At 27.3% G+C, this 60,948-nt stretch overlaps 6 protein-coding genes across 6 annotated transcripts in view; 5 read left to right on the top strand and 1 right to left on the bottom strand.

Moving 5' to 3' along the window:
• The first annotated feature begins 289 nt into the window (after positions 1-289).
• Positions 290-13,257, top strand: LOC145844935 (complement factor H-related protein 4-like). The gene is made up of 15 exons (XM_082952353.1): positions 290-355; positions 2,223-2,235; positions 2,515-2,712; positions 2,878-3,054; positions 3,151-3,348; positions 3,550-3,764; positions 3,872-4,004; positions 4,072-4,146; positions 4,203-4,379; positions 8,017-8,256; positions 10,378-10,575; positions 10,779-10,958; positions 11,255-11,443; positions 12,234-12,413; positions 13,043-13,257. The coding sequence occupies exons 1-15, from the start codon at positions 290-292 to the stop codon at positions 13,255-13,257; spliced, it is 2,454 nt and encodes an 817-aa protein (XP_082808479.1).
• Positions 13,258-14,114: 857 nt separating this feature from the next.
• LOC145844667 (ubiquitin-conjugating enzyme E2 G2-like) lies at positions 14,115-21,907 on the bottom strand. The gene is made up of 5 exons (XM_082952075.1): positions 21,848-21,907; positions 21,558-21,639; positions 17,693-17,811; positions 17,229-17,369; positions 14,115-14,785 (listed from the first exon to the last, which is right to left on the bottom strand). The coding sequence occupies exons 1-5, from the start codon at positions 21,891-21,893 to the stop codon at positions 14,637-14,639; spliced, it is 537 nt and encodes a 178-aa protein (XP_082808201.1). The 5' UTR covers positions 21,894-21,907; the 3' UTR covers positions 14,115-14,636.
• Positions 21,908-23,871: 1,964 nt separating this feature from the next.
• LOC145844118 (inactive hydroxysteroid dehydrogenase-like protein 1) lies at positions 23,872-34,515 on the top strand. Its single transcript, XM_082951474.1, has 6 exons — positions 23,872-24,091; positions 25,202-25,307; positions 25,753-25,921; positions 28,221-28,394; positions 32,732-32,959; positions 33,668-34,515. The coding sequence occupies exons 1-6, from the start codon at positions 23,872-23,874 to the stop codon at positions 33,770-33,772; spliced, it is 1,002 nt and encodes a 333-aa protein (XP_082807600.1). The 3' UTR covers positions 33,773-34,515.
• A 9,180-nt stretch (positions 34,516-43,695) lies between these two features.
• LOC145843843 (Golgi reassembly-stacking protein 2-like) lies at positions 43,696-53,203 on the top strand. The gene is made up of 2 exons (XM_082951085.1): positions 43,696-43,794; positions 51,256-53,203. The coding sequence occupies exon 2, from the start codon at positions 51,285-51,287 to the stop codon at positions 52,536-52,538; it is 1,254 nt and encodes a 417-aa protein (XP_082807211.1). The 5' UTR covers positions 43,696-43,794; positions 51,256-51,284; the 3' UTR covers positions 52,539-53,203.
• Positions 53,204-53,520: 317 nt separating this feature from the next.
• Positions 53,521-55,543, top strand: LOC145844297 (lysine--tRNA ligase-like). Its single transcript, XM_082951687.1, has one exon. The coding sequence runs from the start codon at positions 53,534-53,536 to the stop codon at positions 55,283-55,285; it is 1,752 nt and encodes a 583-aa protein (XP_082807813.1). The 5' UTR covers positions 53,521-53,533; the 3' UTR covers positions 55,286-55,543.
• A 5,009-nt stretch (positions 55,544-60,552) lies between these two features.
• The window catches only part of LOC145844298 (inosine triphosphate pyrophosphatase-like), a 3,976-nt gene continuing 3,580 nt past the window's right edge, over positions 60,553-60,948 (top strand). The window contains exon 1 of the mRNA XM_082951688.1: positions 60,553-60,695. Within this exon, the coding sequence (XP_082807814.1) occupies positions 60,581-60,695 (115 nt within the window). The 5' untranslated portion in view covers positions 60,553-60,580. The remainder of the gene's footprint in view (positions 60,696-60,948) is intronic.

The following is a 60,948-nucleotide window of genomic DNA, read 5'->3' as shown; positions in this document are numbered from 1 at the left end:
TTTCTTAGAAAACCTCTCAGAAATATTTCCAAGGTAAGGAAGTTTTAAGTATACTGGACACTTCTGAGGGCCAATCACTTTGTTTCCGCATTATTACGTAAGAAAAAATTATTCAATCTTCTGAGTCTTTCTAAAGATGGCAAACATTTAAAGAAATCTACACTTCAAAAATTTAAAATGACAAACAAATATATAGTTTTTCCGATAGTTCTACCAGCTACAGCTATAGTAGTAGTGAATCTGACAGCCGTTACACAGAAGTCAAATCTCGTCGAGGAAAAACGACAATATGCAAATGGGTGACGATCATAATTTTGACGCTGTCACTATTTTTTGGAGCATCCGTGCCGATCTTGTTTGTATTCGGCGGTAGCAGTTAGTTTATATTTTACTAGATAAAGTTTAAAACAAAGACAAGTATAAGCTTATGGTAGAAGTTTGAGTGTTAAAATGTAATATAACTAAAATTATAGCTGTGTTTGAAAGTTGTAAGTATTTTTATGATACCCGAAAGACAATTAGATATATATAACTTATTTTTTACATTTTACTATAATTTTGTTGAGCTACTTTAAAACTTTGGTGGTTATCATCTTTTTTAAATACTTAAGAAAAAACTTTTGGTTATGATTAACTTTAGGTGGGCACCAATATCGAAGTATAATTCAATATACAGGAATTTTTCAGCTTTCTTTTAAATAATTTTCAGTTTTATTTTGAAAGTATACTTATACTACTGAATGTAATTTTAGGTGACTCTTCAACTGTATATAACAGTGTCATTTCAACAATGCGACTTTAAACTATTTTTTATTCTTTTAGTATTATGGTTTATGTAGGTTAAATACCACTGTGAATTAATTATAAAAGTTAAGTTGGTCTTTAGGCCTTATTTAAATCTAACTATAGTGTCATTACAACTAAGTGTCATTACAACTAAGCAATATGTAACCTACATAAACATTTTACATTATCTATTAATGTAAAATATAATTTGAAATGACACTTAGTTGAAATGACACTATCATTAGATTTAAATAAGGCCTAAAAACCGATTTAATTTTTATTATTAATTCACAGCAATATGTAACCTAAATAAATCATAATACTAAAAGAATAAAAAATAGCTTAAAAGTCGCAATGTTGAAATGACACTGTTGAAGAGTTGAAGAGTCATCTAAAATTATAGATTACTATAGTATTATATTATTCAGTTGAAGAGTCATCTAAAGTTGAATTAAGTAGTATAAGTACATAAGCAGGGCGGAACAAAACTAAAAATTATTTAAAATAAATCTGAAAAATTCCTGTACATTGAATTTCACTTCGATATTGGTGCCCACCTAAAGTTAATCATAACCAAACTTTTTAACTTCTGTTAAAAATAAAGGCTACTTCTAAATATAAGGTTACCGTTTTATCTTTGTCATTGTCATATAACAGAAGTATTGCAGTACTTAATTTAAGTTTAGAATTTACGTAACTATAAAACATTTTTGAGTTTGAGTCTTTGCACAATTCTTCTTCATATTCAAAATTGTATTTTTTAACAGCTGATTGATATTCTTTTGACTTATTTTCATAGTTTTTGAAAATGATTTATTTTTCTTATTTTTTGTATAAAATTAGTTTTTCTTTTAATAATTTTTTAATGTGAGATGGATATTTTTTACTTTTATTTTATTTTTAGAATGAAATTGAATAAAACATTAAATTTAAATCTAAATTAAGTTAGTGAATAATATGGTCATAGAAATGTGGGAGGATTTTGACTTGTTAAATAATGAGGTCTCATCGTTTTTTGACTGGTAATTATTAATGTTTTTAAAATCTGCCTTTTTCATATCATACTTATCTTTTTTAGCATTAGGTACTGTTTGAATTTTAGTTGTAATTTTATATGAAATCAAGTTATGATCACACTTGTATGTCAATGGAAATGTAGTTTAATGAGATATGATTCTATCTAGATCAAAATGATTGCAATTTAAGAAATCAAGTATGCTTTCATCTTTATGATTTGGATTTTCGATTACCTGAGTTAAAAAATTATCTGTGCAAAAATTAAGAAAACACTCATGGGATCATTGTAGCCTGTGTTAGGAATTTTCCGATTTATGTTTGGTATATAAAAATCCAAAAGAACATAAAAAGAATAGTCATTTTGCAATTTAAAAATATTAATTTAATTACATTTCTAACAGTCAGTGCAAATTTTGCAGACAGTGGGGAAAGGTAGACATATAAAAATCTTAACTTGTTACAAGTAATGTTAATTGTTTAATAATTACAGTAGTGTTTTCCAGTAATGTAGTATTTGAAGAATTTAAAATTTTTAAGAAACTTATTGAATTTATAACAACTTTTTTTGATGCTATAGTACATTTCTATTAGTGCATTTCTTTTTAATTTAAAAGTAAAACAAACTGAAAATTAACTTCTACAGTCTTTATTATATATACCTTTAGCAAAGTTTATTGAAATAAAAACGTTTGTAATTGCATGCATATACAGCATGCGAGCCGCCACCTCAAATAGCCAATGGGACCGCCGATGGACCAGCTAAACCGGCAGTTGGTACCATTGTTCGTTACACTTGCAACGAAGGGTTTTTCCCGCATGGAAAGAATTACAGACAGCTTGAGACTAAGTGCTTGAAAAGTCAAACTTACTCGAAATACTCTGACCAGCTGGCTACGTGTTATCTTATTAGTAAGAATAGTTCTTATACACGTTATTACATACATTTATTTTCTAGGAACTTTCTTAAAAAATACTAAGATCAATTTTAAATCTGAAGTTAAATTAAAGAACTTACAATATACAAATGCTATTGTTTGTTTTTGAAACTAATAAAACTTACTTAACTTATCTAAGGTTGCAAGAAATTTCCTCCCATAAGCAATTTGACATTCAACGAAACTCCGGTTGAAAATTATCACGAAAACCAAACTGTAGGGTTCAGTTGCGACCCGGGGTTTTTACCTTTTCCTCCTGACGGTACAGTCAGGTGTGGACTCGAAGGATGGCTTGAAAATCCCGCTTGCAAACCTGGTGAGCTGGTACCTTTTACTTTTCATAAATTTACTCTTTTTAATTTTAAAGTAGTTTTATTTGAAATGGTGTTTTAACTTGTAAGCCATCGCACAGAATGCAAGCCGCCACCGACAATCGTCAACGGAAGACGGTTTGGTCCGAGCCGTCCCGTTCCAAACACTGTAGTGAGTTACACTTGCAACGAAGGGTTTTTCCCTTTTGGACCGAATTCCGAGAACTTGGAAACAAAATGCCTGGAAGACTTGAGTTACACATTAGGGGCAGATGAGCTTGCAACGTGTATTCCCATTGGTAATATATTTTTTATTATTTAAACTTTATCTGTGATCCCTAGTAGTACCAAGTTTAAATACTATTAGCTTAATTTTTTTAGCTTGCCATAAGTTGAGTGTGTTAAAAATATTTTTATGAAAAGTTGTTACGAAGGTGAACTTCAGAGAAAATAATTAATTTTACTAGAAATAAAACTTTACATTTGATTTATTTTTACAGCTTGTTCAGAACCTCCAGTGGTATTGAACGCGAAACGCACCGGTCCGGACCGTCCAGCTGCAGGCGTCGTCATAAGTTACGAATGCAACGAAGGCCACTTCGCTTCCGGTCCGAACCGCATGAACTTGGAAACCGAGTGCTTGAACAACATAACGTACAGTTTTGAAGCGGACAAGCTGGCTCAGTGCCTTGCTATTGGTCATTTAACGGAAATTGTATTTTTGTGCTAGTTTTATAGTTGTTTAGTTATAACTTTAATGTTTTCAGCTTGCCCGAGACCTGAATTTAAATAAATTTAATAAATTTCGGAAAATATGACAAGGATCTGACGGACCACTACGCGCGAAATGAAGCAATCACGTTCACTTGCGACCCGGGAAGATTACCGCAACCGTCTGACGGAACACTCTACTGCACAACAGACGGATGGGCGCAACTGGCTCGTTGTCGTATTTGTGAGTAGAAACATTCATATCATGCAGCATTTATTACCTCATAATGTATTTTTCTTGTTCATAACAGCTTGCCCAACTCCCGAGATCGCAAACTATAGGCACAATGGAACTGGAAATCCGACGGATCACTCGCTTTTTAAATGTTGGATTTGAAGTCTTTAATATCTTTTTTTAACAATAATAAACATATAATTTTAGGCTGCTCAAAGCCGGAAAGGTTTGCAAACGGTTTTTACAGCGAGGAGTTGAAGAAGTATTACGTTGAGAACGAAACGGTGACTTTTGGTTGCAACTCCGGGTATATCCCTATAGACAAAGTGCCCACAATAAAATGTTGTTCTTCCGGGTGGTGTGGTTCAGCTGGTTGCGTCCCAGGTAAGTTTTAATGATTCCATTACACCAATTTCGATTTTGTAAAAAAAATCTCGTTAAATAGCATACAAAAATTCCTTTAAAATTCATTACATACTTTAAACTTAAAACCAGTTGAAATATACGAGCAGCATATTCTAAGAAGCAACTATAAGCTTATAAGTCAACGCATCATTTTTACTTCAGTATGATTTATGTATCTGTGAGCTCAATATAGAAAAAACATAATAAAACTTTTGATAGTTTATTTGTGATTACTAACGTTTTGTATAACAGTTTTGTATAATAGTTCAACTCTTTTTTATATAAATTTACTACGTTACTGAACAAAACTAGTTTCAAATCAATGAAGTTTTTTTATAAAATTTTTATTATTTTGAGAACAGATTTTAATTTTTGATCAGATTTTCAGACTTATAAACAATAATTTATGATACAATGAAAAAATTAAGTAAGATAACTTGATGAAAAATGCAGTTATCAATATAATTTAAGGAGATTGAAAAATTAGGTCCCCAAAAAATCAAATAACGATAACTTTGACATAGCAATGAGCTCATTCAAGGGCGCCGAGGTCTGTGATTTAATAGGTTTGTATATACTTAGCGAAATATCCCTATTTATAAATCCATCAAATATAGGCCTATTGAGATGATGGCTTTTCAGTTATAAAACAATCCACTGAGACTAACCTTGAAAAAGTAAAAAAATTCCTTACTAGTAAAATTTCTTCTATAGGTTTTGAAATCACAATTGACATAGGCAACACCAGCACAGTATTTCTTGATGTCTTCCTGCACCTACCCCTAAACCCCTACTGCCGTTACCGTAAACCTAATTTCAAAACTAACTACATCAACAACAATTCCAACCACCCTAAAAACATACGCAACAACATAGCAAAAACTATTGAAAAAAGACTATGCAAGTTATCTAAAAACGAAGAAGTTTTCAACAAAATCAAAGGCTAATTTCAAAATCCATTAAACAAAAGTAATTTCAACTATAATTTTACCTACAAAAAATCTAATAGTACCAACATCAACAAAAGTAGAAAATTAAGTTGTATTTAGTACAACTCTCCCCTCTTTTTGTAAATCTGTACAGACCAAAATTATAGGGTTTCCTGGAATTATTAGATACGACAAAATAATAAACAGAAATTACGTAAAGATATCATATTGCTGCAAACCAAGTTATACGGCCCTTATAAAGACACAACAAAAAACTTATGAATAAAACAGATAGAAAATAAAAGTTTTGCAATTGCAAATCAAAAACAAACTGCCCTGTGAATAACAAGTGTTGCCTAAACAACGTCATACATTAAGCTAAGTTATTAACGTCCGATAATGACTACAAAATTACATAGGTTCAACCAAAAGAATATTTAAATCTAAGTATTATGAACACAAGGCCTCTTTTCCTAAACCCTCTGAAAATAAACCCAAAAGTTGTACCCAACTTGCAAACCATCTATGGAATTTAAACAATAACGATATACAATACTCAATTGAATTAAAAAACTTGAAATCAATAAAAATTAATACAAACCATACTAACATGTACACCTTATGCAACCTGGAAATTCCACACAGCCTAAACAGACAAAAGAAAAACCTTAAATAAATAAACGAACTGATAACCCAATGCCCGCATTACTTGAATAGTTGTTTATAAATTATAATTCATATAAGTAAAAACTTGAATAAAATTTTAAATAATTTGTGCATGCTTTATACTATACCCATTTTCAGTTTTAAATTGATATTATTTTTTTCATAAAACTAAGTTATAAGTAGTTTATATCTTTATAGTTGTATCTTAACTAAAACTTTGTGGTTTTCATAAACTTAATTTGACATTCTAAATATTGTTATAGAATTATTTTTAATTCTACCCAGTTTCAGTTTTAAACTGTTTTTTTTTTATAAAATTAAGTTATAAGGAGTTTATATCTTTTATGGTTGTATCTTAACTAAAGCTTTGTGGTTTTCATAAATGTAGTTTAACATTCTATATACAACCGTTCTAGTATTTTTTTTCTTATTAAGTATTTTTCATAAAAAGCGATTTTGTTCTACATGTTAACATAACTATTTTAACCAAACCAGAATGTTTACAAATAAGAATAACTTATTTTTAATTCTTTAAAACAATAATAAATTTAAACTTAACCATAAGAACAACGTGTTTTATGTCAAATTAATTTCCACTTCCAAAAATTTTAACTTCAAAATGTTTTGTTTTCAAATCAATTTACTTTCAATGCCTTACTATATACTTTAACTCAACTGTTTGTGTTCACCTGCTTATAGCTTATATTTAATTAATTTTAAAAAAGTTTTATATCATTAAGATTTTTTTATGTCTTACTTTTCTCAACATATAACTTAATTCACATTAATTTTATATTATTAACCATGTTTACTATTATTATTTTATTACATATTTTCAATTTGAAAATCCGCTTTGCGGTGAAACAGTGTAGTTGTGTTTCTTAAAATAGTAAAGTTTTTGTTCTCACCCCCTTCTTGGATAGATTGCTCTGTCAAATTTGTTTTTAAGTCAATACAGTAGACTACCGCTTAAGTACGCAAATTGAACCCGACCAAAAAGTGCGTACTTAGCACGGGTAGTGCGTACTTTTTGACGACACAGTATAATATGAAATTTAGTTGTTTGTTATCTTTCTTGCAACTAGCCACCAAATAAGTAAGCCAAATAAACAAGTCTTTTTATTTTAAATAACATTTAATACATAATTCAAATCTGCAAAATTTTTTAATAGATTTTAAAATGATTTATTTTTTCTATAAAAAGTTTCTACATAATTAATACATACATTTAATATAGAAAGTCAATGTCAGTCAATGATATAAAAAAGAATATTAAGCTATATTTTCCATATTTTGTTTTGTTAGCGGAAAAGTACCAAACTACATTGTGTTTACCGAACATTTTCAAAACATCAATTTGTGTACATCTAAATTAAATTATGACTCAACTATGTTGTATTTGTAGGTTTTTTTAACTTTGTAATCTAGATTTATTTTATAGCATTACAGCTCAAATATCATTATTCTTTTCACTTTTTTGCAACCACTACATAAGTATTTAGTTTATTAACATTAATAACAGGACTGTCACAATCTCAGGCCACTTAAAATACTGAGGATTACTCACCCTAGTTTAAAAGTTGTGAAAGTCTCAGGCTAACTCAGCAGGTTGGCCATTCTACCTGGAAACATAAAACAATCTGGAAAAACTTGATGATTGAAAATTTAGGCAAATTCATAAAAAATATATAAAAATTTTAAAATATTTTTTTTGTCTTCCTGGATAAATGCGTACTTAAGGCGGGGTGCGTACCAAAAATAGTGCGTACTTAAGCGGTAGTCTACTGTAGTTAAAATAAAAGTATCACTTAAATCAAATTATATCTATATATGTAGTCAAATTAGTTTAAAAGCTATGGTTGCAACGCACTTTTTTACAAAAAGTAAATTGTCATTTAACTAGAACTTTACTAAAAAACTGCGATTTTAAACATATTTTTTGTAATTGTTCATTTCTCATAAAAACAATTTTCTAAATGGTTGAACTAAGTTTTTAATTATTCAATAACAAACAATTTTAGGCTGCCCGGAGCCGGAAATCTTTGCAAACGGTTTTTACAGTGAAAAGTTGAGAAAGTATTACGTTGTGAACGAAACGGTGACTTTTGGTTGCAACTCCGGGTATATCCCTATAGACAAAGTGCACACAATAAAATGTTGTTCTCCCGGTTGGTGCAGTCATCAGGGTGGCGTGTCTGGGTTGGGAGTGTTGGCCGAACCGAAACCGATTGTTTGCCTGATTTCGGCTCAATGCGTTCCGGGTAAGTTTTAATGTTTGTTTTGATGTGCCAGCTCACACAGCTTAAATGAAAACAAAAAAAATAGAAGGTCCTAAACTGAAAAACGTCGATACTATTAATGGAATAACTGTAAAAAATTGAAGAAAATTGGTTAAAAAATGATTGAAAAAATAGAATTTTAATGAAAAAGATTTTTTCCAGTTTTTTATTTTGCCCCTTCTATAAATCATTTATTGATTTCATCGACTTTGGTCCCTTATATGTCATAATTTACTTTGAATTTTCTTTGGTAATAAGCTTTAAAAGCTAACATCAAACTCTACAAAATAAGTTCACATTAAATAACAAGGTAAACCGCCTATGACTTTATTATTCAGGAAACAAATCAGTCTTGTCTACTTTATTAAAATACTACGGTAGAAGACTCTAAATCTTTGGTAATTTTTATAAGTATTAAACTTTTTACTATATGGAAGAATAAATAGTACTAGATTAGGTACATTGAAAATAAAGCATATAATTTATTTTAGATTTATACATTTATACATGAGTTTAACACGTTACATAGCATTTCTCAGTCAATTTTTTGTTGAATATATATTTATAAAGTTATACACAAATTTAAGATAATGATACGTTTAAAATGTTTTATCTTAATTATTTCTTAGTTGTTTTGGCTTAGTTAAATGTTACCCTATTAAAATATATTACTTGACGAATTTACTTACTGTTAAAACTTAAACTGTTCGATATAAAAAAAAAAGAAAAAAATATTTAGGATGCCGAAAACCCGAAAACATTACAAACGGTTACTACAGAAACGAGGGATTATTTGTAAAGAACTATTACTATGTTGGAGAACTTGAGTATTTTTTCTGTGACCCCGGATACTATTATAAAGATGGTATTATTCAAGTCCAATGTTTAGGGCCAGATAATTGGTTTGTTACAACTTCGCCTTGCAGTAAAGGTGAGCATTGGTGTTAAGAGAGCAGTAGCAAACTTGTTTTAATGTCTTACATTTTAAAATGCGCTTTAACGACAACTTGTGCGGTTATTAAAGTTAAAAATAAATAAAAGAAAGTTTGCAGTTTTACTTTACAACTGTTTTGAATTTTTTGTTTGTTAATATTTTAAATTAAGTAATATTTATGTTATTTTATAAACTAAAACTATTCAGCTTTGTATTGCTTTTGAATAGTCTTATAGCTATATCAACAGTTTTAAGATTTGCTACATATGAGTTTTTAGTTTAAAGATTTTAGTTATAAAAAATTTTGTTGCTTTTAAATATTTTTGTATTAATCTAACTAATGCATAGAGTACGTTTTTCAATAAATTTATTCCCCTTCAACTATCTGATAACAACTAGTAAGATTTCCGGTTTTATTGCGAAAGTAAACAATAAGTTTTAGTTTCAGCAACTTTTAAAGTCAGGAAGTTATTATTTTTATTGCACTGTTAACTTTGACAAAGTATTTAACATGTTAACATATATGTTTGATTAAGTATTTTTACTGTATTTTTAGCACAACTTATTCTCTAATGCTTACAAAAACCCATATTTATTTTAGGATAGAAAATTATTACATAAGAACTTTTCTTCGTTGTTAGACAAATATTTTTAGCTTATTAAAAACAGATGTTCTATTAAAACTAATACAATATTGATGTGGTTTCAAATTATTTGATGTTGAAAACAACTATTTAGTTTGTTATTTCTTAATAGAGTGTTTATAGTATTTAACTAGTTATAAATTCAATATAAAACTTAAGTTTAAAATCAAATATTGGTAGTTCTATCTGTTATACTAACTCAAAAAAGTTTCACTTCCGGGATGAAGACATACTTTTTAATTTAAATTCCGGGTATGTCCATATATCTAAAATTCAATTTGTGTTTTTGTGTAAGCTACTTGGTTTGCAAGATGTTTTTGGTATAAATATTTTTTTAGTAATAAAACGATAACAAAATATAATTCTTTATTAATACCAAAGTGTCAGCATTGCTTATTTTTACATGTAAACTCAAAGTTGCTTTAATAATTACTTGATCTTTGAAGTTAGCATATTAAAATTTTTACCCTTCCAACTATTATTTCTTTTACAAAGCAAGAAACTCAAAACATCATACGTTTCTAGGTTGTATCAGTCCTGAAATTCCAAACGGAAAAGTAGACGAATACCAACCAGGACATTTTATCAGCAATCTCCTTGTAGAACAAAGTTTCAGCATAGGACAATGGATACTTTTTAGTTGCAACACAGGGTATCGTCCCGAAACAGATTTGTTAGTTAGATGCGTCGAAGATGGATGGGAAGATGTAAGGGGAAGGGAACGTTTTCCAACTTGTGTTATAAGTAATGATAATAATTTACTTACAGCATATCTTAAAACACTTTTACTTAGTCTGATGGTAAAGTTAAGAGTACTTGTTGAAAAAAGAAAGCTAGGTTTACTGATTGGTTACTGTAACAATTTTTTTTTTCAAGAACTTATTATCCTTACCAAGTTAAAAAATTTAAAACGTTTAAATTTTTAGGTTGCACCAAACCTGAAAACTTTCGTAACGGAAGCTTTAATGGCAAGTTGAAACCGGAATACGGCAGAAATGAAGAAGTTACTTTCAATTGCGACCCCGGCATTTCCAAAGCTTTTCCTGAAAACAAAACTATCACTTGTGTTGATGCAGGATGGGATTATTTTCCACATTGTGGGGATGGTAAAAACATGACTATTTAAAAATAGTTAAAAATGCTTGTAAAATTGAGGGATGACAATTTGAGAGCTTATTAAGATTATGCACTTTACATTTTTACTAAAGGATAAAGACATATGATTTTTCTATTAAGTTTCCGGTGTTTTCCTGTATAAATTTAGTGATGCGACTTATTTTTGAATTTTTTATTTATTTTTAGTACACCTAAGGAATCAATTATGCCTTGTATTGCATAAAGATTACTATATTCATGTAGAATTTGTCTCTAATTCATGTAATTTTTCAAAATCATTTTATAGGTTGTCCAAGCCCTGCAGAAATTAACAACGGATATTGGATTGACACAAAGGTAGGTTACAGAACCAAAAGGTGGCCTATTGGTAGAAAACTAGAACTTAGTTGCAACTCAGGGTATGTCCCTGAACCGAAAATTAGCACTACTACCTGCAGCGCTGCAGGTTGGAGCAGCCTGCCTACTTGTGTTCCAGGTTAAATAGATTTTTTAACGATCAAAATAAGCGCTTGCTTACAAAAACCCATATTTATTTTAGGATAGAAAATTATTACATAAGAACTTTTCTTCCTTGTTAGACAAATATTTTTAGCTTATTAAAAACAGATATTCTATTAAAACTAATAAAATATTGATGTGGTTTCAAATTATTTGATGTTGAAAACCATTATTTAGTTTGTTATTTCTTAATAGAGTGTTTATAATATTTAACTAGTTATAAATTCAATATAAAATTTAAGTTTAAAATCGAATATTGGTAGTTCCATCTGTTATACTGACTCAAAAAAGTTTCACTTCCGAGATGAAAACATACTTTTTAATTTAAATTCCGGGTATGTCCATATATCTAAAATTCAATATAAAATGACTTTTGTAGCGCTGCTGTTTATTATGGAAAGTGTTATTTTTAAATATCTTGTTTTTGTGAATTTACGTACAGTAATATTGGATTTATAAAAGTAAAACAACATTATCTCAATCTTTTAGTATTTTACTATGTTATTTTTGTTATTAATTGTGTTAAAAATAGAGGTTTGACTTTACTGGGTGGCTAGTTTATAACCACAACTTTTTTTTGTTGAATACTAAAAGTTTCTTAAGTTATGTATAAGTGACTAGAATAATTTATATTTGTTAAATATTAAAATACTTAATGCTAAATTTATTTCTCGAAAAAATTAAGCTAAGTTTACTAACTCTACCAATTAGATTATTTTTTGAGCACTATTACCTTTACCCAATTCAAAAAACATATTAACTTCTAGGTTGCCCCAAACCTGACAGTCTTGAAAACGGAAACTATGATGCCGTGTTGAAAGAAGAATACGAAATAAATGAAAAAGTGGCTTTCAGTTGCAACCCCGGTGTTTCCGCTGCTTTTCCTGACAGTTTGACAATCACTTGCACTGCTAAAGGATGGAGCGATATGCCTTATTGTGGAAGTGGTAAATAATTTTATTAGTAATAAAAAAACATTAAGTTCTTAAATAACATGGCTAGTTTAATTGTTTATTAAAAAAAAACTATTCCAGTTGTTGAAACTTTGTTTTACAAAGATTTAGCTTTATAACAAAGTTTATTTGTTGTGCAGTTTATATAGCATACTGTTTCCTTGTTTTAATGCCTACTCAAGTATTATTAACAGCTAGGTGTAAAATATTTTTGATGAAAAAGTAAAAAAAATGATTAGGTTTAGAGCTTTTTTAACTTAACAAAACAACTGGTTTTATCGATAAAAATACTAATGTTTTTTTGTACAGATTTAGTGATACGACTTAGTTTTAAATGATCTTTTATCTTACTACCTTTATTATAGTATTTATAGTTATTTACTGTCCTGGACTTTAAAAGGCATCCAAGTGGTGTACGACTTGAAAACCGATTGGCTTTATCATACATCAGGTCCTTGGACAAATTATTTCTAAGCGCTTTTATTCTTATTCAATTAAACTATACTAACACTTATGGAGACAATACGACACTTCTAACAAATCAATTAAGTCTTGCATAAACATTAAGATAACCTTGTAGATTTTCTACTAAATCATACTTTATTTCAGAAATATTTTTTTAGGTTGTGTTATCCATGAAGAAATTGAAAACGGTGTTTGGCTGAAAATCCCTTACAAACTTTATACAAGTTTGGGTGACCATCACCGCCTATACCAGGAAGAAGGTTACATAGAACTCGGTTGCAACTCGGGGTACGTCATCAATAGCAAATACAATCATATCGTTTGCAAGTCTGAAGGGTGGTGGAACAATGAGCTGGCTTGTGTCCCGGGCTGAAAATGCAAAACTCAATGGTCAAAACGAGCGCTCGGTTGACTTCCCACCGCCGCTTTTTGTTGCGTGAAAAGACATTTGTTTGAAAAGTTGTTGTTTTTGCAAGTCTACCAACAGTGACTTGGGCGTTGAAAACTATGAAATTTTATCTACCTTTTGTAATTTTTTTGTTAGGTTGCTAACTGTGCTCTACGTTACACAGATTGTTAGTTAATATTCACAAATGTTGTTTGTAATATTGAAAAATTAAATGTTTGCTTTATTTATATGAAAAACACTAAAACAGTTGTTTTGAAATTTTAAGTTTTTGCCTGTAAATTATTTAACTGGTGTTTTCAGACACACGTTAGCTAATGTCAAAGAGCTAAATCTGAAAAGTGGTTACTCTTAATCAAGCTTTGACACCAGAATGAATCACAATAATAACAGAAACATTTGATATCTTGAATTTAAAATTTATCAAACCAGACTTGAGTTTAAAACTTACCAAGTGTGCGGCAACCCTGTCATGCTAAAAAAATACTAAAACTAAAGTTGAAGTTAAAGTTGGGTAAAAACTGTTAAATAAACCTCGATAAAAACTCTACAATACAATACGGAAAAAAAATATATACAAATTAGTTCAAGGGAGTTGTTAAAAATCAATTTAGTATTCATACCTTATCTTTGTATAAAACTTGGCAACTTCTTTGGTTTTTACTAAAGATAATTAAATTCATATGAAATCTATTTAAAAAGTTATGTTCAATGATAAATTACTTTTTATGTATGTTTTTTTAGTATTAGTCTATAGCAGGGTTTCCCAAAGTGGGCAGTACCACCACCCTAGGGGTGATTTTCTAAAGGAACATTTTTTTTTATTGAAACAAACATAAAAAATTGACACAAATAAAATCAACTTGCACATGTATAATAAAACTCAGAAGAAAGTAAAACAAAAGATCCTATTTTCTCACTGAATAAGGAAAAAATTAAAATCAATGGCAATTACCAATAATAATTTTCAAAATTAAAAAACTAAAATATATTTTCAAAATGAGTAAATCTAATTTTACATTAACCTATATAAATAAATCATCAATAGCATACAAACTTGAACTTTCTACAAACTTTTTATAAATTAGTACTTTAAATTTTAATATTACGAAAAAGTTAAACTAATAACGACTTTTGGATTAGTGAAAACAACTTTTTTTTTACATTAAACAACAAAATCAAATTATTTCAAAATTTATTTTGTCTGAACTTATTAAATCATAGTTATCAAACTAGTTTAAAAATTAACTTATTTATAATTATCACTTAATTTTATTTGTAAATTTATCAACAGTATTCATTACTTAGTAATTTACTTGATAAAATCAAGTGAACACCAAGGTTTATCAGTCGAAATTGTAGTCATAGCTGTCATCATCGAGGGGAAGCCCCAATGTTTTTCTCACCAGGGTCCTCGCCTTCTTCCTGTATTGCTTCACGTCGTCCCTGAACATTTTCGATGCGTCCACGTTGGCACTCGACTCTATGTTGGGCTCTATTGGATAATAATTAGTATGAAACACTGATTTTAAAAGCTTCATGAGTAAAAAGTGTTTATTTGCAGTTAATTTTAAATTACTATTGAATATAAATGTCTTTCTGTTTTAAAGAAAAAAAACGAAATGTTTGGTTTTTAGAATTATTAGGAAAACGCTAAAGTTGAGCCACTTGTGATATAAATGAATGAAAGTAATAATTTTATTATTTATCATACCTCCTAACAATATTTAAAACATTTAGACAATAGTTTAAATTGTGTCAGAAGATACTCAGTTGCCTTTAATTTTAAAGTTTTTCATGAAAAATATTTTAAAATGTAAACTTTTAATTAAGCAAGTAAAGTGTGTAACATTAAGCTAAGTTCAATTACTAAGTAAATATAAAACATTGCTTTACATAAAGTAAATTATTGATATTTCTACATTAAAATTTTTTGAACCAACTTTCTCTTTTCAGTTGATGTTTATAAAAAGTTTATAGAATTTTTTTATGTTAAAAATCACCCAAATAAACAAAAACATAAAATCCCTCCACCACTTAAAATAATTTTTTTATTTAATCGTAGTTTTTTATGTTAAGGTTGCAACTCTTTGAAGCAAAAAATCTAGTATTATTTTTGTAAAAATTAGCCTTATTCAGCATGAGTTTCTGAGAAAATTATGATAAAAAAGGTAAAAACGAAAAACTCTCAAAACTTAAAAATAGTAAAGTTTGAATGTCTAAGTCAAATGACTTTGAATTTAGAAGAATTTACATCATCAAAATAAAGTTTACTAAAAAGTAAAAAAAAATAGCTAAAGATTAAGGAAAAATCTACTAACAAGACAGAGCTTTTAAAATAACCTGAAAAAACCTAACTAGTCTGAGTTGGCTTGAGCTAGCCCGGGTTTTTCAAGTATTTTTAAGTAGCTTGAGTTAGTGGCAACCCTGTTAAGTGTTTGACAAAAATAAAAACTGGTTAGAACCATCGAAAAAATCAGTCTCAGTCTTATACACACACTTAGAAGAGATCTTTCGTTTATAAAAAAACTAACATTTTCAATTCTGTAGAAAACAAAAAAAATATACTAGCAACTAGAGAAATTTTTAAGTATTTAGGTTATCTTAATATTCAAATATTTTACAAGTTTTATATTTGTTAATAAAATTAAAAAAACGAAAAATATGAATTGATACATCGTAAAATTTATCAAAATCTCTATTATTTATAGTCAAGTATTAAAGGGTTTCTTCCTGTTTTCTTGAAAAAACTCGCTTTTCTGCTTCAATACTTCAGAAATTGTGTAAGCTAAAATGCGGCCAACTTTGTAAACTTTCTGTTCAAAAATTTACCAAAAAATTTCTGAATTTTGTGTTAAATTTAAAACTTAAAAAAAGTATATAAAACTTGTAACAACCTGAAATATTTATAGATTTCTCTTACTTTTACCTATCTAAATGGTATAGTTATCATTTAAATAATCTATGTTATTTGAAACAGGGTGGCCACTGGTTTTTGAGAAATTTCTTCCAGGAATTGAGAGTACACGTTTTTAGTTTGAAGTAAATTTTAAGGTTGAAAACTGTCTTTAAAAGTATAAAAACGTTGAAAAGAAACTGTAAAGATACCTTAAATGCGTTTTTAAATAAAAAAATATTTAATGGTGATTTTTTTTTATCTATATGGTAGACTTTTCGTGTCAAGTCAAAACTTTACTACTTAGCATGTAAAATTTTTTCAAAATTCCAGGTTTTTTTAGCCTAAGTAGTCAAATTCCAGGTTTTTTCACGATTCCAGGTTTAGTGGCCACCCTTGTTGAAAACTCAAAGTATTTGAACCTCAAGAGTGTTTTAGGGCAATATAAGAGTATATTGAGGGTCATATAATTCAAAAAGACACTAGAAATATCAATATATTGTTTTCTGCAGTTACAGTGCATATAATAGAATAGCTACTAAACATCTTAAATTTACGGAAGGAATTTTTTATAAAGACTTTTAAAGGGAATATATTTGACGTGTTTATATTATTTTTTTATAAAATGTTTAAGTTTTTTTTCATAGCTTATAGTATTTTTCGATGAATACTACATCACACTAAAGAAAAATGGTAAAAAAAAGCAAAATGTAAGTATTTCTGATTTTTGTAGTACTTGCAAGCCACTTTTGAAGAAAAATAAAATTAAATCTTAGGTAAATTCTGAATTGAAATTATGGCAAAAATTACTTCCTTAAAACTTGAATAACAATTGAAATGTTTGAAGCAGAAAACAAACAAAACTGTTTTGAAAAAGTAAATACCCAGCTCTACAAAACTTTCTACGAATCTTGTTCAATTTTCTACTTTGATCATTTTGTTTTCTAATCACTTTAAAAGTCAATTTTTTTATCTTCTTTTCAGCCAAGCGGGCATATACACATAAATATCTTATTACTATCTTTAATAAACAAAAGGTTACCGGCAAGCATGCTCATCACACTGAGCAGGATTTTTTCGATCGACTGCACGGGGCTCCACCTCTCCTTTGAAGTTTCGTACCCGGTCGGGTCGTCGCCTGGCGCGTGCAATATCGATATGCACACTCGACCGTCGGGGTAAACTGCGGTTGAATGTTATTAATTATTGCCTGCCCAACTTTTTGTTAGATGTTTTGTTAAATGTTGAAAAGAATGAGACGTTTAGAAAAACTACATCAAGTATAGACAAACAAAACTGCTAAGAACATACGCTTGAAAAAAATATTTACTAAAGCGTACCGTTGTGACGCACTTCAGTTGAAAATTATTTATTGTAATTGGTGGTTCAAATTTTAAATATTGCAAAGAGTAAAAGATTTGAACAAAAACGCTAAAGACTCACATGTGAAACTGCTAAATTTTGTGTGAATACTTTATAAAAATTTCCTTTTTAAGTCAAACTTACCGTTGGGATGGAAAACCTCCGACACAAACTTCATCTTGGGCGGGTTCATAGGGTAGTCCTTGGGAAAGGAGAGGCTCGTTTTGAACACGCCCCCTTCATAAGCAGTTCCTTCCGGCCCTCTGTTGAAATAAATACTTCTTTAGCTGCTTCATATTGTTTAATTATTAATTGATAGTTAATTTCCAGTTTTTAAATAAAGATGATACTACTATCATAAAAATGCAATATTTAAATGAAATTTGTTATGAAAAAGAGGATTTCAAATTAAAACTATTTAATAAAACTTTGCTTACAAAACTTATGATAAAAATTATTTTAGTTTTTTTTATCACTACAAAGATTATCATTGATTCAAAACTAAAAACTTTTACACACAATAATAAATCTTAAATAGATAAAGCTTTTACAACGAAATTAAATAACTTAATAACATTACTTTTAGTATTTTCAAAAAAGGGCTACAACTAAGATGTACTAAAAATAATAAAGGAATAAGTAAACTAGTTTATTTACGTAAAAGTTTGTATAACTATTCTGGTTTGAATAATAATAAACTTTATTGAAAACAGTGGTTCTCGAAAATTTCAAAAGTTAAGCATAGTAAATTAACAAATAAAAAATACTTGTACATATTTGTACGAGATAGTTTGGTATATATGTTTTTTACTACTAATGTAATTTACTTTTAGTTTATATCGGTAAGTAATATACTAAATCTATTCACTACTGTTTTAAACTATATATTAATTTGGCTGTCTGTCAATGTGCTTAGGGGTTTGTATTTTAAGTTTTGTGGTTAGTCAATGCATTTAAATTTTGATGTTTTTCTTATAATATTTTGTACCTTAATTATGGTATTGTACTGTTTTAATTGAACCGATAATTCCTTGGAAAAGAAATAAAAAATCGTAAAATATCAAACAGACGTGCAGAAAAAAATTCTGTAAGTCAAGATGTGTATAACAAGTGGGGTAGATGTTTGTTCAATTCAGTTTTGGTTTACTGTTAGTGTGAATTTTGACATTCTGATGTTTTCCAAATGACTTGGATAAAAGTGAATCAGAAAGATATTACCGTAGAAGTGTGTTATTCAGACTATGTTGCTGATTTTTAGACCAAAATTACTGAATGATTGACTTGAGCATCTCAGTATATTTTGCTGAATTTTGCAGTGAAGACTTTTTGTTGGTGAGTAGCTGGAAGTTGATGCTAAAATAGAATATTGTGCAACTGTGTTTGCTATTGTTGGAACTCACAGGACATTGAAAGTGTTGATTATGAAGTTGCTTATTAAGTGTAAAGACAAGTTTTAATAAAAACTTTCTACATCAAAGCGTAAATAAAATAATTAGCATAAGTTTTATAAATTATTTTTATAAACTTTAATTTATATATTATAAAAAAATTATGTTTTTCGATTTTAAACAATATGAACTTTTTTGTGTTATTTTTTTCTTTTTTGTCTCTTTGTTATGTGTCTTTTAGTTCAAGTAGCCCAGGTTTTAATGCCTGGGTTTAGTACAACAAACTTGCAACAATAACTAAATTAGCTTTGACAAAATAATACATGTTAGATTGTAAACGTTTTTACTTCTCATTAAAGTTCCATTAACAGTAAAAAATAATATAAACACACACACCACTTTGAATAACACAGGCTAGTAGCATTATTCAACTTTTGCTAGTATAAAAATAGACAAATAAAAGTTATACAAAAATTTGTAGCTAATACTAACAAGGAATAAGAATAAGTTTCTACAAACTCAACAATTTGTTATACTTAAAATGTTAAACTATAAAAAAAAATAAGATTCTTTTTACAGAATACAACAACTTTAAACTAGTTTTGGGAAAGTGAGTTTTGAAATTTTAATACAAACTTAATATAGACTTTTTAAACATTCTCAAAAGTTTAGTAGACTACATTTTCCATTAAGTTTTATAAGCTAAGCTTTTCAAATTTACAGAGATTATTTATTTAAAGTTGAAGAGCTAAATTTAAATACTTATAGAAAAAAAAACAGAAAAAAGTCAATAAAAAATAGCATATTTTTTATTTTTAAAGTTCAAATAAAATACTACTACATTAATATACTTCTTATAAAATCAAGACCAACCTTAAATGTTTTTATAACAACTACTTAAAGTTGAAATCATATTTAAACAGGATAGTGTTGTTGCATTTTTAGTTTGCAAATTATGTAAGCAGCATAATGAATTGTTTAAGCATGATTCCAGTACCTTAAAATGTTAACTTTACAAATTTGTAGAAAGTTTTTGATAGCTAAGACAACAACCGACAAAACAAAATAAACTTGTAAAAGCAAAATTAAACCCCTGTAGCAACTTATTCATTTCAATTGCTAAACAGTTATTATTATTTTCATTAAAACAATATTCTTTAACCTACCAATTTGCTAGTATGCTTCGGTTAGCATATAAAAAGCAACTTTCTTACAAGTTTATAAAGTAGCAAAGCCAATTGTAAAGAATGCTACTTAACATTAGTTTTTGTTTCTTCTAAGCAAGGTCAGTTTAAGTTGAAAGCAATATGTGTTGAAAAGCAATATGTGTAAAAAAAATGTTGAAAAAGCAGGGATTTGTTTAATTTACAAATATAGCAATACTTGGGTAACTTGATACTTACTTAAAATCAAAAAAAAAAAAATAGAAAGCAACGTTAAAAAACTAATGCAACAAACAAAAAATATATACGTGTTTCTTTTAATAGAATGTTTTAATTAAAATTTTAAATCTATAATAGTTGATTGTAGTTTAAATAAAAAGTTTCCTTTAACTTAATCAAAAAACCCTAGCTTTTTTTTGAAGGTAGTATAAATTTGGTAGTACCATAAAACAATTAATAAACAAAAACAAATTAAGTCTACTATATGAAACAGAAAAGTATACTTTTTATAAAAATTAAAACTAAGGAGTAACTCAGTTTCACAGATGAAAATTTTATGAAACAGACACAAGTTAAATTTAGAGAGTTTATTTAATTTAATTTAACATAAGTTATGACAAAAAGTAAAAATAAACAATATCAAGTAATTTTTTAATCTCAATTCATTTATAAAAAAATTAATTGTTATTCATAATATAAATAGTAGTTACATGTTTTAGATAAAAAAATACTTTGATTAACATGATGCTTTGTGCATCATGTCTTCCTCAGAAACATAAAAAGCATTCATGCCAAAAATACGTGCTTGTTTTATATGAAACATATATTTCTTGCTTTGTTTATAAAACATCATGACCTTTAAACCAAATTCAAACAAAACAACATTAAATCTAGTATTTACATGCACATTATACATAAAAAGCAGCATAATAGTATTTTAGTACAAAAAATGTTTACAGTGTGCACAGTATTTATAAAATTTTGACAATCATAAGTAAAGACTACTATTTGGTGTAACTTTTTAATAATTTTTTATTAAACTTTGAGCTAAAAACTTTACACTAACTAGGAACTACTTTTCAAAACTTATTGTCATAACTAAAATTTTTCTTTAAGAAAACAAAAACTTTTTGATTTTAAATTTAACCAGCTGAAAATTAAAGACTTTTTTTTTGTGTTTATGAAACATATATTCTAGAATTTTTAAAATTGCATTTTTTTCATAAATTATAAATACAGATATATAATGTGGATATATATGTATATAGAAATATTTGTACATTATTTGAGATTATAAAAAAAGAAGCAAAACTATTACAGTTAAGTAGTATAGTCATAGTTGGGTGAAATTTTAATGAGTAAAAAATAAATGCTAAACCTGAATTATAAGTTTCTTCTAACAAAATAAAACATAATAAACGTAATATTTAGAATAACAAATATTTTTTTAAATCTTACAGTATGAGAGCTTCCCAAACAAAATAATTATCTTCATTTTTTGGTCCTGCGATTATTCCATCAGGGGGATTTACAGATAACTCTGGAATTAAATGTACATGATTATTTTATTATAGTTATAAATTTGTAGCAAAAAGAAAACTGCATTTTTTTTAAGAGATTTTTTTTTCATTGAGAACAAAAGATAAATGGTTATATTGAAATTTTAATTTTTAAATATTAGTTAAACTTTTATACGTTACTTTTTAAATTATGCAATTGCAATTAACATTACAAAAGATAACACTTACGTCTATACTCTGCCATAAGGCGCTTAATTGAAGATGACCCTGACATACTTTTTAGTATAAAAATCTAAAATATTTATAAAAGTTAAAATAATCTATAATTACTTTTTTTAAATAAAAACATAAAAATCACTAAGAATATGTTGTCTTTTGTATTATTACAGGGTTGGCATTATTTGAAGCAAAAATGCAAGTCTAAATTGTTAAGAATTTTTTTAACTAGTAAAGACCAAAACTTCAAAAGATTTACTATTATTAAAATTTAAATACATTAAAAAAAATTACAATAACAAAGTATACTAATTTCCACAACAATAAAACACATATTTTTAATAATGTAAAGTCATAAAAAAAAAAGAACATTGGAAGAACAAAACCAGGGGTTAAATTTACAAAAATTACTTTACCTTTTATTAGTTTAAACTTTTTTATAAGTCTTATACTTTTCTAATGGATTAAATGTTGTTCAGATTTGATTTATGAAAAAACTATTTGTTGACATATAAATAGCCAGAAAATATTTTAAACTATTTCCAATTAAAGAGCCACAAAGAGTTTTTCCTTCATTATAAAAATTGCTTTTTTATATATTAAAAAGTGAACCATAAAAGGGGAAGGCAAAATTAAACATGATGAAACTTGTTTGCTTGACTTTCATATAATTTTATTTTTGAAGAATGGATAATAAATACTGTTCTTTTTGCAGGCAAATAAATTAAAAAAAACTCTGTGTCACACCAGTAAGTATATTAAAAGACAAGTAAAAACTTCCCTTTCTTTCAATAACTTTTAAGTTATGCTTCATAATCAAACCTGGGCAAAAGTTTTAGAGTATTAAGTAAAATGCTTGCTCCTAACATTTTAATGCAATAAAGTATTTATTAGCTAAAAGTTTTGTAGTCATATTCTTTTACTAAATGTAGATAAGTAAAATAAACTATTGAGTTTAAAGCTTCAACCATTTTTTTTAGAACTTTGAACTTTTAAAAATAAAATATTAGAAGGTTTTATCTTATTTTTTAAGACTTTAACTTGAATTAGTTTCCAACTTGCATAGATTATTTTTATTTTAGCATAATATTACATCATCAAAAACATGATTTTTTAATGTTCAAATAACTACTGGACTAAGTTTCTTGAGCATTTGCATTTCAGAATTTATAAATTTAATTTAAGAAGTATTTAAAAAAGGATAAACTATCTATTTTTATGTGTTTTTAACTTGGTTTTTATCTTGTATTCTACTCAGAGAGTTTTAAAAGGGACCCTACATGTGCCATCAGGTCACTAAACTTCTCTATTTTGATAGAAAAAAAGCTCAGATTTAAATTTTGGTTTAAAACTAATTAAGTTATTTAAATTATTCTAAATAGTCAACTAATATGTAACACTTTACATTGCAAAGTGCAGATAATGTTTTGTAAATTTTGGAGACTTGAGTATTCCCCTTAGGTGAAAGTTAATGTGTTATTCAAACAACTCTCTTTTAAGGGGATTTTCTATATTTTATGATCTTGGTTAGTTATCTACAAATGTATTAGAAACTGAATTCAAATACCCTTCAATTTATGGTTTTTTATTTTATATAATTACTACATGCTTAGAAAATAGGTTAACTTACTTTTGAACCTTACAATTTTAGAGTTCAGCTTTTTAATTCTTTTTCAAATTATTAGACCAACTTGTGTGGCCTGATTGTGTATGGGTACTAATGACAACTTTAAAAGACTATTTGTTTAACATTGCAAAATCAAAACCCATGGCTTACACAAACACATAAAAATACGTTTTTTATATAATAGTATATAAAATGCTTTAATGCTTGTAACAAGTAGTTAGTTTTTAATTTTATGTGTCAAATATGTTAATGAAATATTTCAAAAATACTTTCTACAATTACCTATTTAATGCTTTTAAAGCTATAATTTTAAAGATATTTAATTACCTAATTAAGACCTAGTTGTTTTAAAATTATTAGCAATTTTAGTAGCAGTTACAAAATTGAATGCATTATTCTTTAGAAAAAAATGTCTGACAACATGCTAATGTTAGTTAATCAAATTTTCAAGGACATTTCGTTTTTCAACCAGCAGGTCACCAACCTGCTTGCCCTCGTTGGTGCTTGCTACGCCCTCAGGTACTCCTTCACCTCCTTCAAGCAGCTTGGTCAGGGACTGCTGTCTATTGGCTCAGCTTTCAAAGCAAAATCTCTCATAAAGAACTATGGAAGATGGGCTTTAATCACAGGTAACAATAAAATTATATATACAGGGTTGCCATTTTACCTGGAAACCTGGAATTTCACAATTTAGGCAAAAATAACCTGGAAAAACCTGGAATTTGAGAAATTTTGAAAAAAACCTGGAATTTTAAATAATTTTAACATTTTCAGTACTAAAATTTAAATTTGACACAAAAAGTTTATTGTATAAATAAGATTTTTTTGTCATGATTAAATAAATTTTTGTTAAAAAACACATTTAAAGTAACTTTACAGCATCTTTTAAATGTTTTTGTACTATTTAACACAGTTTCTTTTATAAAAATTAACTTGACTAAAAATAGACCCAAAAATGTTTATTTTTAAAAACCTGGAAGAAATTTGGAAAACCTGGAAAAATTTTTGAAAAAATGAGCGGCAACTCTGTATATATGACTGCATGTTTTAACAAAAAGTTTTTATGGCTATAAATGATAGTTGTTTACTAAATCTATGCATTATTAAACTTATTTTGCTTCAAAAATTTATATTTTTTTAAACAAAAAAAGTTTAACTTACTTAATTACTATATTTTGTGTTTCTTATCAATAAAATGGGTATGTTAGAAATTTTAACTATAGAAATTTTTGAATATTTTTAAAAAACCAGTCTTTTTTATTTTAAAATACTTTTTTTTACTTGGTTTTACAAAATTTAAATCTAGAATTAGTTATTTAAAACCAATATATACTTGTAGCAGGTTTAATGCAAAGTAGTTATCTAAACAAAATTTTCATTTTATAAAGTTACAACTAGGTGTTGATATAAAAATATACTTGCACTTCTTAAAATATATCAAAGATGTTTTTACGTAGTAAAAAAGGGCTTTTCTACTTTAAACAAGTTAGTTTATTGCTTGTAAAGTTTAAACTACTTTATACATTATTATTAGTTCTACACTTAAAATTCATGATTTTGATGCTTCTAAATATAGCATATTTTTAGCTATGATGAATATATAATAATTTTTTTACATACTTTTATTTTCGTTTGTAGTTTTATGTTACATCTGATGTTGGTTTCAACTTTTGTTGTTAAGACAATGTTTAATGTAAAATTTACCACATTTCCTTACAATGTGTTTTAATTATTTTTAGGTCCAACTTCTGGTGTTGGTAAGGCATTTGCTATAAATCTAGCTGCTAATGGACTGAACATTGTGTTGGTTGGCAGAAATGAAAAACAATTAAATTCTCTTTCCAAGTTTGTTTTTTTTTTCTTAACTAAAATTTATAAAAATACTTTTCAAGTTTTTTGTTTTGCTTTTTTAATCTAAGTTGCTCTATCATTATACTTAGTTGTATATATATTGAAAAACATAAAAAAGAACAATTAAGGAAATTTTATAATATTTTATTACTTTAGGTATAGTCCTTTTTTTTAAATTGTTTTTTAACTCATACTGCGTTTGATGAAATTTTAACTAATTTAGTTTATCCTTAATTTAAATTTTTAATATGTTTTTGTTTAATGTACTTCTAAATCTTAAAGTTGTTTTTATTTGATAATTAAAATATAGTTGTTCTAGTACATACATTAACTTTTGTTTAGTAAAGTTTTATTTTGAGTTTAAGTTGAATATATTTGGTATGAAATTTTTTAGCATTTTTTATTTTTTGTATTCATTTTGGTAAACTTTTTTTTTCAGGTTGCTCGAAGTTAATTATGGAGTTCAGACAATAATCATTATTGCTAATTTGGAAAATTTTAATGACAAAATGTACAAAAAGTTTAACAACTTGTCACTGGAAATAGACCTGGGGATTCTAATAAACAACGCTGGGTTACATTATGACTATCCTCAACTGTTCAATCAGGTGATTGTTACAGCATTAACTGTTCTAATTAAAGATTGTAAATAGATATTAGTTTTTTATTCAAAATCTCATTTTTGTAGCCTTAAACCTGTTGTAATAACCAATCAAAAGCTTCTTTTTAATACACTTAGAAATACTATATTTAACACTCAGTCAAATTTTTTTTTTAATTTTAGTAATGTAGAACTAATTTAAAAACATACTTTCAACTGAAATTGAAATTGCAGTAGTTATTTTTGGTAAGTTTTTTTTTGGTAAAATTTGATCTTATTTTAATTTCTTTAAACGAAGTACCATACATAAGTGAAAAAGTTTACCAAACTTGAAAAGTTTTCATATTTTAAAAACCTAAGCTTCTAAGGTATAAGTTTTAATTTATGTTTTACTTTTTTTTTGCTAAATGTAGCTTATCAGAAATTTAATTTCTGATATTTTTCAAGTTTGTTTTACCAAAAGCCGAAAATTAACAAAACTAAAAATAACTCATCTGAAAAGCCTAGTGTTAGTCGTATAATGGTTCATCTGCTAAATTTGTTATTTAAAATATACATTTACTGAAACGTTAGTGTGTAAAGTTTGTGTGAACTGTTATTCGTTTTGCCTCTTGTTGTTTGTTCAGGCTAACTCAGGGAACTTTTCAAATTTTGAAAAATTCAGCCTAGCTTTGTAAGTAAAATAATACTTAAAGTTAATCTTGTTTTGTGATTTATTAAAAAAAAAATTCTATGTTTTACTTTTCTTCTTACATATATTGTTTTTAAACTTCTGTAATTAAAAAAAAAAACTTTACTGCAGATAAATATAAAAAAATTTATTATGATGTTTATTTTAAAACACAAAATTTCATATAAAAGTTTTAGAAATGAGGTCAGATTTTAGTTTTCCTGGTTTAAAAAACGCAACAAATTAATATGATACATAGCTAGATGTTTATTGTAAGGAAGGCTTGTTGCATAAAGTGTCAAATCCAAAAAGTGTGTAAAATAATCTGTTTTATACAATACATAAACTTAGCTGAATTTACAAACTTGGTTTTTTAGAATTTTTAAATTAAAAAACAATCATTAATTTTCTGTCTAATTTTTCTTTATAACAGCTCGTTTTTAATCTTGTTTACGTCTATATTAATTTCTATCTGTTTTGAATGCATTTGATTCAAAAATTTAAATAAGTGGAGTAAACTAAAAATACTTAGTTAACTGATAGTAACATAAGTTTATGTAACAAAACCTTATTTATTAGCTTGAATTTATAAACGGTAGGCAAAGTATATTATATATTATCATACTCAATTAATAAAGGTTGTTAAAATAATCATCTAATCCAGTGTTTCCCAATTTTCGAACAACAGTTTGACTAAAGTAAGTATACTGTATGTTCACATAAACTTTGGTGTTTTCTTAAAAAAGTTATTTTATACCCGATCTGTATACTTTAATTGTCAAAAACAATATCCCTTATTGGTATTTTTAGTAGCCTTTAAGAAATCTATGATATTTTTTTATTATAACTTAGTACACATAATTCAAAAAAGTTTTAATATCTTTACTAACCAATTATTTACTTAATAATCTAGATTTTAAAACGTTTTTATTACTTAACCTTTTGTTAGCTAAGTTTGGAAATTAAAATTGCCACTTGTCTTTTGTAAACATTTTATTTTTAAAGAGCTTTGATCAATTTTAATCTCTAAAGGTTTCCAATGTGTACTTTTTACTTTATAGATCACAATAAAAGTTCTCGATTACTGATAAGGAGAATGATCAATTTAAATTTTTTTAAATCTATTTATAGAGTCTATTTGAAATAAATTTTATTCAACTGATAATCTCGTACAATTTAGTTCAAACGAGTGAAACATTGTATTGTTAACAAAATTTAAAAGTTTGAATTGAGTGTTTCTTATGCTAAAAAATCTTACCATTAAATAAAATATTTTGACTTTAAATGATTCAGCTCACTTCTTGCAATACACCTTTAACTAACCCATCAAAAAAAACAGATTATCACTTATTACATGTTTTTCTGTGTTGTATAATTTTTTCAACTTATATATTTTCATTTTTTATACATTTTCATATAATTTTTCATTAGTGTATCATATATGTTCACTAAGGTGGATTACAAGTAAAATATACCTTCAACTAACTCATAAAAGAAGCAGTTTACTCAAAAAAGTTGTAATATCTTTATAAACTAATTGTTTGCATTATAATCTAATTAAAAGAAGCAATTTATCACTTAACACATGTTTTTCTGTATCACGTTTCTGTAACTCATCATACATGTTTTCACTCAGGTGGATTACAAGCGAGTGAGCGACATGTGCGGTGTGAACGTGTCTTCGGTGGCGAAGATGAGCCACGCCCTGCTGAGCGGGATGATGGGGAGGAGGAGGGGTCTCATCGTAAACATGTCCTCATCCGCAGGGATACTCCACTCCCCCATGACCTCGCTGTACAGCTCTTCTAAGGCTAGTTTATAAAGCTTCCGTACTTAACTTTATTATTAAAATTAAAAATATTTTTAATAATTTTTTTTTTTTTTTTAAATTTTTGTCTAAATTTTTCAACTACCATGGTACCCCACTCTCCCAGCAAATAATTTTACAGCTCTTCTAAGGTTGTTTCATAGATTCGTAAACTGTTATATCAGCTATAATGTAAAATGTTTTAGCAATAATTTAAATTTTTTTAAACGTTCTCACCATTGGTTACACTATGCTCTGCTTCATAGCTCGCTAACATTTCTGTTGGTTCTAAACTCTTTCATTAAATAACTTTAGAGGTCTTAAAAGGTCGTTTATAGACGCATTGAACTGTTTTAGCAATAGTTTAAATTTTTAAACTTTTCACGCCCACTGTTACACTTCTTCAAAGGTTGTATACATTTCTGTTAACAAAAAAATATTTAAATTTTAAAGAGTACATAAAACATTTTTCTTTTAAATTTCAATTGTTATTTAGTTGGCTGATGAACTTATCTTTTATGATATCAATGTACAGCTTTTCTTATGCGTAATATTAAAAACTTAACTATTTGTGTTTGAATAATTTGATTTAAGGTAGCCTGCTGGTAGTTTTAGAAAAAGTTTCTCATAAATTTTTCTAAAATAATATGGTATCTGTTTCTTATGGTCTCGAAGTTATTTTAAGATTGATGCTGTTTATGTTTAATTATTATTCATAAAGGTTTAGTTAGATTGATTATGTAAAAACTATGAAGCATCTTTGTTTTGATGTAAGGCTTTTTATTAATAATTTTTTGACACTGTTCTTCCATTCAGATTATTAACTTTTTTTTTTTCATCTATCTATACTCTCCAATTATTATCTCTTCTTTTAATTTTTCTAACGTAGATGATACTTTATACTACATTTATGCTAAATAAAGTAGCATATGTGTATAGTTAAAGTTTATATTTAAGAGTTTTTGTTTAAAGCTTTAAACTACTTGTCACAACCGTTTTGTTGTAATGTTTCTATTTATGTATAATTTTGTTAACTTCCACTTTCTTATGATTTCGTTGTACAGAAAAATATATTGGGTGTAATAACTAATTAAAAAATTTGTTTATTTTAGTCTTGTTTTCAAACTATAGCTTTATACAATCTCAGTAATATATTCATTGAGATTTTTTTTGTTTCAACCATTAGTTCATTTAAAAATGACAAAAAAGGTGTGCTACAAGCCTACAGTAAAAACAAGTTAATCTATAAGTTAGGTCAGTTAACAATTACTTACAAGTTCTCAAAAAAATCATAGTCTTAAACATTTGGTAGGGGGCAGAAAAATTAACAGTAGTTCAGCAACAATTCATCATTTTATTATTAGTTCATAATGTTTTGATATCTCAATGTTAGTTATTTTCAAGTGGTATCAAAAACCGAGATGGTTTAAAAAAAACTCTTCAGTAGACAGTTTACTTTTTAAACCTTAAGTCTGAGCTATGTAGACAATAAAAATTTGTTTGTCTGACCGCATTTTTTTGTTAAACTTAAGTTTATTATTTGTGTAATTTATTTGGTTTTTTATTACTGTTTATTTCACGCTATTTACTTTTATTTTGTTTAGTTATAATAGTTTTTGTGTAATAAATATACTTACTTCTTTCTTAGTTCTTATTGTTTATATTGATATAATAACAAACCACTATATTACTCCTGTTTTTACCACCAGTTAACATTAGTTAACCGGGAAAAAATTATTTCCGTCTGTTTTCTGTAAATGAATATTTTGTTAATAGAATAGTTAGAGTTTTAGTCGGATCCGTTTTTTTTTCAGACTAGTAATTCAGACCATTTTTTATATTTTATAACAAGTTAAACTTTTTATATCATATACTTTCTTATTTGATACTTTACAAGTATGGTGATTGCGAACAGGGTAAAACACCTTTAAGCAAAAAATATTAAAATCTTCTAGAAAAAAGCTCTAAGTACGCATTTTTAAAACTGGAAACTAAAAGCTAACTTCCGATTTAATTTATATGGGAAACCTGAAGTTTATGATACTTTGTAAAATTTTGATAAAGCTACCAGATATTGTTCCAGGCTAAACTGAACTCAAAGTATACTTAGACTTCAGAGAATACGATCAAAGTTGTTTAAATCAAAAGTTTTATTTCTAAGATGCAAACTAAAAAAAAAAACTTAAAATAAAAATGGAAAGAACAAAAAAAGTTTCTTAGCTTGTCCATTTTTTTGAGTAAGTTCAATTTCTTTCCAATTGAACTTAAACTAATTTAAATGTAAGAAATACTTAAGTATTTTTTTTAAGTTGAATAAAAGCACTTTGACATGTTTATTTTTTTGTTTTAAACTTACTTATTTCAGAAATTTATTACAATTCTTATCCTTTATAGTAACTAGTTAGTCTTTCACACTTGAGTCTTCTATACAGTAAGCCAATACCAAACTTCGTAAAATATACTTTTAGGTCAGCAATTTTGCCATAATATCAAAACTTTTGTAAATCTATTAAACATATATCTCAAAATATCTATAATATCTCAAAATTTTAAATTTTATTACCAAAACAATGTTTCACTCGCTTGAACCTAGTCAAACGAGATCATCAGTTGAATAAAATCTGTAAAAATTTTTACAATGACATGCAAGAAGACATTAGGCTATACTTGGAGTAAAAAACTAAAACAAAATGCTAAATAAAAAATATAAACTAAATAAATAAAAATAAAATCTAAATAAAATTTATAGTTTAAAGTTTATTTAGATTTTATTTAGTTTTTGTTTTAGTTTTAATCATAATATTTGCATACATTTAAATTGACAAGATTGAATAAAGTTTTCCTTCAAACCAAAATTTAAATTTAAGAATTGAATTAAAACCGCTTTTTTTTATCATTCTAAAAAATACTTGTACAATTTTATTTCTACTATTTAATCATTATTTAATTTTTATAATCCATGCAAATCATATAAAGTTCCAAAACAAGCTTAATTTAACATATTAACTTACTGTTATTGTACATTTTTAATCTCACAGTATTGCATTAGTTTATAATTACATGCTTTAATTTAAGTTATCTGTTTCTGTTTAGTTTTTTCTTTTACTCTACTCATGCGCATTGAGGTGAAGAACTAAAATTTCACTTTAAAACGAGCTTCATTTTGTGCACGTAAACTGAATAGTGACGTTATACGTTTACCCAACCAGTTATTGTGTTAAATTATAATTAAATAAATGAGGCTGCCGTGTTTTATTTACTTACAACAAAGGCCCAACGAGTGAATATTTGTAACGAGCAAAAATTGCTCGCACCATTTAAAACTTTTTATAAAATTCTGAATTTTGAACATTATTTTTCTCTATAACTAACATTGTCATTACTTTTATATTTTTATTTAATAAATTTAGTAGAACCTTGCTTATTATTAATCTTCAAGTTATTTGTAACACTGTGTTAAATGATTTATTTTTTGAATTCCCAATCAAAGTTGACACAGTCCTTTGACAATATCCATTGATAAAGTTAAAATGTAGCCAATGAAATCTCCAAATTAAACTTTATTTTTACTATACTTGGGTCAATTTGTTTTAGAAAAAATGTATAAAATACTCTATTTTTAGTTTTTAAATTTAACACTGTATTAATAGTTTAAATAATTTGATTTTATACCTTCTCTTGTTGCCACGTCGGGAATGTTTTTTTAACATGAATTAGACAAAAAGTTTGCTGTTCTATTATAAAGATTTAGCTTGTAAGAGCATGTATATCTAATATTTACTATTTTTAAACAGAAACTATCAAAAATAATGTATACTTATAGTTTTGAGAGCTATTAATGTTTTTTTAAACAACTTTTACGAGTAAAAGTTTAGATAACAACATAGTTGTAACAAAACTTAAACAAATACTTCTACATAAAAAATGGTTTTCTACATTCATACATTTTTCAAAGTATTCTGTAACATATCAACATGGAATTGATAAGTTATTTTAATTACAAAAGGTTTTCAAAGAAGCGAAAGTAATAATAAAAACTACAATAATTATATATATATAAACTATTTACAGACTTCATTATAATTTGAACGTGTGAAAATAAAAAAAAAGAATTGAATTCCTTAAACAATTAGAAAAAAACTTCAACATTCACTAAAAACCCTGAAGGCTCTGAATCCTTGAAGACAATTAGCACAGAGCTGTACAGTTTCAATAAAATTTGTTTGAAAATTTTTTTTTAGCAACGAGAAGTTACAACTTGTAATTAAACAGCTTTACTTTAGTTTCACAGCAATAAACAAATTTGAATACCTTAAACTAAAATTTCGTAAAACTTACAGAGGTTTGTGGACCACTTTTCCCAGTCGCTCTACCACGAACTGAAACCGCACAACATCCACGTCCAGTCCCTGACCCCCATGTACATCAACACCAAAATGACCGATTACTCGTCGTTGCTGAGCAGCAGCGCCCTCCTGTGTCCCAGTCCCGAGCGGTACGTGAAGAGCGCGCTTCTCACCTTGGGGAACTACCCGAGCAACACCGGATACTTCCCACACACTTTGCAGGTTTTTATTTTTTGCTGTTTAAATTATAACTTTATGTAATATTCGAGTACACTTGATAAGATGTAAAATTTTAATACTTCACTATAACTAAAATAAAGCGTACTTGTTTTTTTTAGTTTGTATTTTAATAAATGTTCATTAAGGAACTTACTGTATTTTGGATATATTTTTATACAGTCAAATAATGTAGTTATGGAAGTAATGCTTGTATATTAAATTATCTATGTATTTTTTTTTGTTCTCTATTAAATTTTTATTGTTAAAGAGTAATTTTAACTGATAAACTTAAGTTTAACTAAAATTTTAGTTCTTTTTTTTTGTGTAAAATCCATCTCATAGATTTTTGTATAAAACAATAAAAACATTATTCTATGTACAACTATTTTTAAGCTTGTTCGCCAATTAAAATCTGTTTTTAAAGTCTAAACGTCACAAACATTTTCATTCAAGATTATGTTTCAAAATCTAATCAATTTAAAAATTCAGCATAATTAAATTTATTGATTTATTCTCATTGATTACTCACACGTAAAATCGAAACAATGAAGACTGGTTGATACAAGTACAAATAAATATTTAATTTTGAAACAATTTAATTATATTTAAAGCAAACCAATCCTTTTAATTTCTATTTCCGACCAACTCATGTTAATAAATTCTTTCGAGGTAAATAAAAATTCTCAGAGTAGTTTAAAATATTTGTAACAGGCGTGGATCATACAAAAATTGCCTACGAAGCTAGCTGTTTGGGGTGGTCATCAGTTTCATAGATACTTGCACAATGTCGGTGTGAAAAAATTCAAAAATGAATAAACTACTGATCTAATAATTTGTCAATACAATTAATATATAAATATAGATTTAGCTTTAAACGCTTTAATTTGTCTTATTTTGTATCTTTAAATTGCTGAAATATATTAAGTTTATCTTATTATCATTAGTTAATTTAATGTAGGTTGAGCTAGTATTGTGCATCACTTAATTCTTACTGATAATGTTACCCATCTTTCTTTTTCTTGCTTATTTGAATTAAAAACTAAGCAAGTTTTTAATTAAAGTTTAAAACTATAGACTCCGCTTTATATTTTAAGTACAAGCTTGCATGCTCTTTTTTTTAATTTAATTGAACTATAATGTGTAATTTAACAGATCTTAAATTTTTTATCATAACATGTCTTCCAGGCACCTACTAAGAAAAAACTTTAAGTAAGAATACAACTAAACGCAAATTAAATTCAAAAAAATTATTTTTATAAACATGATAAGAACTGTATGGAAAAAGAATAACTGTGTAAAATATAAGCTTGTTAGTATTAAAAAAAAAACAGTTACACAGAATTGAATTCAATGCAGTAGTCTACCGCCTTATAATTTTATTTCCATGTAATTCATTATGCAGCATTATTGAGATTAGTTGTCGATTTTATTTGTGGTACTATTTTATTATCTATACCTTTTCAAGTGTAACCAACATTTTTTTGCTTTAATTTTTGTTTTTGCTGAAATACGTTTTGTTGTTTAGTCCTTATTATTTGTTTTACACAATTTATACAAGTAAACTCTTTATTAGTTTAAAATAATTTGAACAAATTTAATTTTTGTTCAACTTCTAAAAAATTTATTTATGAAATTACTTTTGATTATTAGCATATTATCTAATTGATGAAAATAAATTTGATATGTAGATATAGTTGAAATGTTTGTTGTTGTAAGTTTTACTTTTAAAAGTGTTATTAAATAAGGAAGTTTTTCGGAAAATAGATAGTATTTTAGTATTATTTTAAGTTTTTTTTGTGACTTTGTTTCGCTGCATACATATAGGTCAATTTTGAAATAGTTTAATATTTATATAGTTACAAATCTCTACTTAACATGTTTCATTTTCTCAAAATTAAGAATCACTATCTAACTATGAAAACTACCCTGTGTTTAAAATACTTAAAACTATTTTGACAACTTAAATGTCTCAAAAAAAATTTCCAACTGAATAGAATCACTACATTTAAAACATTAGTTATTCATTAAAAGTTAAACCAGGGTTTTTTCAACCAGGGGTGAATTCCAGGGAATGCGAGATGGCTTTTCAATTTTGTTTGATAAATAAGGATATTCTTATTTAATTTGGGCGATTGTAAGCCTAGTTTTTTTTTACTTAAAAAAACATAACTATCGATTTTCAAAGTTAACAAGCAATTCAAATCATATAAAATGGAGTTCTGGATAACGAGCAAAAAAATAAAAGATCTTAAGATTTTTAAGCTAATTTTAAAACTTACACTAGATATTATGTACTTTACACATATTGCAAGGGGTGCGAGAACAAATTTAAAGATTTTAGTGGCGCGGGACATCAAAAAGGTTGTGAACTACTGAGTTAAACAAAAAAATTATTTTTGCAAATAATCTTTACCTTAGCCACTTTATAACTTACAGAAAGATTTGTTTATTATTAACCTAAAAAGTTGAGAACTTTTTGTTTTGCAACCTTTTAAACTAGGTTTAAAGTAAATAACTATAAGAATTTTGAAAATTGTATTCGGCTTTTATATCTTATTAATTTTATATTTTTTGTGAATGGTAAATTATTTTAGTTGTAGATACCTCTAAGAATATCACAACAAACTTTGAACAAGTACTATTTGGTTAATAAAAACAAAGAGCCAAAAAATTTTATAACTAAGCATAAGCATTTAATTGTAGAAATTAAGTCAAATAATCAAATAGTTGATTAACTCAATAATGACTTTTAGTTAAATATTAAAGTTTTATATTCTTGTCGCAAACTTATACGCTATTAATTTTATAAAACTTGTAAGCAGTTACACCATTTTTTTACAACTTCGAGTATGTTCATAATTTTTTTAATACTAGTATAATACCTCTTACTGCCCTTCTGCTTCATCATTTCATTATAAACTTAAATTCAATAAATTTCTACCACTAGACTAAAGGTCGCCAAACCGCGGTGTAATTTTCAGCTAAAAATTTACTTTTTTTAAACACAACAACAACGAAAATAGTGGTAAAAGTTTGCAAGTAAGTATTTATTTAATAATTAGTAGTGTTTGCATATTTCATCATGTACTTTGTTTGAAACAATAATATTTTATTGATTATTAAAATCAAATTAATTAAGTGTAGCTCGTGGAAAACTTTTTCTATGCAATTTGACCAACGAAAAACTTTCTATAGAAAAATTTATCCGCTACTTATAAGAAGCTACCGACTCTTGCCCTAGACAAGAACAAAAACATTAGTTCTTATATCATATTTTAGCATATTACTTACGTGTAAAGCAAGCACTTTGATTTATGAAACAACTAAGTGAACTAAAATTTAAAATAATGCGAAACCAAACCTTTAAAGTAGCATTTTAACTATTGAACTTCTCATTTTACCTAGTTATGTAATTTTTAAATTCCAATTTTAAAATCAAAACTGATTAAACTTGACACTAAAAATTGTATTTTAATATTTTTTGAAAAAATGCTAATAAATATTCTGATTCACTGCATTTAAAATTTAAAAATAAACTGTTTCAATTTAATAGGTACAAATTTAGCATCATTAACATATGAAAATACAATTCTATTAAACTAATAAAAATGATTAAATAAGCAAAATACTAACTGTAAAGATTTTTTATTCGGCCATATGTAGGCGAAAGTGTTTAGGTAAGGACTTAAATTTTATAAAGATAAAACTAATTGCATAACAACACGTTCAGATAGTTTAAATTTTAACGTTACATAATTTGTTTAAACTTATCTGTTTATAAAAATAAAATTTCAAACAAGACAAAGTTTTGATTATTTTATTAGTGTTTATAATACAAATGAGCCAATCATTACCAAGTACGTCATTACCAAGTAAGCTTCATCATAAACAGTTTCATTTGAATTTCAATTTTCTACATTGAGTTAAGTATTTTTATTGACCCAGAAACCTATAATACTTCAAACTAGTTAATGTAAACTAGGAAACTAAGGACTAAAACTTGAAATGTTTTTAAAACATTTTTACTTTTTAATTAAGGTAAACAGTCATACTATATTTTTTTATAAGTGTTATAACAGGCTAATTATTTCATTAGTATTGTGATATTAGTCTTAATATTCATGCTTATCTAGTACTTTAGAGCGTATAAAACCATTTTTTTATATTTAAGCAAAGAATAAAACAAGTCTATATATTTAGTAAAACTTTTAACACCTCTATGTTTGGACGTATTTAACAATGACATTACAGTTCAGCAAAGTTTAACTTGTTGAAACAACTTCTGATGCTTTGCAAATGTTTCAAAGTTTAAAACCCTAAGAGAAAAAAGGTTTATTTTAAATTTCAAAGCTGAGCACACCAAAGATCGCCACAAAAACTTTTTCACTCGCAACGTACAGCACGAAAAGCAGTATCAAAACTGTTCGAAATATAGTCAGAAGGGACTTGTAAAACTGGATAGAAATTTTAAAATGTATCCAAACCAATGAGGAAAGTTTTAAAAACTAGTATTGATCTTTTCCATTGAAATCAATAAAACGTCTAGTGATGTAGCTTGAGTGAATCTACAGCCTTTAAATTTTCTTAAAATAAAAATTATATATACTTCTTTGGCAAAAACAATCTTGCTACTTGTTTGACACAGTTAAAATTACTCAAAAGATAACAAAGATTAGGTACAATACAAAGTAGTTTTTTAAGAATGTAGAAATACTGAAGACTCGTTCAAGCCTCAGTATTACTATTTTATCAACAACAAAAATGTATAAGAGTTGCTGAAACCTCAGGAGGGAAAAATCTTTTTCGAGTAAAGTCAGCTGTTTAGAGGCAAAGTTTGATTCATAAAGCAACGAAATTTAAAGGATTTTTTTAAAGAATTTGTTAGTTGTTAAAAGCCACCAGAATCATCTGACATTGTCTAGTCATTGTACCAAAAACTCTGAGATCTGTTCAAAAAAAAGGGGTTCTGTTCAAATTTATTAAGATAAATACATTGATAAAATTTTTGCCGTGTCATGAGTGAAATGTAAGAGTAATACAAAAAAAAATTTAACTTCTAATAAGACCAAAGCTTAATGAAGAACAATTTTTTGCGATAAACAAAAAATAAATTGTAACCGTATTTGTCTACCAATTTCAACTTAATAGGCTTTATTTTCGGTCCGGACGCTTGTCGATCACAACAGATAACTGTTGAGTCTTTAAAAATATTTATGGTTGAAGCTTGGGCCAAAACACAAGAGAACAAACTGCTTTTATCAGTTAAGGGTTTCAAGGGAATAAATGTGAGAATAATTACTGCTGGAGGAGGGTGGGCATCATATTTATCTTTAATAGAACCTCACTAGTTAAATCTGTTTTATATTTTTATTTCCTATTGATCAAAAGCTCACTATACTGCTAAAAAAATACGAGAAAACCAGGCGGGAGTTTAAGAAATAAGGTTGTATAACTGTTTTGTGGTGTTTGAAATAAAATATGTAAACATGTACGATTAGTTTTTTTCGTTAGTTTAAAAGTAATTACTATTTATACTTTCCAATTTTTTTTTCTAAACCTGGAAATCATACTTGACTTAAATAGAACTAAACTAAATGTAACTGTTTATTTAATTTTATTTTGTTTATTATTGTTATCAAACGCTTGTTGCTCAGTAGTCTCCTTAAAAAGTTTCCAGAAATATTAGTTTATTTGCGAAAACTTAAAATTTGAAAAACGAAACTTCACGAGTTCTATTCTAACTACGTTTACAACATACAAGTGTTGTTTATTTTACGAGTATAAAACACTTTTAGTAATTTAAAATTTTTCTCACAAATCTTTTAATCATTCCAGTAAAAAAAAGTACAGTCAAAAAACTAAACTAATAACTTGATAACAAAAAAAGTTAAAGTTCAAACATCTCTAGTTAAATTCATTTAATTTTAACAAAAAAAAATTAAATAAATCGTGAATGAAATTTAAGCAGATGGATATATTTTAGCTGGTAATTAAAAAAACAACTACATTGTTAATTTTACTTATAAAAAGAGATTTAAAATAAAACAGTATATAACACATTCTGAATGAAATTAATAGTCGAATTAAACCAATGTCTGAACAGCTTTTTTCCGGTGCATAACTTACTAAAAATATATAACAGAATACATTTCATTTTCTTTAAATTTATTTAAGTACTTTCAAAGTAGGACTTATCAGAAATAGTTTCCTACTGAATTGGAATGAAAACAATTTGAAATAAAATTATACTGAAGTTTTAAGTTTTAAGATATAAAATGACGTAATAATCAAATTTTAAAAATTAAATAAGTGCTAATGCTAAACAAATTTGGTATACTAATAAAACTCGGTAGAATTAAAACAATCTAAATAAAGAAGCGATAAAAATTTTAAATTAAAACTATGCTTAGAAATAAATTTAACAAGAAACTAATTACTTTAAAATTACTAATGTAAGGATTTAAAAAGTCTAGTTTGGTAAACGAACTTTTTCTGCTTACATAAACTGGGCCTTAAAGATTGAATACATAAAGCTTCCAGAATATGCAATTGAAAAGAGTTCTTCGCTCTCACTAAGACTGAAAAATTGTCCTTTTTATAATTTTTAACACACTCAGGATTGTCCAACAAATGTTGCCCAATCGCTGAGAAGTATTTTTTAGTTGGTTACTCAGAACGGCCATCAAACCACTTTTTCAAGACTTTCGGAACATGTTGATCGATTCTTACATGAAACCTTTGAGATGTTTTTCTCACGTAGTCACTACCACAGTGACAACTAAATTTATAGATGATGTTACTTTTTTCATGGGTGGGAGAAACATCTTTGTAAATTCCATTTAGAGGTCGATCAGTATACAAAACTGTTCTTAAATGAACAGAGCTGAAAACTTGGCTTATTTCCTCTGAAATTTTCTTAGAAAACCTCTCAGAGATATTTCCAAGGTAAGGAAGTTTTAAGTATACTGGACACTTCTGAGGGCCAATCATTTTTAAAGCTGTTGAACTTCTAGCTCTTGTTATAACTTTCGAAACTAAGTTACCTGGATAACCAAGCGAAAGGAAAGTGTTTTGAAGTGTTTTCAACTCGCCTTCAAGGAAGCAAGGAGAACAAAGTCTGGTGAAACGCTTCACCATACCCGTTACAACTTCTAACTTCTGCTTGACTGGACCAAAAGATGCCCACGGAACATATAATGCTTCTGAATTTAATTTACGATGAATTTTAGTTAAAAGTTTCCCCTCAACTGATCGTTGGACACAAGCATCTAAAAAGTTTAACGAATTGTTGTGTTCTTCTTCGTTTGTAAAACTGAGATTTTTGTGAAGATTATTAAGATCATTAAGAAAACTGGAGCTCTCTTGTCTATTTTCAAATTGTTTTAATTCTACCGAGTTTTATTAGTATACCAAATTTGTTTAGCATTAGCACTTATTTAATTTTCAAAATTTGATTATTACGTCATTTTATATTTTAAAACTTAAAACTTCATTATAATTTTATTTCAAATTGTTTTCATTCTAATTCAGTAGGAAACTATTTCTGATTAGTCCTAATTTTAAAGTACTTAAATAAATTTAAAGAAAATGAAATGTATTCTGTTATATATTTTTAGTAAACCAATGTCATAATTCAGTATTGCTAAGTAAAGTAGCTGCTACTTTTTGGCTAAAAACCAAAAAAGGGTTTTCTCTTTCTGCCACATCTGATGAAATGTTATAAATTTATAAAATATTTTTAACTGAATTACTAAAATGTTAATTAATCAATTTAGCCATTTTGAAGCATATACAATTGTATATAATTTGGCTATTGAAAAAGAGTCTGCATGTTTTATTTGACAAAAATATATATTTTAATAAAAAAGTGGTCCTACCGTATGGTTTTTGTGGACTGATAATTACAAGGTTGCCATACTCAATGGCTAGTTGTATTTTTTTTAAAGTACAGGTCAGATGCATTTTACAGATTTTAAAAATTCAAAATAATTTTTGAGTTATAGCCTTTCAAAATCAGAAGCAACAATAGGATCCTTATGTTAGGCGCAAACTAAAACAGCAAATAACTAGAAATCACTAAAAATCTATATCTTCCTACGTTTTTTGAGATAACTACTTGAAATTTTCAGGAAATGTTCCTTGCAATAATTGAAAAATTCTGTCAGAAAAAATTATAAAAAATTAAAAAATACAAATTTTTTAACGAAAAAACAAAAAAAAAGCTGTTTTTTTTGTTTATTTTTTATATAAAATTTTCAATTTTAAACTAAAAAAAAATTAATTTGACAGAATTTTCTAAATACATGAAGGAACATTTCCTGAAAGTTTGAGGTAGTTATCTCAAAAAACATAGTAGAAGATAGATTTCTAGTGAAATAGTCTATCTTTGCTGTTTTAGTTTGCACTTCCCATGAGGATCCTATTGTTGCCTCTGACTTTGACCTTTTATATCTCAAAAATTGTTTTAATTTTTTTGTCTGTAGAAAACATCTTACAGCTTAGTAAAAACCGTATAAATTAGATCAAATTTAAAAAAAGGTGTTTAACCCCTTATGCCCATAACTTTTGATTTATCTTGGGAGATTTTTTTCAAGATTTTTAATGAAATTTATTTGATTTAGTTTCAACATTTTGTTATATTACAACTCATTTTGTTGATTAACTAAATCCTGAAAAAATCATGAGTCCTGAAAAAATCTTGATTTTGACATTTAGCAAAAAAAACCTGGAATTTGCAAAGTTTTCATAAAAACTTGAATTTTAAGATATGTCTACATGTGAAGTAACAAAATTTTGATTAAATGCAAAAAATCTATCATGAAGATAACTTTATTTTATCATTTAAAATATTTTTTAATAAAGGCACATTTAAAGTAGCTTAATAGTATTTTTCCAATATTTTTTGAGTATTTTTTATAAAAATAACATTTGCTTTTATATGTAGTTCTAAATACAAACTACAAGCCAGTATCTTGAACTTTTGAGATATAATAGTTTTTGTAAGATGTTTCAAATACAAACTTTTTGGGGTCAATTTTTTTGGAAATTTAAAATTTAACTAAAAATCTATCTTCTCTGTCATTTTTAAGTTAGAGACCTTAAACTTTCAGGAAACACCTCTTAATTTAGTTCAAAAGACTTAACATGTTGAGACTTTTAAACCAAAAAAATAAAATTAAAAAAATATAAATGTAAGGTGGTTTTTTTTATGAAATTTTTATTTTTTCAAATTAAAAAAAATAGTGCATTACTTTTTTAAAACTTAGTAATGTACATTCTGTAAAAATTTTAATAAGATTGGTAAAAAAATGAGGATTTTTTTATGAAATAGTCTTTATTTTGTTATTGGTTTGTGCTTTCCATTAGTAACCTATTTAGGTCACCAACTTTGATTGCTTATATCTCAAAAACTACTTAAATTTTTTTTCAATTTGTTAAAATAAACCGCCCTATGCCCATAACAAAATTTCTGATTATATTTGCATTATTTTTTCCGAAATAAAGTTTTCAATTTACTCCCATAATTTATGACATAGTTATGTTATGATTTAATAGTTCCAAAAATTTTACATAAAATTGAGTACTAACAGGTATATATGCTTGATTATTTTTTTCAGTTTTTTGACTAAAAAATAGAAGCTTTTATTGTTCTCATAAACTCATGCTACCTTCTGTAGTTCAAGTCACTCCGGCTGGCATTTTTGTCTTAAAGGATGGCAATCCTCTTCAACAAATCAATATTGTATTAGAAAATTAATGAGATGTTTGCTGTTAAATTGAAACTATGCTTTACATGGTAATTTTTTAATAACTTTTTCATGATGAAATAAAAGCTTTTCTTGAAATAAAAGCTTTAACTTTAACTCCTTGATAAGTATTGGAATTAATATTTTTTAATATTACAGGGTTGTAACTTTACCTGGAAACCTTGAAAAACCTGGAATTTGACAATTTAGGCTAAAATAACCTGGAAAAACCTGGAAATTTGATCAAAAAACCTGGAAAAACCTGGAATTTTTAATAACTTTTACATTTTCATTTGTAAAATTTTGATTTGACACAAAAAGTCATCAAAATTTTTTTTTATTAAAAAACATATTTAAAGTAACTTTACAGTATCTATTCAATGCTTTTATTCTATTTAACACAGTTTTTTTAATAGAAATTAACTTAAAACTAAAAATAGACCCAAAAATGTGTACTTTTAAAAACCTGGAAGAAGTTTGGAAAACCTGGAAAAAAATTTGAAAAAATGAGTGGCAACCCTGATATTATTGTTTAAGAGTCACACTTTTGGTGTATATAAGTTTTTTTTAATGTATTGAAAATAATTTTAAATCATTGAATTGAAAAAAACTATTGAAAGACTTAAGTTTAAAACAATGCTTCTGGAGTTTTTGTACAATTAAGGTTAACATTATTTTTTTAAATAATAACATTTTATCAGTATTAAAATTGAATATGATGAAATGTAAACTTTTGGAAATATACAACATTTCATCAGTAACAAGTTTGTAATTTGAAACTAAAGATAAGAGCATCTTTTGTTAATGGTTATTTTTTAATTTTGATTTACAAATTTATTACTGATGAAATGTTGTATATTTCCAAAAGTTTATATTTCATCATATTAAACTTGTAATTTGAAACTTAAAACTACAAAATAACTCTTAACATAAGATGATCTTTTCTTATTTAGTTTCAAATTACAAACTGATGAAATATAAACTATTCACACTAGGGTTAACAAAAGCTACTTTAGTTATTTTACTTGTCAGCCAGCTAGTAATAACTTGTTTTGAAACGGTAAAGTGAACTGTTACAGGAAAATCAACAAGGTCAGTGCTTCTCATATTTAGAAACTATTACATTGGTTTAATTTAAAAAATTTTTAAAGTTCACAAATGATTTTATATTTTTTATGTACATTTAATTTTTTTTATCAAGTACTTTAATTTTTTTGTGCTTGAAAAGTTAGTTCATTATTTGTTTCATTATGTAAGTATATGTAAATATTTAATTGCATTTAAGTATTGAATTAATGTTTTGTGTGCACAGCTTTTTGGTCATTAAAATATAACACTATTGCCATACACTCAGGCCACCCAGAAAAACTCAGGATAGTTTTGATTAAAAAAAAATTCAAACTAGTATTTAGGACTAAATCTTTTTTTCTTCAAAGCTTAGTTTTATTTAATTTCTATTCAAGTATTTTCAGGTATTTAACTTATTAAAAAGTTATTTTAATCTACCTCTTGTTAATCTTTTCATTTCTATCATTAATTCAGTTAGTTTTTGCTAACTCAGGCTATATTTTTTGCCTCAAATAGTGGTAACCTAGTAGCTAAAAATCATGGAACTTAAACAACTACTTGATAAACTCTGGAAATTAAGAAAATTTTAAATGTTATATAACTAATTTTAAATAAGAAGATATTTAAATAATTGAATTATAGTAGTATTGTATTATATAAATTTATTGTTAAACTTTTATTGCGTTACGCCGTTTCCCTGCAGAGCAGTTCATCAGACGCTAAAAAAAAGCTAAAAACAAAAGTATACAGGGCGATAATTGGAAAATAAAAATACACACATAAATAAAAATAAAATCTACATTTAAAATATGAGTTTTAATTAATATGTAGTTTACAAAAGTTAAATTTCAAAGTTAAGTTAAATTAAAATTAAATATAGGTAAGTTTAGTTTAAATAAATTATTAACTATAGATTTTATATATTTTGATAATTTATTTACTAAGCATTTAATATATTAGGCTTTGGAAAAAATGTAAATACTAAGATTCATAGGGAATTTTTAGAAAACAGAAATGGTCTTTTTACAGGAATGTTGTAACTTCAAAACAAAATCTTTACACAATACAAACATAAATACAATGTAACAATCAAATTAAATAGAATAAAATAAACTAAGTTAGTGCGACAAAAAATAAACTAAAAGTATTCCTTAGGGTAATGAGGGCATTGCGTGACTAGTTCATTTCTTTTATTAAGGATTTTTCTTTGGTTAGCATTTGCTATAAACAGTCTTTCAAGGTTACATAGTGAGCACATGAAGTTTGGTTTAAATATGCTTTTTATCTGTCTGAGAATTTTCCATTCAATAGTGGATTTTTCGCCATTTTCATATAATTTCCACATGTAGTTGGCGAGTTGTGTACAGTTGGTGGGCTTCTTCTTGTTGGGTTTTGGAAATGATACTCTATGTTCGTACAATCTATTTTTGAATGCTCTTTGGGTGGATCCAATATGTGACATTCTCTCATTTTTCTCAGATGAGACGATTGCTTCGTATATTACATTTTCTAATTTACATTTATTCATTACTGGACATTGCTCTCTGTTTCTGCAGTTGCATAGCTTCTGTTCTATTTGTGGTTTTTCTAGCAGCTTCTTATTATGTCACTTATTAGTGCTTTAATGTTTGGGGAACAACAGTATGATATCTTGGTGGAACTTCTATTGAAGATTTTGTGTAGTTCTGTTGATTCTGGGAAGTGCTTGTCAAGCAGTTTTAAAAAGAGGTTTCCGAATTTGGTTTTTACTGATTCACAGAAAGGTGGGTTGTAAAATATACATTTTCTTTTTCTGTTTTTTGCTTTGTTGTTATTAATTGTTGGATTATATTCGAGCTTATGATGGAAGTTGCTTTTGCTTAAAGCGTTTTGGTAGATTTGTTTCGCGTTATCAAATGATGCTTTGCTTTTTGTTAGTTTTGAAATTCTATTTTCGATCATTTTTGGGATATTTTTCTTAATTGTTCTAGGATGGTTAGAATCTTTGTTAATATAGATGGTCTTTGCGTTTGGCTTTACATATGGGCAATAGTCATCAGTTAGGAGGTTTAAATGTATGTCTAAGAAGTTGGTGGAGGTTTCACCTGCGCTAATTGTAATGTCAAAACCTATGTCTGCTAGTTTTCTTGTAATTTTGTTTTTTATTTTGCAAATATAACTCTTATTTGTTTGATTGATAACGGCAAGTCCATCATCTCTGTAGAGTCCAATTGACTCAGTGTTTATAATCGTAGACAAATGGTGTAATAGGTATAAACCTACAAGGTCACATATTTCGGCGCCGTGGAATGAGCCCATAGATACATCAAAGTTGTCATTTGTGTTGGTTTTTTTCCACATTTTATTATTGTAAAACATTAATGATTTGCATGTGTGCATAATTGTCTCTATCTCAAATTCTGTGAATCTTGAATAAGAGTTGGAAAAGTTGATTGCATCTATTAGATGTTTTCTTTTGATAGTTGGGTAAAAGTTCTTTATGTCAAAGTTTACAAAGCATTTGTGGTTTTTGTTGTTGATTTTTTCAAACCAATCTATCACTTTGCCAGAGTTTTTCCATTGGCCAAGCATGGATTTTTTTCTTATGGTTGTTATGTGTTTTTGTAGAATGGTTCTTGACAGTTTACCTAAGTGGGTTTCAGATGAATTAATTATTCTACAGTTGATATCGTGTGGAAAGTTTGCTTTATGGTCTTTGATAGCAAGGAATGCTTCATTGATTTCATATTTTGGAACTTTTTTGTTCTTTAAACTCATTTGTTTACTATGGTATTATGTTAAATTACTTAACTAATAGAGTTATAGTAATTGAATTGATAATATTACTATTAAGTACATTAAAAAAAAGTTTTTTTTGAACACATTTAAGGTAGCATTACAATATCTTTTCTGTTGCTTAATACCCATATAAACATTTTTACCCTATATTTTATCTTGTACTAAAAAGTGACAAGAAAGCTTACACCTAAGAGGTTTTATCAATTTTCAGTCTAACAAGTGCACTTCTTTTCAGAGGGTAGTTTTTAATAAGAGCCTTATTTTTATTTTAGTTTTTGCACCTTACTACAGGGTTGCCAATAAACCTAGAATCCTAGTTCCAAACAAAAATAATTAACAAACCTGGAATTTCAAAGAATTATTTTATGTCAAGTAATGAAATTTTGATAAGGTACAAAAATCTTTCATATTGAAAAATATATCATTATTTTTTTTTGTGGTTAAAAAACCAATTTAAAGTAGCTTAACAGTATTTTTCAGTGGTATTATAATTTGTAAGACAGTTTTTAACCTTAAATTTAATTTTTTACTAAAAATGTCCAAAAATCTTATTCTTAAAAAATCTGGGAGAAAATTTTCAAAAAAGATTTGGTGAACTTTTATAATAATGAAAACTGATATATAAAATTTTAAAGAACTATACAAATTCACTTGTTTAATTTAAGTTGTCCATTTAGTAGTTTTTACATAAAAACAAAAATTTGTTTATTGAACCAAAAATAAAAATCACAAATATTTATAAGTACTTATTGGTGTGAATTAAAACAAAGAAATTTTTTTTCAATTCTTTAAATAAAATTTGAAGTATTTTATAATTATTTGAGCAGTAACTTAAGTAAGACTTTTAGAACTGCTCTGTAGCAGTCCTCTAAATAATAAACTTTTTTAAAAATACAGTTCTGTGCAGTGTTGAATAAGAGCAGTATTTTATAAGTTACTCCACATATATATTTATGAAATTTGTAAAAGTGCTATTAAAGAAGTTTTTAAACGTGGGTTGCCACACACTCCCAACACTCAGGATATTTTAAAGTTTTTGAAAACCTGATGATGACTCAAGACAGCTTATGGTATTTTGATTCAAAAACCTAGGCTGATTCAGGAAAAACTTTCTATCAAAAATTATGATAGCTTTATGATTTAGAAAAATCTCAGGACAGATTTTTTCTAGACTTTAATAGAAACCAATTTTGTTGAAGAACTTGATTTTTATTGATTAAAAAAATGATTCATAAAAATTCTGAATGACTCACTGTTTAAGGTCATTTGAACAGATTTTGGTTCACTGATAAAAGGGTAACCCTATTAAACTTCTTCTCAATTTTTAGTTTACTCATTACAAAGTTTTGTTCATTAAACCAAAAACTAGACTAAAATCAATTTTTTGATCATCATTACTAACTGGATTGACATGAAATAAGGAAGTAAGTTGAAAATATTTTTTAGAGATAACCATCCAAATAGCTTATGCTTTGTTCCTGAAACAGAAAATATCAATTTTTTCCTATAAATTTCCATCCAATGTAAAGTTAAATTTTAGAAGTAAATAAACAAAAAAGTTTTCAAAAGCAGTCCATGTTTGGAGGATGTAGAGTTGCCACAAACTCAAATTTTTTAAAGTCTTTGAAAAGTTCAGGATAACTCAGGCTAGTTTGAATATAAAAAACTCCATATGGTTTTATAAATTCTTTGAAATATTTGTCTAGTTCTCTCTAGATGTTAAATGAGATTTAGTTGTTATAACTTCAATATTATGCTTAAATTTTATGTTTAAATATATCAAATTTGGTTTTTATTAATTTTGTTGTGCTCCCACACACTCAGGAAAACTCAGACAGTTTGAAATTTTTAAAAATATCAGGATAACTCAGGCTAACTTGCTCTAGTTTGAAACTAAAAAAAGTTTTAGGATGCCTTTAGATGTTTCACAAGTTCTAGTCCAGTTTTTTCTGGATCATGAATTTTATTTATTTGTTCTAGTTTCAATGTTTTCACGTTTTTTTACTAAATTTATTCACAGGGTTGCCAAAAACCTGGAAAAACATGGAGTTTGACAATTTAGGCTATAAAACCTGGAGTTTGAGAAATTTTCACACCTAAAGTAGTAAAATTTCAATTTGACACAAAAAATCTATTGTCTAGATAGAAAAAATTTGTCATCATCCAAAATATTTTTTATTTATTAACAAAATTAAAAAAGCTAAAAGATATCTTTTCAATGTCATTATAGTATTTAACACAGTTTTTTTTACCTTAAACTTAATTTTAAACTAAAAATAGACCCTGAAATGTGTAATTTTAAAAACTTAAAGAAAATGTGGCAACCCTGTATTCAAAAACTTAAATTTCACTAACTTTAAAGAGCTGATTAATTTTTTTAATGAAGTTTTATTTTTAAACATTTAAAAAACTCATGATGACTCACAACACTTGTAGCCACCCAGAATAGTTTTTTGATTCTAAGAGTGACAACCTTGATATCAAAATATCTATTGAAACCAAAAGACAAAGTTTCAGATTATACAGTGATTTTAATTATTACTAACTTATTTATAAATTCTTGAATCATATCATCAAGTTGTTTGTATAACTTTGATTTTAGTTTGATACTTAACACAGTCCTTGGGTTACTCAAAGCTTTTTATATTCAGGTTGTGAAACAATGGTAACAACCTGTTGTTGTTTTTTTTAAACTTTACAGCCCATACAGGGTTGCAAAAATTTTTAGAAAATTGAAAAAGCCTGGAAAAAACTTGAAATTTCAAGTTGATAAATCACTAAAAACCTAGAAATTTACATGTTAAATAATGAAATTTAAGTTAGATCTATTGGTATAAAATAAAAATATCATATAGAAGATAAATTTTATCATATTTTTTATATAAAAATACCTTTAAAGTAGCTTCACATTATATTTTAAATATTATTATAATATTTATGATTCATTTTTACCTAAAGTTAAGTTATATTCTAAAATGGACCAATAAAATTCTTTAAAAATCTCAAAGAAATTTAGAAAACTAAAAAAAAAATTACAATAATTCTGTAGCAACCCTGTAAATATAAAGTTATTTTTAATTATGTCAACAAATTTTAAGAAAATAAAAACAGATTATTAAGAGGTTGCTACACACCCAGGATACTCAGAGATACACAGTACACTCATTATAACTAAAATCACTTAAGAATATTTGAGAATCTCAGGATAACTTAAATAGTTTGTAGTTTTTGAAAATCTCAGGATAACTCCGGCTAGATAGAAGTAAACATAGTATTAACAGGGTTGCCACTTTACCTGGAAACCTGGAAAAACCTGGAATTTGACAATTTAGGCTAAAATAACCTGGAAAAACCTGGAATTTGAGAAATTTTGAAAAAATTCTGGAAAAACCTGGAATTTTGATCAAAAACCTGGAATTTTTAATAATTTTAACATTTCAGTTGTAAATTTTGATTTGACACAAAAAATCTATCATATAATTAAGATTTTTTGTCATCATCAAAATTTTTTTTTATTAAAAAACACATTTAAAGTAACTTAACAGTATCTTTTCAATATTTTATACTATTTAACACAGTTTCTTAAATAGAAATTAACTTAAAACTAAAAATAGACCCAAAAATGTGTACTTTTAAAAACCTGGAAGAAATTTGGAAAACCTGGAAAAAAATTTGAAAAAAGGAGTGGCAACCCTGTATTAAGGATGACTAAGGATAGTTTAAAGATTCTTGAAAATCTCAATCAAGTTTTTTTAGATGTTGAATAAGGTTTAGTGGTTTTATAATTATTCAATATTTATTACAATAATCAACTTTGTCCAAAAACTTTATTTTTATTGATTTTGAAAAGTTTATTGATTAATCTTTAAAAAAATTTTCAAGGTTGCCACTTTACCTGGAAACATGGAAAAACCTGGAGTTTGACAATTTAGGCCAAAAAAACTTGGAAAAACCTGGAATTTTGAACAAAAATCACTTAATAACCCTTATAATTTTAACAATTTTTACAAGTTTAGTAAGAAAATTTTGATTTGACTAAAAAAATATATCTTATAAATAAAAAATTTTGTCATCATCAAAAATTTTTTCTAATAAAAACATATTTAAAGAAGCTTTACAGTACCTTTTCAATGTTTTTATAATATTTAAGACAGTTCCTTACCTTACCCAGTTGTGACCCCAAAATAACATTTTATAAGCACAAATTCAAAAAAAAAGTTTATTATTAGTTTGATGAATAACTTTATCAATAAGTTATTTATTTTGCAATTTTTTCTATAACCATAGGCTTTAAGCACTGCCATACAGAATAAAGATACTTTTTTAACAAAACGTGAGACATACTCAAAATAACTCAAGTTAGATTAAGTTTTTCAAAGGCTGGGGTTGTTTCAGGTTAATTTGAACTTTTTTTAACAAATTTCAGGCTAGTTTTTACAGCTGTTTTTTCTTCAATAATATGATTTTATTAGGTAAAACTGTTAGTTAACAGAATTTAAAAAAAGTTTTAACTAACTTTTTTTTATAAATTACTTTTAACAACTTGTGCTAGTTCATTGTAATTTAGGCTTGATTTTGATCACTCATTCTGGCCTTTTTTCTTCAAAAGAGGGAACCTTATTTCAATTGTTATAATGTATTTGTAATAAATTATTAGTATAGTAAGTTGTAAATTAGAAAACTTAAATGTTTAAAATATTGTTTCAGATTAGTTTTAAGTTAATGAACTTGCAGTAATGGGAGCAGGCCAAAGTGTTGAAGTGCCGGGTGGCGGATCAGAAGGATACCATATCCTGAGAGTTCAGGAAAACTCACCAGCTCACAAGGCTGGCATGGAGCCATTTTTTGACTTCATTGTGATGATTGAAAATGTGAGGCTAGACACAGATGATGAGCAGCTGAAAGAACTGCTAAAGGCCAACGTTGAAAAGCCCATATCAGTTATTGTTTACAGCAGCAAGACCTTGCAAACAAGAGAACTGAACATAACTCCCAGTAGTTTATGGGGTGGGCAAGGTTTGCTTGGAGTGTCCATTAAGTTTGGCACTTTTGAAGGTGCAAACGAGCATGTGTGGCATGTGTTGGATGTTGAGCCCAACTCACCTGCCTACATAGCTGGCCTGAGACCTTTCAGTGACTACATAATTGGCTCAGATTCTCTATTGAGTGAACAAGATGACTTATTTTCTTTGATAGAATCCCACGAGGGCCGCCAAGTCAAACTTTTTGTTTACAATTCTGATGTTGATACTTCAAGGGAAGTTGTTCTGACACCAAACAGTGTTTGGGGCGGTGAAGGAAGTCTTGGTTGTGGCATTGGCTATGGTTACCTTCACAGGATACCAACCTCTACTGAACAAAAGAATGTGGATGTTTCACATCAGCATCTTCTTCCTCCAGCTAGTGGTGTTCCTGTTGCTCCAGTCCCAGCAGCTCAGCCTAAGGAGGTCCAAGCACAAGGTGAATCTAACCCAACAACCGTAGAACCAAAAGCTACCAGTCAAGCTAACTTACCTGGAAACTCAGATGCAGTTAACTTGTCTAGTGATAGCAAAAATGATTCTGAAGCTGCACTACCCTTGGTTGACACTACCAGTTTACCCCCTGTTTCAACTGCAGTGGAGTCATTAATACCTGGTTTGCCACCAATGGTCAACTTAAACATGCCTCCAAACCTGTCCACAATGGCTCCGCTAAACATACCAGACATAAGCTCACTTCCAGCCCTGTCCAATTTGCCTCCCATCAACCTGCCCAGTGGCATAACCATTCCTGCTGTCACTGGTGTTCAGTTGCCGTCAGTGGACAGCATTGTTGCCTCCATGCCTTCCCTGAACATAAGTGACCTTCCCAAAGCCACTGATTTGACCTCGCCAGAAAAGCCAGCTGACGCTGATGCAGTGCAGAATGAAAAAGTTGATGAGTCTTCTGCAGATAAAAATGCTGAACAACAGCTAGTTGAAAACAATGAGCCTGAAACAAGTTCTTAACTCTTTTGATTTTATACATTTTTGTAAAGTGCAACAGGATGTTTTTAAACTGTATTTTTAGCTTACTATTTCGTTTTTTAAAAATTAATCTTGCTATATTAATCTTATGAATATTTATATTCATATTTTTTTTCAGTTATTTGTCCAACCACAATTTTTTTTTATATTTACATTTTTTTTTTAACACAGATTTAAATTGTAGAAATGAAAAAAAATACTTTAACTTAGTGTATGGGCTACAACTCAAAAAATAACCAAATCTAAAGAAATTTCTAATCTTAATGTTCATTGAAGTATTCAAATAGCTTATATCTTTATTTAAAAGTCAAACCTTTTTTTTATTTTGTTTTGCTCTATATGCTAATTTTATTATTTTTTATTTAAACATAGTAATAAATCTAAACCACTTCGATAGCCTTGGTATTCTTTAAGTTGTTATAAAGTTAATCTAAACCTGATGTATATAGACTTTTTATAATAATAATTTTATGTTTTTTATACTTAGTTTTGTTTTCAGTATGAAAAATATGTTATATTTCACATTTAATGACTTTGCCTAAGAATTTTTGCTATTAACATGAACTTTAAAAAGGTGCGCTTTATGAAGCAGTCAAGGCAATATTTATATGAAATTCTGTAAATATCTAGCTTATTAATAAATATTATAATACACATATATGTTTATAATTTTTTTTATCAAATTTGATACATATTTCAACATATAATCTTGTTGAAATACATTTTATATTAAAAATAAAAGCATTCGTGTTTACAATAATAAAGTTAAAAAAAAGATTTGCATTTATTTAAAATAAATTAATTGCATATAAAAGATTAGTACATTTGAATATTGCGTACTTTTTGCTTTAAAGGCATAACATTTGAATATTAGCTATTAAAGCATTTCCTTCACGTAATTTATTAAATAACATAATTCAAACCCCTTCTAGCTATGTTTAAAGTTAGTTTTTTTTACAGAAATAATATAAATAAACATGTCTTCAGTCGATGCGGCACCCCCAGCAGAGGGAAAGAAACTGAGCAAGAACGAGCAGAAGCGCATAGCCAAAGCCCAAAAGAAAGCGGCTGAAAAAGCGCAGAAGCAGGCCGAGCAGGCTGCCAAGAACCCGCCCAAAAAGAGCGACAAAAAAGCTAATGAGGTGAACGAGGAGGAATTGAACCCTAGCCAGTACCACGAGATGCGCAAGAAGCAGATGGTGGCTGTAAAGCAGCAGGGCAAGAACCCATACCCCCACAAGTTCCACGTCAGCATTGCCTTGAGTGAGTTCATCAGGATCAACGCTGACATCGAAGTGGGAACCCACAGGGAAGAAAGCAACTGCAGCATCAGCGGTAGGATTCATTCAATCAGGAAATCTGGACCTAAGCTTGTCTTCTATGACATCAGAGGGGAAGGTTGCAAGCTGCAAGTGATGGCCAATGCAAAAATGTACTCTTCAGCCGAGGAGTTTGCAGCCATAGTTGAGCAGATTCGCAGGGGCGATATTGTCGGAGTCGAGGGCCATCCAGCCAAGACAAAGAAGGGAGAGTTGAGCATTGTGCCAAAGAAGATGATCGTCCTCTCCCCCTGCCTTCATATGCTTCCTCATTTGCACTACGGCTTCAAAGACCAGGAGATGAGGTATAGGAAGCGCTACTTGGACCTCATTATGAACGAAAAGGTCAGGAATAAGTTCACAACTAGGGCAAAGATCATTTCTTATGTGAGGTCTTTCCTTGACCAACTTGGTTTTCTTGAAGTGGAAACCCCAATGATGAATATGATTGCCGGAGGAGCAACTGCCAGGCCCTTTGAGACCCACCATAACGATTTGGACATGAAACTCTACATGAGAGTTGCTCCTGAGCTCTATCTAAAAATGCTTGTTGTTGGTGGTTTGGACAGAGTATATGAGATTGGCCGTCTCTTCAGAAACGAGGGCATTGACATGACTCACAACCCAGAGTTCACATCTTGTGAGTTTTACATGGCTTACGCAGATTACCATGACTTGATGGAAATGTCTGAAACTTTGATTTCAGGCTTAGTCAAGCACGTCACAGGGTCATACATAGTTGATTATCATCCCCAAGGTCCAGATGGCCCAGTCAATAAGGTTGACTTTACCCCTCCATTCAAGCGTTTTGATATGATGCCTGAGCTTGAAAAAGCTACTGGAAAAAAATTCCCAAAAGAAACTGATCTAAGCACTCAGGCGGCCAAAGAGGCTATAGACAAAATCTTGGTTGAGCTCGGAGTGGACTGCACACCACCAAGGACCACAGCAAGAATGCTGGACAAACTTGTAGGTGACTACATTGAGGTCCAGTGCATTAACCCTGGTTTTATCATCAACCATCCTGAGATCATGAGCCCATTGGCCAAATACCACCGCGACAGGAAGGGGTTGACGGAGCGCTTTGAATTGTTTGTTAACACCAAGGAAATCTGTAACGCTTACACTGAATTGAATGACCCAGCAGTTCAAAGGGAGAGGTTCGAGTTGCAGGCCGCTGACAAGGCAGCTGGTGACGATGAAGCTCAATGCGTTGACGAGAATTTCTGCACATCCTTGGAGTACGGTTTGCCACCAACAGCAGGATGGGGAATGGGAATCGACAGGCTGACCATGTTCCTCACTGACAGCAACAACATCAAGGAAGTGCTCCTCTTCCCAGCAATGAGGCCTGAACAGGAAAAGCCAGAAGCTGAATCTGAAGAGGCTGCCAAAACTACTGGTGTTTAGAAACTCGTGTGATTTTATTAGACTTTAAATTTAGGAATTTGTTTAGATTGCACTCTTTATTTTATAATGGTTTGCTCTAGTTTTGTTTCAAACTCCATTTTTTACTGTTGTATATGGAATTAAGTTTTTTTATAAAGCTCTTCTTACGTAATAATGAAATCTATTTTAAAATAGTAGATCCAATTTTTTAATAATGGGTTTGAGTTGTGTTTTCAATGTTAGCTCGTTCTTTTAGTAATAAATTTTCATTAAATTATTTTTCTATTTACATTGCATGTAGTCTAAATAACCCTTTAGTTAATGATCAATCGTTTTATAGGTTATTACTAATTAATTAAGTTGTTTATGGTCCTAGATTGGAAAGGAAGATGAACTGATGCTCATCAGTCGTAAGCAAGAAGTTACTGGGTTAATTTTAATAAAAGATTTGTAAAAAAGGTCTATAAAAATTACATGTTATATTAGGTAAAAATATTTTGATGACAAAATTGAAGGAATAGAATATTTTGATAAAACATAATGAGTTTTTGGTAATAATAGGGTTGCCGAAAAGCCTGGAATTTGACAATTTAGGCTAAAAAACCTGGAATTTAACATGTATATATAGATAAAAGAATTTGTCATCATCAAATTTTTTTTTTAAAACACATCAAAGTAGCTTTACACTATCTTTTCAATGTTTTTATACTATTTTAAACAGTTTTAAACTTAACTTTAAACTAAAAATAGACCCAAAAATGTGTACTTTTAAAAACCATGAGGAAATTTTAAAAACCAGGAGAAAATTTGCCTAAAACATTTGGTAACCCTGTAATAATTAAAATCCTAAATATTATAAAATTCTTCGTTTTGTACTTGATATATCCATTTTTTCAAAACTTCAGTAATAATGGAGATATTTTGTGATATTAATTCTCAAGGAATAGTTAAAGCCAATGTGCCCAACAATTTTATTATACATCTAAAAGTACTTCCAAACTCCAAGTTTTTAGATTTTAAGCAGTAAATTAATTTGCATCTCCAGGCCCCACCACCAGTTTAATTTTTAAGATGGTCTAACTTAAATAAAATAAGTTTATGTCAGTCTTAGCATTAATTGAATACAAAATTTTCAGCTGTTTTATTTTTTGTTTTGTTGAAGTAATTTAATTTCTTATAAATTTTTTTGATCAGTTTAAGTTATAAATTGAAACTTTCTTTTAAACTAAACTTAAAGTTTCGATTATTTCCTGCTAGTACCGTTGTATAAGTTTTGTTGAAATTAAAAAAAAGATCCTTTATGCATAATTACCTGAACCATTCAATAGTCTATATTTAATAACTGGGAAGCTTATTTCGTTTTTAAACAACTTAAATATGTTTTTATTAATAAATTTTTTCCAAGGCCTTAAGAGAAGTAAGGTACTTTTTACAAGTTGATATCATTGCAAAGATCATTAGTTCGGCTAGCAAATGATTTTTATTTTCTTAAGGGTTTGAGATATAAGTAATAAGTTTGATAAGTCCCTTCTGAAATGACCACATTAATAAAAAAAGACAATTTGATAAAAAGATGTCTTCTACAGTTTTTAAGTAATCCTTCTCAAACGTACTCAGTCTAATTTTTACATGATATACATCTTTATTGTAATTTTTGTGTAAAGTTATCTTTTCCCATAAGTCCTTTAAAATCTATCAGTCTAAAATTTAGAAGTTTTTGTATTGTACTTTAATTTTTTTCGGAGGGTTGCAAAATAACCTGGAATAGTGGAAAAACCTTGATTTAGAAAATTAAAAAAAATATCTGGAACAAAAATTAATCAAAACCGTTGAATTAAAAACTATTTTTGCATTTAAGTTCGAAGTTTCGATTAGATACAAAAAATCTATTATATTAAAACAATTTTTTTTTTGCTTCATTTAAAATTTATTATATTAAAACAATTTTTTTTGCTTCATTTAAAATTTATACTACCTTTACAATATCTTTTCAATGTTGTTATACTATTAAATTTTTTTTTTTTTAACTTAAATTTGGTTTTATTCAAAAACCTGGAAATGTAAAAAAGAACCTTTGGCAACCCTGTATTTAAGAGACAATATATAGTTTTTGTAAAAAAAGTTTGAACCCCCTAAGTCTTCAAACAGAAAGTTACAACAGAGTTAAAAACATAGTTTAACCAAGTCTAATATCTTAATATTAAGTATAAATTAATTCTAATTAAATGTAATACAGTATACTACCGCTTAAGTACGCACTTTTTTTGGTACGCATCACGCCTTAAGTACGCACTTATCCAGAAAGACAAAGTAAAGGATGTTATACTAGAACTTCAAGAAATTCCAGTTTTTTTGCCTTAATCATTTTAAAATCTATTAAAAAAATTTGCAAATTAGAATTATGTTTTAAATGTTATTTAAAATAAATGACTTGTTTATTTGGCATAATTATTTGGTGGCTAGTTGTAAGAAAGAAAACAAACAACTAAATTTCATATTATACTATATCGTCAAAAAGTACGCACTACCCGTGCTAAGTACGCACTTTTTGGTCGGGTTCAATTTGCGTACTTAAGCGGTAGTGTACTGTACATCAAGTTGTAAGGATAAAAAAGTAAGTGTTTAAGTTGTCACAGGGGTTAAAGTTTAATTAGTTTAATTTTTTTAAATTAAATTTATACCTTACCAAAAACTTATATAGTCTTCAAACTTATAACAGGGTTGCCACTTTATCTGGAATCCTGGAAAAACCTGGAGTTTGACAATTTAGGCAAAGAAAAACCTGGAATTTGGGAAGTTTTGAAAAAAAACCTGGAATTTTGTACGAAAATCACTAAAAAAACCTGGAATTTCAACAATTTTCTCATGTTCAGTAGTGAAATTTCGATTTGACTAAAGAATATATCATATAAATATAAACAATTTCTCATCATCAAGTTTTTATTTATTTAATGTATATATAAAGTAGCTTTACATTATCTTTTTAATGTTTTTATACTGTTTAACACAGTTTCTTGCCTTAAACTTAACTTTAATCTAAAAATAGACCTAAAAATTGTGTACTTTTAAAAACCTGGAAGAAATTCGGAAAACCTGAAAATTTTATGAAAAATCGTGTGGCAACCCTGTTATAACCCTTTGTGTTTTACAAACCGACTTATTCTTTTTAAACAGTAAGAAGTTTGTAATTTAACAAGTTTTATATATACAACTTGATACAAACTTGCAAAATTTATTTAATTTCCCTTATATTTTTAAATATTTTCTATATGTTATATTAAAACTTGAATTTTAACCTGATAAATTATTTTAAAATGTTGCCTATTTAATTTTTCTTCATTGAGGAAGTACTGTACATGGAAATCATATTGATTGTTTGTTTAAATTTTTATATACAAATGAATGACTTATCTGTAGAAAACATCTTATTTTAATGAAAACATGTATACACCTACTTTATTCTATGCTACTATTCTCTCATACAGTAATTATTTTTTTACAGAACCCAGTTGAAGTGTGTTGATTCGTTGACACACAGAAACATATGTTGGTAGAATAAAGGAAGATTACTGTTTAATTTGTTTTTATTTAATATTATTATTGATGTTAGTAAGTACAGGGTGGCCAATTTAGTAGTAGTTAGTTTTTTCAAAAGGCTCTGTTAAAGAAATTAAAAAAGCTATGGCCTCCTCAACCATAGAATATCTAGTGCAAGTTTCAAATTATGACCTGTGGCCCCTTTATTGCTCATGTTTCCCTAAACTTCTATTATGGCTCTAAAAGGGGCCACTTGGCCTACTTTGAGAAACCCTAATTTAGGCAAAAAAAAAGGAAAAACATAGATTTTGAGAAATTTTGAATGAAAATGGAATTTTGAAAAAAAATTCAATAAAAACCTTGAATTTCAAACATTTTTTACATGTTAAGTAGTAAAATTTGAATTAACGCAAAAAATCATAAAGATAAAAAAAATTGTCACAATTAGTCTTTTTATTTAACAACACATATCAAGTTGCTTTACAGTATCATTTCAATGTTGTTATACTACTTAACACACTTTTCAACCTTAAACTTAACTTCAAACTAAAAATAAACCCAAAAACGTTTATTTTTGAAACCTGGAACAAATTCAGAAAACCTCAAAAAATTTCTCAAAAACTAGTGGCCCTGTTTTTGTAAGGGTACTTCAAAAAAAGGGAAGTTATGAATTTTTTACTAAGTTGAAAGTTTTTTGCACAGTAAATCTATATACTAAATATTAACCAATTACACCAACTGTTAGATATAGTAATCTACTGGATAATTTTTGAATAATCACTTTAAATTATTATTATGTACAACATTGTAAAATATGCTGCATATATTGACGTGAATATTTTTCAAAGATTTAACAATTTAGTAATGATAACAAATATACTCTTAAGGAAATTTTCTGGATACAAGGTAGTCATTTTACCTGGAATTAAAAAAAGTTGAAGTCTTGAACTTTTTTATTTGTAAACCAATGAGGTTCATCAGAAATTACTGTTATGTTAAGTAAATAAAAAATAGCTTTTAATTTATTAAAACATATAGTTAGTGTAGCAATACAGTACATTTGTACACTTTGGGTTGTAAATTTTATTACATAGCTAATAAAAAAACAATAAATTAATATTAAGTTTTTATAACAAAATTTCTCTATGGTTTTTAAGCTTTGAAAACAAACATAAATATTCTATAATTTTATTTGGCACTTTTAGTATGGCTTATGAGCATATTAAGATACACTAGTGTATTGGACCTTAAACTTCTTAAAGGGTTCGTGCAGTAAATTAAAAAATAAGTGCACACTAGATTAGTAAGATAAATTAAATTTTATATATAAAAGTAGTTTAATAGTATTATTAATATACAATGTATTAAAACTTGTTAAAAGTTATCAGAAATTGCTTTTAAAATAAGACATTGGAAAATATACATACTTCTTAAAAATGCTGAAGGCTCATAAAAGTTTCTGTGCACTTTTTCAAAATATTAGTCTAGTGTAGTACCAATCTGCAGTCAAGTTTGCAACAATTATAAAGAATTTAGTTTTTCCAAACAGTTTCTTTAAGAAATATTGAGAAGAATTATTTTATTCTGATAAAAGTTAGAAAAAATTAATACGGTTTAAAGTTTCCAAAATCAGATAAATCTAAAGTGTTTAAATATGTAAAAAAATATTGTTTGTAAAATATCTAACTTATTAAAAGTAAAAGTTTTCATAGTTTTAAGTAAGTTAATAAAACTGTATACAATTATAAACAGCAGTATTAAAACGTGTTTGAAAACAAAATGAGCAAAAAGCATCTCATTCAGTTTGTAACTGGAAATAAAAACAAGCTGAAAGAAGTTGCTCGTAGTTTAGAGAAAAATGAAAATTTAGAACTGGTCAACATTCCTCTGGACTGTTAGTTTTTAATTTATAAAATTGTTATAAAGTTATAATTTAAAGTTATCAATGTCAGTTGAAATACTTAATTTTAAAATGTTTAAACTGACACTAAATTTTTCCTTTCCTACACATGTTTTTTAAAACATAAGTGATCTCTAATTTATTTATAAACCATAAATTTAAGTGCAAACACCTAGAATGTGTTAATGTTCTTCAGAAAACTCAATAATGTAGAAAATTTCTCTTTAGTTATTTATTTATAATAAAT

The sequence above is a fragment of the Thalia democratica genome, chromosome 9, assembly GCF_965202585.1.
Source record: "Thalia democratica chromosome 9, ktThaDemo2.hap1.1, whole genome shotgun sequence".
Classification (NCBI taxonomy): Eukaryota; Metazoa; Chordata; class Thaliacea; order Salpida; family Salpidae; genus Thalia; species Thalia democratica.
The sequence above is the reverse complement of the archived record's forward strand: the minus strand, read 5'-3'. Positions and strand labels throughout refer to the sequence as shown.

Bases quoted from the DNA above. Each gene is read 5' to 3' on its own strand.
- LOC145843843 (XM_082951085.1), top strand. From the start codon at position 51,285: ATGGGAGCAGGCCAAAGTGTTGAAGTGCCGGGTGGCGGATCAGAAGGA.
- LOC145844118 (XM_082951474.1), top strand. From the start codon at position 23,872: ATGTCTGACAACATGCTAATGTTAGTTAATCAAATTTTCAAGGACATT. The intron at 24,092-25,201 runs GTAACAATAAAA...AATTATTTTTAG, and splicing joins AAGATGGGCTTTAATCACAG to GTCCAACTTCTGGTGTTGGT. The intron at 32,960-33,667 runs GTTTTTATTTTT...TATTTGTAACAG, and splicing joins ACTTCCCACACACTTTGCAG to GCGTGGATCATACAAAAATT.
- LOC145844297 (XM_082951687.1), top strand. From the start codon at position 53,534: ATGTCTTCAGTCGATGCGGCACCCCCAGCAGAGGGAAAGAAACTGAGC.
- LOC145844935 (XM_082952353.1), top strand. From the start codon at position 290: ATGCAAATGGGTGACGATCATAATTTTGACGCTGTCACTATTTTTTGG. The intron at 4,147-4,202 runs GTTGGATTTGAA...ATATAATTTTAG, and splicing joins GGATCACTCGCTTTTTAAAT to GCTGCTCAAAGCCGGAAAGG. The intron at 10,576-10,778 runs GTTTTCCAACTT...TTAAATTTTTAG, and splicing joins AGATGTAAGGGGAAGGGAAC to GTTGCACCAAACCTGAAAAC.
- LOC145844667 (XM_082952075.1), bottom strand. From the start codon at position 21,893: ATGTCAGGGTCATCTTCAATTAAGCGCCTTATGGCAGAGTATAGAC. The intron at 17,812-21,557 runs GTAAGATTTAAA...TTATTTCAACAG, and splicing joins GTTTGGGAAGCTCTCATACT to AGGGCCGGAAGGAACTGCTT. The intron at 14,786-17,228 runs GTAACCTTTTGT...ATTATCCAATAG, and splicing joins TGTGATGAGCATGCTTGCCG to AGCCCAACATAGAGTCGAGT.